Source organism: Panthera uncia, chromosome C2 (assembly GCF_023721935.1).
Source record: "Panthera uncia isolate 11264 chromosome C2, Puncia_PCG_1.0, whole genome shotgun sequence".
In the NCBI taxonomy this organism is placed as follows: domain Eukaryota; kingdom Metazoa; phylum Chordata; class Mammalia; order Carnivora; family Felidae; genus Panthera; species Panthera uncia.
The window spans coordinates 93928622-94000515 of NC_064810.1; the positions used below are offsets into that span (position 1 = coordinate 93928622).

Below are 71894 nucleotides of genomic sequence, written 5' to 3' on the forward strand. Positions count from 1 at the left end.
TTTTCTTGGGTATATACCTAGGAGTGAAACTGCTAGATCATTTGGTAATGGTGTTCAACATCTTGAGAAACTGCCAAACTGTTTTCCAAAGTGGCTGTCCCTTTTTATGATTCCACCAGCAATGTGGAGTGTTTTAATTTCTCTACATCCTCACCAGCACTTGTTACGGTCTTGATTTTAGCCATCCTGGTGGATATGAAGAGGTTTTGTGGTTTTGATTCGCATTTCCCTCATAAATAATGATGTTGAGCATCTTTGCATGTGCCATTCTTTGGAGAAACGTCTATTCGGTGCCCATTTTTAAATGGTTTGTCTTTTTAAACTGTGAGAGTTCTTTACATGTTCTGGATGTAAGTCCCTTATCAGATACATGAGTTGCAAATGTTTTCTCTCATTCTGTAGTTTAGGTTGCCTTTTCACTTCCTTAATGGTGTCTGTCCTTTGAAGCACAAAATTATTTAATTTTGATAAAGTTCGATTTATTTTTTCTTTTGTTGTTTGTGCTTTTGTTGTTATATCTAAGAAAGCTTTGCTTAACTCGAAGTCATGAAGATTTACACTTGCGTATTCTTCTAACAGTTTTGTTTTAGCTCTTTCATTTAGTTATTTGATCCATCTTGAGTCAATTTTTGTATATGATGTGAGGTGGGAGTCTAACCTCATTCTTCTGCATGTGGATATCCAGTTGTCCCAATACTATTTAAGACTGTTCTTCCCCATTAATTTTCTCGATCGATTATAAATGGCTTATTTCTTATTTCTCTATTCTTCATTCTATTAACCTGTATTTTGATCCTTATGCCAGTCCCACACTATCTTGATTACTGTAGTTTGTAGCCAGTTCTGAAGTCAAGAAGCATGGGTCCTTTCTGTTTCAAGATGTGCTGGTCCCTTGCATTTCCGTATGAAATTTAAGACCAGTTTATCAAGTTCTGCAAGAAAAACAAGGATTTTTGAGAGGAATTGCTTTCAGTCTTTAGATCAGTTTGGGGAGTATTGCCATCTTAACAGTATTAAGTCTTCTGATCCACGAACATGGGAAGGGTTTCCATTTATTTAGGTTTTTCATTTCCTTCAACAGTGCTTTGTTTTTAACGTACAAGTCTTGCTTTTGCTAAATTTATTCCTAACGTTTTATTCTTTTTGATGCTATTGTAAATGGGATAACCTTAATTTCAGTTTTGGGTTGTTCATTGCTAGTGTGTAGAAATACGATTAAAAAAAATACACACACACACACACACACACACACAATTGGTCTTTTGCCCTGCAGTCTCACTGAACTCACTAGTTCTAACAGCTTTTTTGGTGGATTCCTTTGGATTTTCCATAAATAAGATCACATTATATGCAGAGATGGTTTTACTTCTTTTCCAATCTGGATGCCTTTTTTGTTTCTTTTCCTTGCCTAATTGCTTGGTCTAGAATCTCCAGTACAATATTAAATAGAAGTGTTAACAGTAGACATCATTGCCTTCTTCCTGCTCTTAAGGGGTTTGGATTAACTTTAACTATTTGCACTTACATGTCTTCTGATATTTACTCATCAGCATATTGAAATGTCTGTAGTTTTATTTGTGAAAGAATTATCAAAAGAGTGGAATAAGAGGAGTTAAACTTTGCAAATGTTTGAGAAATTATATTCCTTTAGAAGTGATACAGGGAGAATATGGAATGAGTACTTAATGGGTATAGTGTCTCCTTTTGAGGAGGTAATAAAAATACTTTGGAACTAGCTATGTGATGGCCGTATAACACTGTGAATTTATTAAAAGCCAGTGAATTGTACACTTTAAAATGGTTAACTTTGGGTTATGTGAATTTCACCTCAAAAAAAAAAAAGTGGCATAATTCTGTTAGAAAACAAACTTATAGATTTCCCAGTGAAAGGAAAATTTATTAAAATCTGCTTCATTTACTGGGCATTTTTGGGCATCTGTTTCCTGGGCATTCTCTCCACTAAAAAATTAAGCTAGATTTTTATGAGTAGCTGAATGGTACCTTTAAGGAGTGTATCCTCTTCTGTCTTCATGAAAAACTGATGAGTCTACAAATAGTAATATAGTCTCCTAACTCATGTAATCAAACAAGAATTCTGTGGACTAAAATTTAACGAAGTTTTGGTTCTTTTCCTTTTCAGAAGAATACAACTCTGAAATACCTAAGAATGACTGGAAACAAGATTGAAAATAAAGGTGGAATGTTTTTTGCTGCAATGCTGCAAATTAATTCATCCTTAGAAAAATTAGATCTGGGTGACTGTGATCTGGTGAGTAAAATGGTTATAAGAAATATCGCCTAGGTACTGCGTCATTCTCCCTGGAAACCAGGATAGGTAATTGTTAGACCAGCTAAATGACCATCTTAGGAATGATTAAGCTTTCCCCTAATATCAGAGAAAAAGGTGGTTTTTTTTATACTATTAGGCATAATAGTGCTATTAATAAAATCAGATTGTATTTATTATAGAGGAATACTTAGAATAAAATTCTTCCTAAGCTTCCATCTATAACCCTTCTTAACCTATATGGGATCTTTTGAGAAAAAGATTGTGGTGTTTTCTGTTGTTATTGTTGTTTCTTATTTAAAAAATGCTACTTCATTAGAAAGCTTATATTCCAGTTGGGAAAACATCAATAAAGAGAAAAGTGCTACAAAGATTGCCAAGTAGGAGGTAATCTTCAGGTTAGGGTAGTTTCTAATATCTGAGGAGGTAACACTTGGTCATGAAGGATGAGGAAAAACTGCCTTGGAAAGCATCCATGGCAGAACATTCAAGGCAGGGGTCCAACACATACAGACTCTAAGATAGTGCTGCCCCAAGTGTTGTATGGGTGGCATTACTAATACAGACTGAGGCGATTTTAATACTCATGTATTTATTTTTACAGATGCTTATTTTGAGGAATTTACTTATTTTAAGGTTTTCCATTTATAGTAGTGAGTTTTAAAATAAGATGGAGAAAGTGAATTGATTCAATGGAAAACTATTAAGTAAATAATAAAACTGACACCCAAATATAGCAAAAATCATGAGAAGTACATGAGTAACGAAATACTGACTCCGCGGGTTTTAAGAACTCAAAAGCCAGAGTGGATGAGGGAGTTAAGAGTATCTCAAAATGAAGGCGGAGGTTTGCAGAGGCCAGATCCAGCAATGTTGTATGGGTTGCGGGTCATACATCAGGGGAAGAGGGGATTGTTATAAATGTGTGTCATGGAAAGGCTTTGAGAAGTGATGTTATCTGATTGGTCCTTTAAAAAGATCTCTGGTTTCTTTGTTGGGGAATTAGAGAGTGACAGAGGAAGCTCACAGACCATTTAGGAAGTTACTACAGTAGTCCAGGTGACAATAAGGACTGGGGTTGGGGTGGTGGCACCCAGATGGGCTAATTGAGACATCTTTTGGAGACAGAATCTCTTAAGACTTACTGATTAATTGGATGGGAGGGTGAGTGGAGTGGCGGAGTGCGAGGAAGCCCAGGTTTTCTGGTGTAACACCTGGGTGTGGTCGGTGGTGTCCATCACAGAAATGGGGAAGAATTAGGCCCTTCCAAAAAGGTAAAGAGGGAGGCCTGTGGAAGCTGTGAAAAATGGATTAGTAAATCTTTGCCACCACTCACACACACTGAGGGTTCAAGTATGCATAACACTTGTACCGTGTTCTACACTATGTTCTCAGTAGTGCAGAGTGCTAGCTGGGACCCACGCGTGTATCTGTGTATCTGAGGTCTGTCTGCAACACACAGTACCTTGAGGACTTAGGAGCAAACCTGGAGGTAAACATCCTAGGAAATGGACTGTGAAACTTTCAGAACTCCCCATCATGTTACAGATTTTAGGCCAGGGAGAAAAGAACACAGTGATCATTCATTTCTGAATTTGACCACACAAGGTTTACAATTCAAAATACAATTTATTTAACTGAATCCAGGTTACTGATTTTGAAATAGGGATGTTAAATATGTTGTCAGTTTCCTTAATGAATTTATTGTTTTTAGGGAATGCAAAGTGTGATAGCATTTGCTACAGTCCTAACTCAAAACCAAACAATTAAGGGAATAAACCTAAACCGACCTATACTGTATGGTGAACAGGTATGTATTCAAAGTGATGACAGCTAATATTATATGTGAATAAAACGAAGGTACTATTTATTGAAGGTTATGTCAAGGTTCATGAATGCATTATATTTTTAGAATTAACTGCATTTACAAACAAAAGCTTACTTGAAGAAAAATTGAGTCATGATTTTAGATGTTGCTTATTTAAGCAGTAAACATGTCTTTTTTTTTTTCTTGTAAACTCAGATTAACAGTGAGTAAACCTGTAGAGAGGCAAAGTAGTTTAGACAAAAACAAATGATTAAAGTTTTATTTTTTTTTTAATTTTTTTAATGTTTATTTTTGAGAGAGAGAGAACAAGTGGGGGAGGGGCAGGGAGAGAGGCAGGGAGAGAGGAAGACACACAATCCAAAGCAGGTTCCAGGCTCTGAGCTGTCAGCACAGAGCCCCATGTGTGGTCTCACCACAAACCGTGAGATCATGACCTAAGCTGAAGTCAGATGCTTAACCTACTGAGCCACCCAGGTGCCCCCAAATGATTCAAGTTTTAAAGGCTGGATTATAAAAGCTCAGTGTAAATTGTTTTGTTGTCTGTTGTATTGGTATCATTAAACCACTTTTGAAATTATGAGTAATAATGGCAGAATGTGAGTGAATAGCAGCCTGGGAAGTCTGGACTTGATCCTATAGGTAAGCTACCTACTGGAGACAAGATGAGGGAAAACATGGTACCTGCTGTCAAGGCTTCTCCTTATTCCTTTAACATTCTTTTAGAAGTGGCAGAGAAGGTTCTCAGATTGAGGATGTGACATTTGAAGGCTAAATCAAAATTTTCTGGATTAAAGCCTCTAAGAAATAAGTGTGTTAAACTATATGAAATCACATCAGAAGCACGATTCCTCTTGTGTGTTGAGTGATGTCGTCATTCCCAAATCTGAGAGTTATGAAAAGCCCAAAGGCCTTTCTCAGGTCCAAGCCCTTGCTCTCAGCCTGGTGCTGAGAGTTTAGCCAGTCAGGTAAACTCTAGCCTGCTTTCTATCCCTCTCTAAGGCAGCCACCACCTTCTCTCTCCCTGTGAGCACTAGTTTCTTCAGTGGCTGTGGAGTAGAATCCTCATGTGCTTCCTCATACTGTGCTGTTCCCAAACATAAGCCTGCAAACCTGTTCCATTTAATGAATTCCATTTATCTGAGGAGCTTGGAAAGATACTGATGCCAGGCATCATCTTAGGCAAATTGTCAAACTCAGCGAATTGACCTAAAAACTCTTTACTATTTCTGGTTCTAGTTCCGTCCCTTAATAAGGGTGGTCACTCGACCGAATTTCTTGACCTAAAAAAAAAATGCAAAGCATAAAACACAAATATGTATCATGTCCTCTGTTTCAGGCACCATGCAGAGCAGTATTTGGCCCCATAAGTGATCAGTTTGCATTTGTTAAGATCCTAAACTATAGCTTCCTTTGGGTGTATCTATTTCAGTGTCAGCAATAATTTAAATAAGATACAGGATTACAGAACACTGAATAATAATAAATGCTTTGCAGTGTTCTATAGAACACTTATTTGGGGCCACGTATTTTGTTAATTTAATTCTGTGAGGGAAGTAGAATTTTATCTGTTTTACAGGAAAGGAAACTGAGACTCAGCTAGATGAAATAATTTGCTCAAAGTCATACAGCTAGTATAATGCAAGTATCTGGACAGTTTTAAGGGTATTTTGAGAGCAAGAGAGCGCACGCAAACAGGGAAGGGGTAGAGAGAGAGGGAGAGAGAGATCCCAAGCGGGTTCTGCACTGTATGCAGAGAGCCCGTTGTGGGGCTTGAACTCATGAACCATAAGATCGTGACCTGAGCTGAAATCAAGAGTCAGACGCTTTATCGACTGAGCCACCCAGGCACCCCTGGACAGTTTTATTATAAAGCTCATATACTTTTATTATAAAACTCATGTACTATCTGCTATTGCCACGTGGTCTTGTTTAACTTTTAAACTTTTTCTCAAAGTAGGTTTTTCTCAGAGTATTATGTAGAAGTACGTAATTTGAGCATAGTTATCCATGTTTGTATTCAGCATTTCCAGTGACTGTAAAACTTCTTATAAATACAGCAATCAAGCAAGAGAACTTCTTACCATAAAATACTCTGACCCATTCATTTCAAGACTCTGACTCTTAAAAATTTAAAGTGCTTGGTATTCAAATCCTCATTGAGGCTATTTACCTTTTGCCTGGAAGCAGCTAGATTTTGGAATTAAAAATAAGTCTTCCAGTGACTAGAAGAGTAAAACGTATTTAGAAATTTGGGATGATTATAAAAGGGAAGAACTAGATATCACAGGATTAATGAGTGTTTTTAAATAGAAACAACATTGGGAAATGTGTATTTTGTCTAAAGACTATGAAGAGTAGGAATCAAGAGAAAAGTTCAGGAACATATGGAGGGTGTAAGAAAAATTTAGAGACTGAGAGGACAACAATAAGGGGGCTTAACATGCTCAATACGTCATGGGACCAATTTTTTTTTTTTTTCCACCTGGAATGATTGTTTAGGATTATGCCTTTTTAAAACCAGCCTCTTTTACTTTACATCACTTAGTCACTGTACCTTGCAAGTGCCTACTGTCTATTTTTAAAATAAGGTATCATTTGTGGCAAAAATGATTTTTCTTAAAAGCCAAGCCAAAACAAATGAAAATTACAGACTAATAGTCTTGATATTTTCTTTAAAGCTAATTTAAATAACTTAGCATATGTTTGGAATAAACAGGTACAGCTTCAAAATTGTATTTTAGAAAAAGATTTTACCTATTTTTAGGAAGAGCCCACAGTTCATCTAGGCCACATGTTGAAAGAAAATCACTGCCTTGTTGCACTACACATGTGTAAGCATAATATGAAAAACTGTGGAATAAAACAATTATGCGATGCACTGTATCTGAATAGAAGCCTACGCTATCTTGATGTGAGCTGGTAAGTGATAATACATTAATCCAGAAGTCCTGGAAATAATCTATGTAAACATTTACAGTACATAGGATACGCCATTAGATACTAATTCCAAAGATCAGAAAATGCAACCATTGTTGTCACCTTTTTATCCTAAGTCTTAGTATTTAGCTTGTACTGATATTGTATATCCTACAATGTGAATGAGCAATTTAATCATGAGTAATCCAGAATGAAAGTAAGATTTTATAGCAAATTTCATTAACTTTTTGGGAAATTGAGTGATTAAAATCTTTTAGTGAATGAGAAAGTACTGTTCTATATAACAATTCTGAGGCCTGTTAATCTCTATGAATAAAAGAAGAATACTTCATATTTTCAAATGTAACACGTATTTTTCCTTTCCCAGCAATAAAATAACTCGTGATGGAATGGTGTGTTTGGCTGACGTACTGAAAAGCAATACTACTCTGGAAGTAATAGATCTTTCTTTTAACAGAATAGAAGATGTAGGAGCAAAGTATCTCAGTGAAACTCTTGCTTCACACAACAGGAGTCTTAAAGCGTTAGTATCACTTTATTTAATCAAAATAACAAAAATTTAAACCTTTAAAACACTAACCTCAAGCCCTTTAACTCAAGATGCATGATGAAATATAAAAATAGTTTCTAAACTGACATATTAAACATTTCAATTTCTTTTTCAAAAGTAATGTCTATTTTTTTTTTTTTAATGTTTATTTTTGAGAGAGAGAGAGACACACACACAGAGTGTGAGCAGGGGAGGGGGCAGAGGGAGAGGGAGACACAAATCTGAAGCAGGCTCCAGGCTCTGAGCTGTTAGCACAGAGTCTGACGTGGGGCTCAAACTCACGAACCATGAGATCATGATCTGAGCCGAAGTCGGCCACTTAACCGACTGAGCCACCCAGGCACCTCCAAAAGTAATATTAAAAATTATATTGATTCTACTTATGATTGATTTAAGACTGAGAGAATTCTTACTGCCTATAGTATTTACCCTGACTTCTATAGAAAAATCACAATCATTCAATATGACCAAGACTTAAAAATAATCAAAGAAAATACTACTTGGATGACTTAATCCTGAAGGGCATATTTGTAATCCACCCCAAACATTTACTGAATGATATAAAACAGCCTATTGATTTCTAAAATGTAGGTAGCTCTACTAGGTACATGAAACATCCAATTAGAGAACTAAGTTTCTTGGATTTTAGGATTACATCAGACGCTGAAGAATAATGCCAAGATTTTACAGCATAAAATTCAACAAGGGTGCCTGGGTGGCTCAGTGGGTTAAGTGACCAACTTTGGCTCAGGTCATGATGTCAGGCTTTGTGAGTTCGAGCCCTGCATCGAGCTCTCTGCTGTAAGTGCAGAGCCTACTTCGGATCCTCTATCTCCCCCTCTCTTAAAATAACAAACTTAGAAAGAAATGTAATAAATGTTGTTGGCTAACTTATGCATCTTCTTTGTGAAAGTATTTACTGGTTTCCAGGGTTATTACTTCTTGTTTCTCCCTAGGTTGTCAGTAGTGAACAACAACATAAAGGGAGAAGGACTTGTTGCACTTTCACAGTCCATGAAAACAAACCCCATACTCTCTAATGTCTACATTTGGGGAAACAAATTTGATGAAGCTACATGTGTGGTATGTTTTGGTTTTTTTTCTTTCTTCTTCACTGAAGGCTTTTTCTGGGGTCTTCTCTATAACATCAGACATTTACAGGTGGCCTTAGAAATGATTATAACATATTGGGGCACCTGGGTGGCTCAGTGGGTTAAGCGTCTGACTCTTGACTTCAGCTCAGGTCATGATCTCATGTTTGTTGAGTTGGAGCCCTGTGTCAGGCTCTGCACTGCCAGAGTTGAGCCTGCTTGGGATTCTCTCTCTCCCTCTCTCCCTCTCCTTCCCCTGCTCACTTGCTTGGTCTCTCTCTCTCTCTCAAAAATAAATATTAAAAGAATGATTACAAAATATAGTAAGACACTGCAGTTCTGATACATTTAAAAATAAACCCTAAAAATGACTGGAAAGTTCTGTGGTTGAAATAGCAAAATATCTCAAATACTACATATTAATATAAAGATCAATGAATGACACAGTCCCAACTCCTCCAAAGTTAAAACATTTTAAAAATCACAATTGTTGATTTATTCTAAATTTGATGCAGCACAATCTCTAATCTGCTGCCCAATAATTAAACCAAGACATGGTTTTGGAGACCTACAGTACTTTTAACTGCTGCTTATGCAAATACAGCCCTTGATACTACTTTCAAAACAAAAAGCATAGTAACAAATAATTTTGATTTGGAAAGAAGATGCTAAAAATCTCAATTTGCAAAAAGGCTATCCAAAACTACCACCAAAACGAGTAATAAAACATACTATTTAAATCTTGATTTTAGAAAAACATATTCTACACACTAGAAACTAAGGTGAGCTTGGAATAAAGCAGAAAGCAACTGAAGTTTTCTTTTACTGTCTACATTTCTGCCTATCTCTGTACACAATCTTACTGACAAGCCAGCTTAACATGTTTGTGTGATCTTACATACATACCAATGATCCATGAGGTAAACAAAGAAAATTCTACAATGAAAAAAGAATGGGGCTACCAGCCAGGCCACCGTCTAATAATATGGAAATGGTCTCTTAGCCTCAGACTATAAATGAGCTTCAGGGAGTTTATGAACTCCAGAGAGTTGGATGCCAAAATCTGATTATTTTTCTGAGAAATGGGTCCCTGGCCATCAAATTTTCAAGGGCATATACAACTCCTTATGTCCCTCATTTAAGATCCCCTGTAGGAATTTTGACCATGGGACCTTTTGGCCCACAAAATCAGTAACACTGAGAATTGTTAACTCTGGAAGTCATAAAATGATAAATACCTTAAAGCTTAGAAATAAATTTTGCAAGATTCTAATTTCATTGTGAAATTAAGTGAACAAAAATCTGTATGTGGAAAATAATAAAATTCAGTAATTTACTCAAAATATTTTAAACTGAAAATCAGTACAGCTAACTTGAATATAGAAATTTAATTACGATAAATGAACAACCTATTTTATTAATGATAGTTTGTTCTTTTCTTAAAAATCACAGGCATATTCAGACTTAATTCAAACAGGCCGTCTAAAACCAGACAATACAGATGTGGAGCCATTTGTGGTGGATGGACATGTGTATCTTGCAGAAGTCTCCAATGGCCTTAAAAAGCATTATTACTGGAGGCCAACTTACGGAGAAGTTTGCAGTCAGTCATCTAATGCAGGTTCTATTCTTGTACCAGTAGGTCCAGATCTATGAAAAACAAGCTCTGAAATAATTTTCACATATTTGCCTTATGTTAATATTTTATGGCCTACTACAGTTTTCATTCATAAATTAGAACAAGCTACTTCTTGAAATGTGTAAAAGATATATTAAACTTTGTTTAACTGTCCATTGTGGAAAAACTGAGTAATATAATTTTTTAGAAGAAATTTTACAGGAAAGCAAAGATGGTGGAGGAGAACCCTGAATTCACCTCATCCCACGGACATATCAAGGCAACTGCTCCACTCTGCAAACAACCTGAAGCCTGGCAGAACAGATCTTCCACAGCTAAACCCCTGGAGTGACTAGCCACAAAGGGGAAGGACATCACAGGCAAGGAGAAGCGACCCCACACTGGACACCAATGGCCCTGGGGACTTGCACTGGGAAGACCAGTCTCCATACTGTCTGGTTTTGAACATCAGTGGGGCTTAACTCCAGGAGAGCTGGAGGGCTATAGGAAACCAAGGCTCCACCCTCTAAAAACCAATACACTAAATAACTAAAAAGCAGTTTGAAAAGTGCCTGGGGTATATGTGAGGGAGATTTGTTGCCGCATTTGAGGATGTATACAGGAGGGGCAGGAATCTACAGGAAATCTAGTAGCTTTCTCCAGGAAGGAAAGTGCTGGTGCCTGCCAATTTTCCTGCCCCCTCCCAGCCTAGACAGCCGAACACTTATGGAAGCCAGTTCTGACATTCTCAACCTACCTTCCTAGCATGGTGTGCCCTGCCCTCTCCAAACTGCCCATGCCAGCGGGCACCCCTCTAAAGCAACTCTTGCTCTGGAGAGGAGGGAGCTAACCCCACACACCAGTGCGCCTGCAGTTGCTGTAGCTGCACTTCTCAGCTAGCTATAGAGGTTTGAGAAAGCCCTACCCGTCGATGTGTCTGCAGCAGTCACAGAGGCTCACTATAGACAGCTGGGCTACAGGCTAGCCCTACCAGCAAACTCACAGCTGCTACAACCAGGTCTCAGAGCCAGCCACATAGGAAGCAAGCCCAACCCACCAGTAAGCCCACAGCAAGCAAAGCAGATCACTGCAGATAGGCTGTCCACACGCTGTAGAGGCTGAAGCAGGGCTTATTAGCCGTGCAGGGGATAAGCGCTGCCCACCAGTGTATCCTCAACACTAGAGGATGATCACTGTAGTCAGCTGGGTAGAGGGCTAGCATCACCAACCAGCATGCCGGCATTAGTCACATATCAACCACAACAGGTTCTGGTGACCAGGGAGGACTGTGCTACAGGGAACCATAGGACCCTTTCTACACAAGGACACTACTTTCTAGACCTAAGGAGCTGACCTAATTAATTCACAGAAACAGACAAGATGAGGAGACAGGAATAGGTCTCAAATGAAAGAAGGCAAAACCACAAAAGAGCTAATGAAACAGGTAAGCAATATGCCTGATAAGGAGTTCAAGGTAATGGCCATAAAGATACCAGACTTGAGAGAAGAATGGATGAACTCAGGGAGAACTTCAACACAGAGATATAAAATTTAAAAACTAGTCAGATAGAGAATAACTAAAATAAAAAAATGGGCTACAGGAAATCAGTGGATTAGAGGATACAGATCTGATCAGTGATCTGGAAGACAGGATAATGGAAAACACCCAAGCTGAACAGCAAAAAGAAAAAGTAATACATGAGAATAAGTTAAGGGACCTCTCTGTGATCTATCAAGTGTATGAACATTTGCATTATAGGGGGTTCCAGAAGGAGACGAGAGAAGGGGAACAGAAAACGTATTTGAAGAAATAACAACTGAAAACTACCTTAACCTGGGGAAGGAAACGGACATCCAGGTGCAAAAAGCAAAGAGAGCCTTACAGGGAAACCAAGGACATATAATTAAAATGGCAATACATATAATTATGTATAATTATATGTATATAATACACATCAAGACATATAATTAAAATGACAAAAATTAAAAAGTGAACCCTAAAAGCAATAGAAAAGCAAACTTACATACATGGGAAACCCCATAAGGTTATCAGCTCATTTTCAGCAGAAACTCTACAGGCCAAAAGGGAGTGGCATAAAGTGCTGAAAGAAAAAACAAAACAACAAAATCCCCTGCAACCAAGACTACTCTATTCAGCAAAATTATCACTCAGAATTGAAGTAGAGACAGTATCCCAGACAAAAGTTAGAGTTCATCACTACTAAACTAGCTTTACAAGAAATGTTAATGGAAATTCTGTAAACAGAAAGAGAAGGCCACAACCAGAAGAAAACTGAGAGGAGAAAATTTCACAGTACAAGCAAATATATAGTTAAGTTAGTAGATCAATCACTTATAGCTATAAAAATTAGTCAAGGGATACACAAAAAGAGGCAGAATATGATATATACATAAAACATGGAAGTGGTAATAAAAATTGCATCAGAAGAATAAAATACCAGGGTGGCTGGCTCAGTTGGAAGAGCATATGACTCTTGATCTCAGGGTTGTGAATTTAAGCCCCACATTCAGTGTAAATACTTAAGAAAAAAAGAAAAAACTTACGGGGCACCTGGGTGGCTCAGTTAAGTGTCCAACTCTTGATTTCGGCTCAGGTCATGATTTCTTGGTTTGTGAATTTGAACCCTCCATCAGGCTCTATGATGTGTCTCCCTCTCCCTCTCTGCCCTTCCCTGATTGCTATCTTTCTCTCACAATAAATAAAAATAAACTTCAAAGAAAGAAAAGAATAAAATACTTACGAATAAATTTAACCAAGAAGGTGAAGAGCTTGTACTCTGAAAACTGTAAGCTATTGATGAGGGACACCTGGCTGGCTCAAGATCAAGAGCATGTGACTCTTGATCTTAGGGTCATGATTTCAAGTCCCACATTGGGTATAGAGCTTATTTTTAAAAAATAATAAAGGTGGAGTGCCTAGGTGGCTCAGTCAGGTAAGTGTCTGACTCTTGATTTTGGCTCAGGTCATGATCTCACAGTTCAAGAGTTTGAGCCCCATGTCAGGCTCTGCACTGACAGAGTGGAACCTGCTTGGGATCCTCTCCTTCCCTCTGTCTCTGCCCTTCCCCTGCTCACTTGCTCGCTCTCTCTCAAAATAAATATTTTTTTTTTTAAAAAGGTTAAAAAAAAGACATTGATGAAAGAAACTGAGGATGATATAAACAAATGGAAAGATATTCCATGCTCATGGATTGGAAGACTTGATATTGTTAAAATGTCCATACAATGCAATCCCTAAAATAATACCAATAACATGTTTCACAGAACTAGAACAAAAAATCTTAAAATTTGTATGGAACCTCATAAGACCCTGAATAGCCAAAGCAATCTTGAGAAAGAACAAAGCTGGAGATATCACAATCTAAGATTTCAAACTATACTACAAAGCTGTAATAACCAAACAGTACGGTACAGGCACAAAAACTGATACATAGATCAACAGAACAGAATTGAGAGCTCAGAAAAAGACCCATGCTTATATGGTTAATTATTCCATGACAAAAGAGACCAGAGTACATAATGGAGAAAAGACAGTCTCTTCAATAAATGGTGCTGGGAGAACAGGACCACTTCCTTATCATAGACAAAATTAAACTCAAAATGGATTAAAAACCTAAACATAAGAGACCTGAAACCACAAAACTCCTAAAAGAAAACATAGGCTGGAATCTCTTGGACATGAACCTTAGCGTTTTCCTGGATATATCTCCCAGGCAAGGGAAACAAAAGCAAAAATAAACAGCTAGGACTACATCAAACTTAAAAAGCTTATGCACAGTGAGGGAAAGCATCAACAAAACAAAAAAGCAACCTACCAAATGGGAGAAGATACTTGCTAGTTGCATATATGATAAAAAGTTAATATCCAAAATACATGAAGAACTACAATTCAACACCAAAACCCCCAAATAATCCAATTATTATTCAGGTGCAGAGGACCTGAATGGACATTTTTTTCAAAGAAGACATAAAGATGGCCAAAAGACACATAAGATGGCCAACAGACACATGAAAAAATGCTCAACATCATTAGTTATCAGGGAAATGAAAATCAAAACCACAATTATATCACCTCACATATGTCAGAATGGCTAGTACCAAAAAAAAGCCGAGATAAGTGTTGGAGAAAAGGGAACCTTTATGAACTGGTGGGAATGTAAACTGGTACTACCACTATGAAAAAGAGTATGGAGATTCCTCAAAAAAAACTAAAAATACAACTACCATATGATCTAGTATTTCCATTTCTAGGTATTTACCAAAAAAACCCCAAAACCATGAATTTGAAAAGATATGCACCCCTATGTTTATAGCAGCTTTATTTACAGTACCCAAGATATGGAAGCAACTTAGGTGTCCACTGATCGGCGAATGGATAAGGATGCAGTGTACATATATACAATGGAATATTACTCAACCAAAAGAATGAAATCTTGCCACTGGCAACATCAGTGGACCTAAAGGTTATGTATGCTAAGTGAGGTAAGTCAGACAGAGAAAGACAAATAACCTATGCTTTCACTTATATGTGGAGTCAAAAACAAATGAACAAAGAAACAAGAACAAAAACAGACTCACAGACAACAAACCAGTGGTTGTTGGAGGGGAGGGAGATGAAAGGACAGACAAAATAAAGGGATTAACGAGGTACAAACTTCCAAACTTATTAAATAAGTCAGGGGAACCTGAGTGGCTCCGACTGACTCTTGGTTTCAGACTGACTCTTGGTTTCAGCTCAGGTCAAAATCTCACATTTTGTGGGTTCGAACCCCGCACTGGGCTCTGTGCTGACAGCGTGGAGCCTACTTGGGATTCTCTCTCTCCCTCTGCCCTTCCCCTGCTCATGATCTCTCTCAAAATAAATATTCAAGTCATTAGAATGAAAAGTACAGCATAGAGAACATAGTAATATAATAACACTGTATAGTAACAGATGGTAACTAAGCTTACCATAGTGAACATTTTGTATATAATTGTTGAATCACTATGTTGTACCCCTGAAACTAATGTCACCTATACATCAAAAAAAAAAAAAAAAAAAAAAGGACTGGGGGAAAAAAGGAATAGAGACTAAAATTTTAACCATGTGGAAAAAAAAAATTAAGGAATTAAATTTGTTTTTAAAAAGAAAATATCATTAAGTAGTAAAAATAGCATAAAAAAGAAGACGTCATTATTAGGTATCCTAACTGAAAGTTGTCATGAGGTTGTAAAACGGGTTCAGGTGGCAGGCTGTCAGGGAATTTCAGGAGGTTCAGAAGTTGAAAAAGTATTTTATGTATCTTATTTAGGTATTATGGGTATTGACAGAATCTCACAAATATAAGCAAATATATTATAAACATACACGTTACAAATACATATAAGTGGATGCTTTCCAAACAAGTCAGTGATGCCAGTGAAATTTTTAAGATCGTTCTTTTTTAGAAGATGCCAGTAACATTTTTTAAAGAGCTGTTATTTTTATTTTAAAAAAATGTTTATGTATTTGATGGGGCGCCTGGGTGGCTCAGTCGGTTAAGCGTCCAACTTTGGCTCAGGTCATGATCTCGCAGTTTGTGAGTTCAAGCCCCGCACTGGGGTCTGTGCTAACAGCTCAGAGCCTGCAGTCTGCTTCAGAATCTGTATCTCCCCCTCTATCTACCCTTCCCATGCTCATGCTCTCTCAATAATAAATAAATGTTAAAAAAAATTAAAAATGTTTATGTATTGGAGAGAGGGAAAGAGAGAGCACAAGCGGGGGAGAGGCAGAGAGAGAGAGAGAGAGAGAGCGAGCGCAAGAGACAGAAAGAGACAGAGAGAGAGAAAGACAGAGAGAGAATCCCAGACTCCACACTCAGTGCATGTCTGACATGGGGCTTGATCTCACGACTGGGAGATCATGACCTGAGCTGAAATCAAGAGTAGGATGCTTAACGGAGCTACCCAGGTGCTCCAACATTTTTTTTATTTAAGAATTTTTTAAGTATTTTTTGAGAGACAGAACATGCACGAGTTGGGAAGGGTAGAGGGAGAGAGAGAATCTTAAGCAGGCTCCATGCCCAGCTCAGAGGCCCACTGGGGCTCAATCTCAGGACCATGAGATCATGACAGGAGCTGAAATCAAGAGTCAGATGCTTAACCTACTGAGCCACCCAGGCGCCAGAAGATGCCAGTAACATTTTAATGATTTGATTGCAAATAATTACTGTTGTCTATGGCCAATCTTGTTTTCAAATTAAGATTCCTATAAGGATGGGGTGCCTGAATGGCTCAGGTGCGGAGACTGCTTAGGATTCTTCCTCTCTCCCTGATGAACATGGATGCAAAAATCCTCAGCAAGATAGTGGCCAACCGGATCCAACAATAATTAAAAGAATTATTCACCACGACCAAGTGGGATTTATACTTGGGATGCAGGGTGGTTCAATATCAGCAAAACAATCTATGTGATTCATCACATCAATGAAACAAAGGACAAGAACCACATGATCCTCTCAATAGATGCAGAGAAAGCATCTGACAAAATACAGCATCCTTTTTGATAAAAACCCTCAAGAAAGTAGGGGTAGAAGGATCACACCTGAAGATCATAAAAGCCATATATGAAAGACCCACTGCTAATATCATCGTCAATGGGGAAATACTGAGCACCTTCCCCCTAAGGTCAGGAAGAAGACAGGGATGTCCACACTCGCCACTGCTATTCAACATAGTATTGGAAGTCTTAGCCTCAGCAATCAGACAACACAAAGGAATAAAAGAGATCCAAATCAGCCAGGAGAAAGTCAAACTTTCACTCTTCACAGATGACATGATATTCTATATGGGGAACCCAAAAGATTTCAAAAAACTGCTAGAACTGATACATGAATTCAGCAAAGTCGCGGGATATAAAATCAATACATAGAAATCGGTTGCATTTCTATACACCAATAAAAAAGAACAGAAAGAAATCAAGGAATCAATCCCTTTACAACTGCACCAAAAACCATAAAATACCTAGGAATAAACCTAACCAAAGAGGTAAAAAATCTATACACTGAAAACTGTAGAAAGCTTATGTATGAAATTAAAGAAGACACAAAATGGAAAAATATTCCATGCTCCTGGATAGGAAGAACACTGTTAAAATGTCAATACTACCCGATCTACATATCCAATACAATCCCTATCAAAATAACACCAGCATTCTTCACAGAGCCAGAACAAACAATCCTAAAATTTTTATGGAACCAGAAAAGACCCCAAATAGCCAAACCAATCTTGAAAAAGAAAACCAAAGCTGGAGGCATCATGTTCCCGGACTTCAAGACGTATTACAAAGCTGTAATCATCAAGACAATATGGTACTGGCACAAAAACAGACACTCAGGTCAATGAAACAGAATAAAGAACCCAGAAATGGACCCACAAATGGATGGCCAAATAATCTTTGACAAAGCAGGAAAGAATATCCAATGAAATAAAGGAAGTCTCTTCAGAAAATGGTGCTGGGAAAACTTGACAGCGACGTGCAGAAAAATGAACCTGGATCACCTTCTTACACCATACACAAAAATAAACTCAAAATGGACGAAAGGCCATGTAAGACAGGAAGCCATCAAAATCTTAGAGGGGAAAGCGGGCAAAAACCTCTTTGACCTCAGCCGCAGCAACTTCTGGAGACCTGACATGTCTCCAGAGGCAAGAGAAACAAAAGCAAAAATGAACTATTGGGACCTCATTAAAATAAAAAGCTGTGCACAGCAAAGGAAACAATCAGCAAAACTAAAAGGCAACCAACGGAATGGGAGAAGATATTTGCAAATGACACATCAGATAAAGGGTTAGTATCCAAAATCTATAAAGAACTTATCAAACTTAACACCCAAAAAACAAAGAATCCAGTGAAGAAATGGGCAAAATACATGAATAGACACTCCAAAGAAGAAAACCAGATGGCCGACACATGAAAGAATGCTCAACATCACTCATCATCAGGGAAATATCAAAACCACAATGAGATATCACCTCACACCTGTCAGAATGGCTAACATTAAGAACTTAAGCAACAACAGATGTTGGTGAGGATGCGGAGAAAGAGGATCTCTTTTGCATTGTTGGTGGCAATGCAAGCTGGTTGCAGCCACTCTGGAAAACAGTATGGAGGTTCCTCAAAAAACTAAAGATAGAACTACCCTATGACCTAGCAATTGCACTACTAGGCATTTATCCAAGGGATATAGGTGTGCTGTTTCAAAGGGACACATGTGCCCCCATGTTTATAGCAGCTCTATCAACAATAGTCAAAGTATGGAAAGAGCCCAAATGTCTGTCACCGGATGACTGGATAAAGAAGATGTGGTGTATATATGTATATGTATGTATGTATATGTATGTGTATACACACACACACACACACACACACACACACACACACACACGGAGTATTACTAGGCAATCAAAAAGAATGAAATCTTGCCATTTGCAACTACGTGGATGGAGCTGGTGAGCTAAGTGAAATTAGAGAAAGACAAATATCATATGACTTCACTCATATGAGGAATTTTAGATACTAAACAGATGAACATAAGGGAAGGGAAGCAAAAAGAATATAAAAACAGGTGCTGTTTTATAGAAAAACATAAGAGGCTCTTAAATATAAAGAGAGGATTACTGGAGGGGTTGTGGGAGGTGGGATGGGCTAAATGGGCAAGGGGCATTAAGGAATCTACTCCTGAAATCATTGTTGTACTATATGCTAACTTGGATGTAAATTAAACAATAAATAAATAAAGAAAGAAAGAAAGAAAGAAAGAAAAAGGGATTCTCCCTCTCTCTGCCCCTCCCTGGGTCATGCACACTTGTACACACTCTCTCTCAAAATAAATAAACGTTAAAAAAAAAGATTCCTATGATGAGGCAACTGACGCTATGATGCTTTGACCTACATACACAAATTTATTCACACATACCAAGAAGAGGCTGCTTCATCTGAATGATTTACTTGTCAAGCAAAGTGTGAAAAGACATGGACAGTTTTAAAAGGTTACTTTAAATTGAGCTGAGGTTCTGCAGTCTAAAAATACCACCTATCTCTAAATGTTGACAGCAAGGATGTGAAATCAAGGTGGTGGTCAGCTTTACAGATGTCAGAGTATTGGCCTTCACTTAAAGTATTGTTAATTCCTCAAATCGTAGCTGTATTTATTTTTAAAAATTAGCAATAAAAAACTCCCACCGATGTCCATTCCTTTAAACAAATAAGATGAATACCCCCTACTCAGTATTTAATGATTTTTGAAGTTTTATAGGTCTTTCCTTCTATTTAACACCTAATACCGCGTTCCTATACTCCCTGGGTGGGGGCAGGAGGGTGCGTACAGAGGATGATGGTGGTTATGTAAAGGGAAGAACATCTGAATAAACTGTATGAGGCATTATTTTCACTTAATGTTACGGAGTCATTGAGCCAGAAAAGACCTAAATGCCTTACCAAATCCATTCTCATGCTTTCAGAGATGAATTTGAATCATCCAGGACAGGACAGATGGTTGCTATCAGGCTGAGTCTGCGCTGAAAAATAAAATCTTAAAACATCTGGAATTGGTTGAAAAATACATAACAGTTCATGTTAATAACAATGTGTGAAATGGATTTCAAGGTTTTTTTTTTTTTTTAGATAAATATTATTTATATGTTGTATCATAGAAAACTACCACAATCTGGTAATGGAATTTTAGAAATAACATGACCTTCCATTGATGCAAAAATCACTTAAAGATCTGCAAATGTTTACAACGGAACAAAATTATACTGTATAGATTATAGAATTCTATAAATGACATTATGTATCCTGACGCTTAAACTGATTTTACTAGTTATTGACTTTACTTAATAGGTTTTATCAAACCTTACTTGGCAACATTCTCTTCTCTTCGTGTTCCAATCTTAGTTTATTTCCATTTTAAGATCTCTGCTATGCGGATATAAAGACTGGTTGTTTTTTTATAGAGTTAACATTATTACATGCTGAATAATCTAGAACTAAATATCTGTATCTAAAAGGCTATATATCTCGGGGCGCCTGGGTGGCTCAGTTGGTTAGGCCACTGACTTCAGCTCAGGTCATGATCTCACAGTTAGTGAGTTTGAGACCCAAGTTGGGCTATGTGCTGACAGCTCAGAGCCTGGAGCCTACTTCGGATTCTGTGTCTCCCCTCTCTCTACCCCTCCCCTGTTCATGCTCTATCTCTCAATAATAAATAAATGTTAAAAAAAATTAAAAATAAATAAAAATAAAAATAAAAAGCTGTATATCTCAGAAAAATCAAATGTTTTTGTATTGTTAAAAATGCAATAGAAAGTGAATAAAATTTTTTGTTTTTTAATCAAATTTGAAAAACTGCAGAATTCAGTGGATGCAATAAAACTAAGCTATGGGAAAACTTAGGAACATTTTAAACAACTGTCATTACATCTGTAAAACATTAAGCTAGTGAGGAAATTGCTCCCAGCAATTAGAGATCCAATAAATTCAGACTTGAGCAACAATTAATATGACAAACCTCATATACCTGAATGTCTGTCCAGAGAGTTACGTTCATTAAACTAGAGATGCTAAATCAGCATTTTTAAAATGTGGAGCATCAGAACACACTGGGGCAAATGTTAAAACTACAGATTCTTAGAGTGAGACCTACTGAATCAAATTTTCTGAGGACAGTCTGGGGAATCTGCATTTTTACAATCCAGGTCATCTTTAATCTATTAAAGTTTAAGAACCAATGCTCTGGTTTTCTCATTCTTCAGTTTTTTTAAATATGTACTTTTTTAAATGCAAAAGTACACAAATCTTAAGTGAAGAGATAAAGGAGTTACCACAATGCTAACCCACCTGTGTCAGCCACAACTTACATAAAGATAGTAAATACCACACGCTTCCCAGAAGTGCCTCCAACCTTCTTCCAACAGGCAACCACTTTCCTGATTTCTAACACCACAGTAACAGTTTTGCCTATTTCTGAATTTTATAGAAACGGAATCGTATACCCTTTGTGTCTGTGTGATTTACTTATGTTTAATGTAGCAATAGTCTCTTATTGCTTTGAAGTATTCTGTAATATGCTGGGTAGCAGAGGAGTCTACCAGATTCTGGAACGAGGTGGCCTCTCGTCAGTCTAGGAAATAGTCACAAAAAAATAAACCTTGGTAACGAGATCTGCCTGTCCAGGCTAATCTCTGTTCCTGTGTGGAATAGAAGGGACCCCCACCCCGCCGCAAGTTTCTACATTCTCCCAAGGGAAGGTAGCTAGCTGAGTGGGAAGCAAGTTCATGAATGGCAGGCAAACAGGCTTACTTCAAGCCTGTGGTGGGGTGGCACAGGTTAAACCTGCAACCTGATCTACAATGGCCTGCTTGAGACAGAGCAGCAGAAGTCTGAGTTCTCCACGTTTGTTAAATCTAAGGCGAGGCCAATTCAGTCAACAACCACCAGGCTCTGACCAAGCTAGGAAAAATCTGATCACCTATTTTACAAGCTGTTGCCTACTGCATCAGAGGCCAGCAGGATGCCCAGAGAATGAAGACCTGAACACATGGTCTTCCCTGATGCCATTATGTCATGTAAGCACCCTCCGTATAGCTGGACACCAGTTTAAAGAGAAGACAAAGGGCAGAAATAAGACAGCATTTTTCCAAAAGTTTAAGCATTACTTTAAAATATTATAAATTGTATCTCCTTTATATTAGACTAAGTTTTAAATTGGCTGGGACTAAAGGTTAATTTTTTCCAGACTTCCCACTGGGTGGGAGCTCAAGAGTAAATACATGCACATTCTGTCAGAATACTCTATTTCCTCTGCACATTTGAACCATGAATAAATCTGTGACCATGTGTATGTTTCCATTTTTCTCTTATCATCCTTTAATTTCAGGCTCAAATACAGCCTCTTGATTATGGTGTTACAAATATTATGCTCTTCATTTTGCGATGTTTCAGGTTTGAAAACAAAAAAGTGCTTGATATTTTTTACATGTTTGACAAAAACTGATCTTGATCTACACTCTGCTTTTCAAGCTAAACAGTAGTATTCAATGTCTTAACTACCACTCAAACCATATCCACCTAAGCTTACTATAACTGCCTTCTCAAAGGATCATCATGCTTCAATTACCCAACCTAAAGTTGTCTTTGATTTGCACCTATTTAATTTCTCTGTGCCATATGACTGGTGTAAAGCCACTTTTGTCCTTGTGAAACTTGCCGCACCCCGATTTTCTTCCTGTTATCACTTTGTATCTCCTTTCCTTCCTTCCTTCCACCCTCCCTGCCTCCCTCTCTCCCTCACTTTCTCTCTTTGAGAGAGAATCCCAAGCAGGCTCTCAATCGACTGGGCTCAAACTCTCAAGCTGTGAGATCATGACCTGAGCCGAAACTGGACACTTAACCAACTGAGCCATCCAGGCACCCCATCTTTGGCTCATTCTTTAAATGTATTTCCCTGAAGATTGTTTCCTCATCTTTTGTTCTGTACCATCTCCTAGGGCTGCCTGAATCATTTCTATCACAATAATTATCAGTCTTATGCTACAAGATCTGTATCTTTAGCTCTAACCTCTCCTGGGCTTAAGGCTCCATTTCCAACTACAGCTAGACATTGTCACATGGCTGTTTTATCACCAAACTCAATGCATCTAAAATAAAGTCTTCTTTTTTTAACTTTTTTTCAGTATTTATTTATTTTTGAGACAAAGAAAGACAGAGCATAAACGGGGGAGGGTCAGAGAGAGGGAGACACAGAATCTGAAGCAGGCTCCAGGCTCCAAGCAGTCAGCACAGAGCCCGACACAGGGATTGAACTCACGGACTGTGAAATCATGACCTGAGCCGAAGTCAGATGCTTAACCGACTGAGCCACCCAGGCGCCACTAAAGTCTTCTCTTTTGTAAGCCTCTTCCTTATCTTCCCTATCACAGTTAATGGGATCACCATCTTCTCAATTATTAAGGATCAAAACTTAGGTGTCTAAGTCGGAGCTATCTAACTGCAAGGAAAAGACACTGATTCATTCATGCCTGTTTAAGAAAAGGATTTACCTTAAGGATCTAACAGGGGAAAAAAAAAATCACTGGCACCCAGGGACAAGGAAATGAAGCACAGCACTTGTGCCACTTAAAGAATGGGACTGCAAAGCCAGAAACCAAGGCCACACCTCTCTCACAGGGAATCAGTGGCTGGTTCTGTGAACTGATTTCACTCCCTTGCTTCACTCTATAGATCAGCTTTCTCTGCTTATTCATAATTTCCTGTAGACTCCGGCTTGCTTCACTGACTCTGGGCCAGTTCTAAACGATCTTTCCACTCACATGTATACCAAAACCTAACAGTCTCTGAATTTCAAAACTCAAATTCTTGAGAATCTAACCGCTCAGTCGGGCCTAAGAATTGTTTCTCCCTGGTAAAGTGTTCAGTTAGCTGTGGACATAGTATGGAATCATGTGTTATAAATGTGGCTATCTAACCCCTGCCCTTCAGCAGTCAACTGTGCTTGGGTGTGTGAGATCATGGGTTATAAACCTGGCTATCCAATCCTACTCCTCAGCACAGGCAGAGGACTGAGGACTATTTCATGTAAGATGATTGTAGGCACAGCACTGGACATGTCTTTCACTCCTCCCTGTTTCATACTTTTTTCATTCTGCCTATTTCAGTTAGCTGTGTGCACATTCCTTCCTATCATCCATTTCTTCTTGTTTGCCTATCCATGGGAGTAATGGCCCTTTTTCTGCCCATTCAACTCTGGCTGACTGCTCAATATTTTCTTTCTTGCCTTCCCCTGTAACACTTGACATTGTCTTGTTTACTGCCAGTTATATTCAGGCTTTTCCTTCCCATTTGACTTAGGGTGGTATTTAGTTTATTTATCTTTGTAGGTTTATGTATTGATTTCAATAATTTTCTAGCATTTGAAATACTGGCCAGACATTTTAATCCAGGTATCTATTCACACCTATGGTATTTATTTTAGTGCATTCTTCTCGATATTAAATACCCTACTTCTGGGTGGTTATTATGTTTACATGATAATGATCTAATTCCTTAAACAAATAAACCAAATCTCTCTTTTTTGAGAAAGTGCACGCATGGGAGCATGCGCACATGCAGTGAAGGGGCAGAGGAAGAGGGAGAGGGAGAATATTAAGCAGGCTCCATGCCCAGCGCGGAGCCCTACACAGTGCTCAATCTCATCACCATGAGTTCATGATTTGAGCCAAAATCAAGAGTCCAGACACCTAACCGCCTGAGCCACCCATATGCCCCCCAAATTTCTCTTGAATGAATGGGGGGCAGGGGTTGCAGAGGACAAAAGAGTAACCATATCATTGTCAAGAAATTAATGCTCCACCAAAAAAAAAAAAAAAAAAAAAATTAATGCTCCAATAACTAAATCTCCAAGTTGTTTATAAATAAAGAGTAAAAATGTAGAATATACAGAAATTGCATTAAAATACAATTTCTTTTTACTTGGTGGTATTTCTAGTAAAGTTCTAAAGACTCAAAATCTAAGTACAAGATGGAAAATTATATCAAGAGCTTCATTTTTAAATGCTTTCCAAAAGAACACCAAGAAACATTTAGGATATTGGTTCTCAATGTCTGGTTACATTAAAATCTGCTATGGGGCTTTTCCATCATATATATCCCACAGATTGTATGATTTAGTAAGACTAAGGTGGGGTGGGACTGGGATAGTGTTATTTTAAAATGTTTCTGATATGCATTAAATGTTAGAACTATTATTCTAGGATATTTTTAAAAACAAGTATATGTACATTGTTTTTATACATGTACATTTCAACTACTCTCACTCGTACAATTTCTGTAGAACTGAAACATACAGAAGTGCTAAACTACTTTTGCAACAGAACATCAGAACCATTAAAAAATTTTTTTTTCTAAAATTTGTCTATCAAAATTATCCTATGAAATTAAACATAAAACAAGTACCATTTAAAAACAGCAAAAAATCATTTATATATAATCTATGGTTTCTTTTTAAAAAGTCTAAAATCTAACAATACAGTAGGAATAATCTAATACATACAAAATTATTTTAGAAAATAATTTCTCAGTGAGAGCTTCAACATCCTAAACACTTTCAAAAACGTAATAATATTAAGAATAGACCTTTCCCAAAACTGCATTGTAACAAATATATTTAAAACCAGACTTATTTAAACGGTAATTGAGTGTTAAAATGACACCAGATACAACTAAATATAAGCATATTATCATAAAAAATTGTATAGCATTATGAGAAGAATGACAAGACAGGGACCTCAGCCTTCAAGATTTCTCACATGTCACTCTGGAAGAGCATCGAGACATGTCAATTTTAAAAGAAAGTATTTTAGTTATGAAGCAGATAATGTGATGGAGAAAAAACACAGTAAATCAACCTTACCCATTCTAATCCAATAATATTAAAAATAATAAATCTGAGGACTAATCTATAAAAAATGCTAATTACCATTATTAGAAGAAATTTGGTAACTACAGCTCTCATAAAATTTTGACATCACTGTAGCCATTTTGAAATTTTATTCTTTAGATGCTTGGATTAATGAAGATGTGAATTAAATATAACCTCTCCATTTCAGCAGACTTCTTAAAGAGGCTGTCTTTTAATTTTCTTTAATTTCTTCACATTCCAATAAATTCCTATTGAATTTAAGCCAGAATAGATTAGTTGAACATTTTATAACTTTATAAATTATATTTAAACCCAGCATATTAATACACAAGCATAATTAGATTTCTTAGATAAATAATTAAATCCTAAGTTTGATGTATATTACACAAAGGGAATATTTCAAACTGTGAAGTCAGTCCCACTGGTGGCAAACTACTGCAAAAATGGTGAGTGTGCTGCGAAACGGTGGCCTCTCTACAGTGTACAAGAATTAAGTAGTCTCATTACATCCTCTTCTAGTTGGTTCTTCTGACTAGGATGCCAGAGAAAATTCAATTAAGGAAATCAATATCAAAAAACCCCCAAACCCCACGTTAACTTTATTACAGAAAACAAATAAGCCACAACCAATGCATGGCAGAAATAAGAAATAATGTCACCATGGTGTTTGATCAGCAGCATAGGAACTGACTCTGTGGAACTGGTAATCTAATGTCCAAAGATCAGGCAGTAATATAAATGAATTATGCGGGAAAAGTGGGATGGGGAAGTAAATATCAGAATGATACTGAATTTTTTACATTCAGTAAGAAGAAGACAGACTACTGTAGGCAGTCTGACAACAACCAAATGTTGTGGTTTGATTCATAAAATTTTAAACTCAAAACTTACAGAAAAATGTAAAATATTTAGCAAACTGGCTTTCTGGTAAGTCAAATGTTCACTGATAAATGAAGCTAATTTCTTAGTTCTTTATGTAATTACAATGTGTCAATTCAGAAGCCAAGTGATTTAGCGTACGCATTAGGTTTACGTTTAAAAAATTCTTTTTGGAACTTAGTATTTTAAAAAGTGCGTAACAGGTGTAGCAAGGCTTATCAAAAATCTTCAAAATTCATATTTTCCTCATCTCCAGTAATCTAGAAACCTATTAAAACATAACCTGAATCAAATTTTGAAGCTGTCTTTATTACGATAAAGATACCAAATGATCTATTTAAAACTCATTTTGCAGATAAATGTAGTCTTGGATAACTCAAAAGTACTGATCACTGCTTTTCTCCAGAATTCTGAGGCCTAAATGAACAAAAATGTATATACAGTTTTCTAGCTTTTAAGAAAAACACTTCTTTTTGTGTCATTAGAAAAGTTACCTCCAAGGGAATATATTAATAGAGAAACAGCACAATTCTTATTCAGTACCTAAATTCTCTTAAGTAGAAGAATGAAAATTCACTTTCCCCCCATAGTTTATGTACTGGTCTATGGGGCTTGGTAACAGCAACACTATTGGCCTGATACTACCATAGATTTTGCTTAAATTTTGAGGGGAAAAAACTAAAAAATCCCGCAGGTCAAAACTGACTCATATAAATGGAAAGATTCCACTTAAATAAATGAAAAGCAATTTAAAATGCAAAATAAAAATGAATTAAGGCAGCTCTAAGAGAAAAAAACTCATCCATTCAAAATAGTGCTACTACAGTATAATTCACTCCTTAACATGTCATGTTTATAATCTAGGCATAGAAGCCAAAAATCAAAACAAGCATTGCAGTTATGATGCAGCATCAGGTGTTTACTTCAGCTGAATGGAAAATAATGGTCACAACTCAAATGAATGCTAATTTAATATGAATATATGCACCTTACCAGAGATGTTTATGTTTACTACCAAAGACGTCTTAGTAATTCCATATTCCTCACAAAGTCAGTATAATTGCTGTAAAAAAATCAACTGTGGTTCTGAATACCCATTCACAGTTGATCTCAACAACGTATCTGATGTAGGAGACTGGTTATCTGTGACAGGCAGAAGGATGTGGTGGTCCTCAGTTCCAAGCGGAAGAGATAGTGGTAAAGTCATATCAGAAGGCTTCACATCCAGTGTTTCTGATAAAGGACTTTTTTGTATAGAATCTTGTTCATTCAACGGATGATCCTCTATACTAGAATCTAGAAGTTTATCTGCACCTGAAATAGAAGAGAAAGAAATTTATGCTATCTTTGGAAACAAAACAAAAACTCTAGATAGACTAAATCTGCTTACCATTCCCAGAACTTACATTCCAACCTCCACAGCTTTACTCATGCTGTTTCTCTTATACTGATTTACCCTCATTATTTACACAAGTCCAATATGGGCCTCAAGCTTAGGTTTAAGCACCAAGTTGAACTTAAAAGGGATTTAACTGTTCTAGACAAGGGTGAGCTGTTACCTATTTTATCACTCACTTGTCAATTTTTTGTATACTACCTTGTGACATCTGTCTCTTATTGCTACTGAACATTCTGCTTCATACTGGTATGGCCTCTCAGACTGTAAACTCCTCAAGGGTAAATGTCAAATTATACTTCTCTGATTCCTTTAAAGTACTTAATAATAGTGCTATACACATAACAGATTTGTTCCCTGAACGTATTAATGAGTAGTTCATACTATTCTCTGAGTTCAAGTTCAGAGATACAGCACTTTTGTGTATTTTTCAGAAGTGAGAAATTCTGCTCAAGGGCATAAATTATCACACTGATTATGATACACTTTTGCCTTCAAATTTTCCATGAGCTTTACCATGCTTCTGCCACCCCAAAGTTTTTACATGATTTCAATCTGTTTCATTAGATAAAACTGCATATTTGCTTTCATAAAACTAGAATTCTGTTCTTGCCTAACTACTCTTCAGTTCAACCAGCCAATACAACCTGAACTTCCTTATCCCGGTGACTCCCTTTACAATATTCTCTCTGCCTGGGAGGAACCCTCCTTTTCCCATCTCCATTCTCTGAACCCCTCTCTCTCCTTTAAGTTTTTCCAATACTCACCTCAGAAGGACTTAATCTCTTCTTTAGCACTTCTGTCTCTACTATACCCTACATTTTGTCTTGTAATCACAGTTAATATTTAGATTTCTGGTCTCCTACACCAGATTGTAAACTCTTTGAGGACTAAGACTGTGCATTTTTCAACTTCGTATTATTCTGCAGTTATGTGTACTTTGGAGGCAGAGGCATTTAACGTTTGTTGAATTACTCACATTGCAGTTTTCATATGTTACTTCTTAATCCTTATGATGTCGCTGTTTACTATCAAAGACTTGTTAACATCTCTATACACTGAAGAAGCCTAGTATTTTGTTTTTAATTATGACAAACATAGTGAAACGTTTTCAAGGATTCATTTTAAGCAACAGACTTAAATTTTATAGTCTGGCTTTTCATTTTTATGTAACAGTTTGGAGCTACCCATTTCCCTACTTCCTCTTACATGTTTCTGGATTCATGTGTTCATGATGCCCTTTTTGTCGCGTAACTAATCCCCAGGTAACCCAGACTCTAGTCTGGAGAATAGTGATACACGTTTTGTTTATATATTCTTTCTTTCTTGTAACTTCATAAATCAGGTTTTTAAAAGAGGAAATATTTCAAGTACTGTTTATTAGACGGTCAATATGGAAAGAAATTTCTAGTGAACTTATCTACAAATTACAAAGCTACCTTCCTAATACGTATTTATCTAGTTTTTAAAAATATGTATCTAATTTAAATTGTTATAATGTGCATCTCAACATTTTAGGAGTAGCACCATTATGAGAGCCCTAAATTTTTAAAAAAACACAAACATTTACCGGAATGGACTTTTGTTTTGTGCTTCTTTAAATTTTTAATATCTGTGTAAGAATTTCCACATAATTCGCAGATAAATGGCCTTTCTCCTGAAAAGCAAGTTAAAAAGTTTAAACTCAGTATTTTTGAAGCTAAGACAAAAATATCAATGTTTTCGAATGCAGTGTAAACATTACTGTACTGTTTAAGTTTAGTTTCAAATTACCATTTAGTCACGTGGTTATAATATAGTCAAACAAAAACTTCCATACACATTAGGCGTTCTGTTATACTAAGCATCCCCATTTCAGGAAAAATTGAGCCCTTTTGTTAAGAGAAATTTAACTTACTCTTATTACTATTAGACATTTAGTGAGTGCCAGTTATATGCCAGATACTAAGAGGAACAGCTGGGGGAAAATGTTAAGTATTTCTGCTTTCTCGCAGCCTACAAATTAGAAAATCCTGTACAAACAGTGACAGAATAAAATGCTACAAAATTATAATTCCTTTGAATAAGAAGTGTTCAATGCTTTACAAACTATGAAGCCTAAGAGTAAAGAAGCCGCCAATAAATTTATTAAATGTCTACTAGGGGCTCATAGTATTCTAGATAGGAATAGCGAGAAATAATTTTTAAAATGACAAAGAAAATGAAAAGAGTCCATCTTCAAAGTGGCATTTTCCCTTGTTTTAATTTTTTTTTGTTCCCTATTTTCTTCATATTATACAATACTCTTACAAGAAACATGTCAATTCTAACATTCATTCTAAAAACTTGCTTACTGAACACTACTTGATAAGAAAATCTAGTATTATCTTGGTATTATATATTCCTTTTCATTTCTTGGTACATCTTTGCAATTTAATCTAAGTCATCTAAAAACTATTATTATCTGGCATATTTTTTAGAAAATCTATACAATTCTAGACCCAACTTAATTAACACTACTCCAAATAACTAAAGAAACAAAGCAAATAGAAAGTTGATAGTTATACATTAAAATATTGCTATAGGTAGAGTACGACTAGAAACCATATAGTCCATAATGGTTTAAAAGTCAAGGTTTACATAAAAAGAAATTAGAGAGAACAAAAAATAATACGTTCTCCCTAAACACAGACCTGTATGGGATCGAAAGTGTTTGTTGAGCTCTCCTGAGGAAATAAAACTTTTCCCACAAATACCACATATGTATGGTTTTTCACCTAGATGGAAAATAAAAGATAGCGAAGTGGTGTACTATACCAATATAATATTTTATCAATTACAATAATCTAAAGTAACCTGTTCTAAAATACTGAATTAAAACCTCTTTATATTGTATTTTAGAGGTATCTTCAGTGTGATCCAACTTAGAAGATTAGTAATTACACTGCTCATGTAACCTGATGCTTTTCATATAATAAAACTTTCTGCAAACATCCTTCTAGTAGACTAGAGTTGGGCAAGAAGTTCAATTTTTATGATTACAAACGTGATTAAAAATTCATCAATCCAGGACTTTAGTTCTTGCTATCTACTATATTATTAAGAGGAATGAAATTATTTAGGAAAGATCTATTTTAAGAGGTACTCTATCAAAACTGAAAATCTTTGAGTACAACGTGCTTCAAAACTGGTATTTTGCACTTGAAGTAGCTGTTTAATTTGTGAATCTCAGAATGTCTGCATAGGAAAAGTCCTAAAAAGTCATAAAAATCAATGTTCTACCTAAACCCACCTTCACCCCTTAATTTCACTCTACTGTTTTATCCAAGGGAAATGAAACAAGAGGCTAAGGGGGTTTTTCTAAGGTCATAAAATACATTTCAACTCAAGTTTATATACCATCAAAATTACCTGATTTTTAATGTATATAGTTACATAATTAAAAAATTCCATCCACTGTGTACTATCTTAGAAAATAAGTCTGCTTTTATAGCTAATATTTATGTGAAAACCACAAACACAAAAGGCTTCAAGAAGCACACACACAACAAATATACAACAAAATCTAAAATCTACTTTCTGTAAGGGCTCAATTTCCCTTTCTTTTTACAACTTTCCTTATTTTAAACATCTCTGTCAAATTCTTACCTGTATGTTTTCGAGAATGAGTGATAAGAGAACTAGAGACAGCAAATGCCTTCCCACAAGTATCACACACATACGGCTTTTCTCCAGTATGCCTACGAACATGATAGGTCAATGTGCTGGCTTGAGCAAATCTCTGTCCACACCTATCACAGACATATGGCTTCTCTCCACTATGCTTCCTATTAGTAAATAAATAAAGTTATATAGTGGTAAGTAAAACAATTTGGATCCAATCTATATAATAAGCATTTTTTATACAATTTTTCATGTAGTATTTCATATTAACAGACAAAGAATATATATTTAAAATCAACAGTTTCAATGTATACAAATCAAAAATAAATGTTTTGGCATAATGTTATCAAAACATTAGTTCTAAGGTAAGTTAAAAAAATTTTGCCGTCATCTTTATATGGTTGTCAAGTGTGTTCCTAATACCGCAGGCAATTATTTTCACTTGTCCATTCACTCACTCTTTAAAACTCTTTCCTTAAACCTCCAGCAACTCCTCATCCATCCTTATCTTTAGCTGATGTCCTTGCTTCCTGTTTTACTGAGAAAAATTTAAGCAATCAGAAGAAAATTTCTACCATCCCAACCTTCCACCTATAGGCATCTGTACCTATGTATCTGTTATTCTTCTCATTAACTCTAACATGAGGGTGACAATTCATCTGAATCCAAACACTCCCATTTGCATACTTAAGATATTATCTCTTTCCTACTCATTGGTAACACTCCTATAATTTCCTCCACAGTTCCTTTTTCCCATACAAATATACTGCTGTCTCTGATCTTTAAAAAAAGACCCTTTGGGGCACCTAAGTGGCTCAGTCAGTCAAGCATCGGACTTTGGCTCAGGTCATGATCTAGTGGTTAGCGGGTTCAAGCCCTGTGTCGGGCTCTGTGCTGACAGCTCAGAGCCTGGAGCCAGCTTTCGATTCTGTGTCTCCCTCTCTCCCTGCCCCTCCCCTGCTCACACTCTGGCTCTCTCTTTGGCACTCTCTCTCTCTCTCTCTCTCTCTCAAAAATAAACATAAAAACAAAACAAAACAAAAAAACCTTGACCTCTCTTGCTCCTCCATTTCTTGGCTCCTCTTTATCAAAAATTTGAGTCTCCAATTGTTCTACTTTAATTTTTCTCTACTAGTCACAACTAACATTGCTTTTGTTGAGAGCACTGCTGACCTCTCACTTTGGTAAATCCAACAGTTAAGTCTCAATCTTCACCTCTCTATCACCAAATTTGACAAAACTGATTGTTCTCTTCTGGAATAATTTCCTTTACTTGGATTCCAGGGCAGTCTATTGTTGGTTTTCCTCCTATATATTGGCTAGTCACCTCTGCTGGTTCTTGACTATCTCCCAGAATTTTTTAAGATTAGAGTGCCTCATGATTCAGTCCTTTTGATTGCTTCTCTATCCACATTCATTTTCTTGGTGACCTCATTCAGTATTATAGCTTTAAATATTATCTATATGCTGAAGACTCCCAAATTTGTATCTTCAGCTCAAACCAGCCCCCTGAATTACAGACTTACATAACCAACTGTCTATTGGTACATCTCCATTCAGATGACTAATAGCTCAAATTTAACATATTCAGATCTCTGCTCAAAATGCCTACACGCCCTCTTAAACTGCTCTATCCACAACTCTCTTCCATTTCAGTTCATGGTAATTCCATCTTTTCATGTGCTCAGGCTATAAATCTCAGAATCTTTGATTCTACCCTCTTTTCTATCATACCCCACATCCAATCTGCGGCAAATTCTTTAAAAATATGTCCAGAATCTGACCACTACTTATCTCTTCCATTGCCATCACTGTGGCCTAAATCATCATCACTCTCACTTGGATTTTATCTATAGCTTCCTGTTAATTTTGCTTCCATTCTTGCAATGTTACAATTGTTTTCCAATATAGCAGCCAGAGCCACCCCTTAAAATGTAAGCAAGATAAAAAAAAAAAAATGCAAGCAAGATCATATCACCTATTTCTCATTCTGATCTTATTTCTCTCCTTCACTTACTCCCCTTCAGCCACCATGGCTTCCTCTAGTTCCTTCACTATGCTAAGAAAATTTAATGGTAGAACCACAATTAGAACTCTACTGTCTTGAATACTAACACAGTAGTCTATTCATAAGACTAAGGTGAATGCCAGACTCAAAGATCAAACAACTTTTTTTTTTTTTTTTTTTACCTTGCATGAATCTTGAGATTGCTAGAAGTTGCAAATTGTAAATTGCATACATCACATTTATAGGGTTTTTCCTCACCATGATGCATACGACTATGGAAGACTAGCTGGCATTTCTGAGCAAATCCTTTATCACACAATTCACATTTGTATGGCTTCTCACCTAAAAGAACAAGCAAATAAAATTTATATTTAAAAGGAGATATTGTTTTAGTTGCTTAAGCCACATAGGCTTTCAAAAGAGTTCATCAACAGTACTATTTTCAGTATTCGGAAACTGTTAACTGCTAGAAGTAATAAAGCAAACAGAACCTTTCTTCCAGATCAACTATGAAAACCTTGATAGAATTAAAAGAAATCAGTGTTTCTCAATTCATAATAGTGAAAAGGTGGTCAATGAAAGAAATACATACTGCATCTTAAAAGGTACATATCTAAGTGTACCAAACAAAAGTAAATGCAGAGGCTGAAGAATGAAATGTGTATGTAATGCTAAGAAATGTGTTCAGAAGTTGACAAAGATTAGGAAGCAGGAGGTGAGATGTATTGGCAAAATCTGAGAACTGTACTGAGTTGTAATTACTTTTCCCCTTTATCAGTTCTCTTAATCTCTGTCTCTGCTAAATACTTAGCAAGCTAGAATCAAGTATATGTTCATTTTAACTATGACGGAAAATGGTATACACAGGTCATACATTAGGACTTCAGAGTATCAGCTGCAATAAAACAAAATAGCCATTAAATACTTGGTCACAATTACAAAGAAATTTTCAACAGTCTTAACATGCTAAACAAATATTTTTGTGAATACAAGTATATACCAAATGTTGGTCACAGTCAACACTGTATATTAATATGTACTGTACAAAAATATTATTTCAGTCACAGTATAAAAGCAATTATATCTCCCACAAACCAGTCTTACCTGTATGAGTTCTTACATGCGTTTTCAGCTGGTTACATTGCGTAAATGCCTTTCCACACAAGTGGCAGACATAAGGTTTAACTCCTTTATGTATTCTCATGTGCCTTCTCAAGCTGCTGGCTTCTGAAAACACTTTCCCACATGTGTTACACATTGGCTTGGCCTTGGAATACCTCTGATCCAGCTCTTCCCCAGAGCTCTCCAGCTCATAAGAATTCTTGACACTGGCTATATTAGACATAGAATGTTCTTTCAGAGCACAGTTTGGCTGTGATTTTCCACGTTTCCGTTTCACTGTAACAGTTTGCACAATATCTTGTGCTGGAAAAGTATTTTCCACAACTGATGTCAACTCGAGTTCTGAATTATCATTTCTTTGTGCAACTTGTTCTATTACAGGACTGGACAATTTATTTGCATCTAAGAATAATTCAACAGATGCATTCTCTAAAATGTCACTGGGATATTGCACTGTTTTATTCTGTCCTGTTTTCTGGGAGTTGAAGGCCTTCTTCTTCTTTTTCGTTTGAGATGACTTCTTTGCTAAAGCCCCTTGTTTAGGATTTGCCTGAACTAAATCTGTAGACACTTCTGATTTTTCCCGACTGTTATAATCCCGTAGAGTAAGGAGACAAGTCTGTTGATTCAATTCAATGTTTCCAGTAATACTAGATATCTCTGTAGAAGAGGGATTAGCAATAAAAGCAAAATCTTCCATCTTTATTTTACATTTAGTGACCACCTCTTCCACTTTGAGATAGTCAGCAGCCTGATGAATTTCTTTAACATTCCAACTGTAAGGAAACAAGGCTAAATGACAATATTCTGAACAAATAAAAACTATTTGTGAAACAGAGCTGCACATATATTTCAATGTCTTTTAAAGACCTAACGAAGCAGAATGATGAAAAAGGCATAACTAAAAGAGTAAATTTACAAAAATTCATTCACTCATTCAGAATAATCTTTAGGCAAAAATCTCCAGTTTTAAAGAACTTCAAAAGATGAAAAATAATGGTTACTCATAACTACAAATGTACCACTATAAGAAAATGTTAAAATTTCTGTGTGTTTTAAAAAACACTTGGAACACAAAAGTAGCTGTTGGCAACTTATTGCCTCCTCCCATTCATTCTGAGGCCTATTCAGATAGCAACTACCTTTTCTGGGATTGGCAACAGCAAGAGTCTAAAAAATTGTTTCCTACCTTCCTCTGCTCCCCTGTGAGGGACTTTAACGGTGCTTCTCAAACTTTCCCGTGCATGTGAGTCACCCAGGTATCTTGTTAAATGAGGATTCAGGTTCAGTAGATCTGTGACGGGACCCAAGTGTCTGCATTTCTAACACAGTTGCTGGTGATGCCAGTGCTGCTGGTTTACTGATTACACTTCAATGGAACAAGGTTTCAGAAAGCTCTAACAACCCTCCCACCTGTGTGTGATACTCAACCCATGTTAGTTGGAGAGTCTGTCATTATTAGAACTATATAGAAAGACTTAAGTTCACCCTGTTCAACATTCTAGTCAGTATTTACTGAGCATATACCATGTGTGGTACACTAAGAGGGGTATTAAGAAATAAGAAATAGTCCCTGCACTCCAAAAGTTTACAATGTGGTGAAAAATTGTTTGATTACTCTAGCACTGGCTCTGGCATTACTAGGTGAGCTAATTAGGGTAAGTCAGCACCTGTTGGCACTCTGCTTTTCTTAGCTATAAAATCTGAGAGTTGAGTTGGTATTAACATGAAAATAGGACCCTTTTATAATTATCTGAGGATGGATGGATGGATACACACACACACACACACACACACACACACACACACACACCCTTCAAGTAATCTTCCTGCTCTTTTCCCCAAATATTATTTAACTCTTCAGAAAAAATTTTAAAAAATCTTTTCCTTTTTCCCACATGATTATATGTATGAGCCAGAAAAAAGTTTTAGTCATAGCCGATAATACAATTATAGTGCTATTAATATATCTTTATTTTTTTTAAGAAGAGTAAAATTTGAAATGAAATTAAACATTAACTAGCTCATGAACCACTCAGGTCTTTGAAGGTATACTACAGTATTTACAGATCTCTATCCATTTTCTCATCGACTGATGAAAACTTCTTTACCTCAAGTGGCACCTGTATGTTTCCTCTTTTTAAATTTAGTTTTCCATTGGCTTTTAAAAAATTGCCTTTTATTATACACAAAGTTATTTTCTCAGCTCATTATAGATTAAATAGATTTATAGGCCGGTTTGGAAACCTAATCACAAGTTTAGGGAACATTTTATTCTCTAGGAAAATATACCTAAAGTTCCTAAATATAGTATAAATAAACTTTAAGAATATAATCTATTTGCAAATGGAGTCTTTCCCCTAGATAAGAAAATATTAAAGATTTCTTATGTCCCTTAGCTATAATTTTGGAATACATAACGGATGATCTTTGTAATGAAGTTAATTCTATATTTGCAAAGATATAACACAAATAGCCCAAATATAAACACAATCTTGTTCATCTTCTATACAAAATATTTTTAGCATGCATACGGTAACACTGTCACTTTCTAAAAACGTTACCTTTGTCCTTAAGCATTTTTATTAATTTTGTTACATAGTCTATTATTATTACAATAAATGAGAGACAGCACTAGAATGAAACCAAATTTATCACTCATTATACTTAGGTCTCAAATTATAATTGTGCTTAGTGATCCATACAGTGAACTACCAAACATATAACAAGGTTTGGTAGCCTTTAAGACCAATATAAACTAGCACTGAGATGCACACTAATTGTTCGGCACTGACACAGTATTTCATACCAATTATCCATCTATTTCATAAACAAACTATAACCTCAGTTACAGTTAAGAGAACCAATCAGCAGTTGCTTACACCAATGACTAATCTGCTTTTGTTTGCAAGCATGAAGTTACAGTGCTTGCAAACCTGCTTTCATCTTTTGAACAGTTACTGAAAGTCATTTAATTACATGCTACAAGGTATGTGGCTAAATGCTTTACATGAATAGTCTATTTAATCCTCAAGACATGTCTCTGCAATCTGTAATAATCCCATTTTACGTACAAATGAAGGCTCAGATGTACAAAGACATTAAGTAATTCATCCAAGATCACAGAGGTTAGAATAAGATTTGACCAAGGTAATCTGGCTCCTGAGTCCACTTAATTCTCTATTATTTTGCTTTCTTCACTAAGTGTAATCACTAAATTATACACTTTCTACTTTTGATGTAAGTCTTCTCACATTTGTGGTGGGGCTCAAACAACTAGTTCCCAGGAAAGGTATGTATCAAAAAAGACTGAACAAAAATCTGGCTCTTTTTCACACTGGTGCTTTGCAGGAAGGCTCAAAGTAAGCTGCTCTTCAGTGTGTTCAAATCAATTCAAGATTATTTGGAAAAGTTAATTGAGAAAGGGAAACTATTAAATTGAAGATCAAGCAAAATTCACTGGTTTTGTGGTTATTTTACATAATGTGCTCTAAATATTTAGATGAGGCACCTGTAGAGTCAACTATTCAGTAAATTTAAATAATTTGTCATGTAGATTAATCTGACACTCGTGTGTTCCTTTAATCAACCCACAGAGAACTGACTTGAAGATCTCATTAGGTTAAAATTTAAAAATAATTCAAAAATAGTGTGTCTCCTTTTCAAAAGAATTAAGGAACATTTTGATTCTAGCTTTTTAAAGAAGTATATTTCCACAATAAGTTGCAATGTAAAACAGAGAGAAGGATTCTGCTTAATATCTATGTGTATATATAGAGATCATCTGGAAAATCAAAGATTTTTATCAAAGTGTTAATAGTGATTATCAGTGGACGGCAAAATTTCAGGTGTTTCCTTTTTGTTTCTTTCCTATTTTTCTCCAAAAATTGTGGAGTTAAAGGGAGAGAGGAGAGTAGAAGAGAGAAAATAAATGAAACTAATGTTCAATGGGAAGCGGGCCTTCAAGTAAATCCTTGATCTTCACACTAATACCAAGGGAGTTACTACAATCTCATTTTTACAGATGGGGAAACTGAGGCCCTCAGAGGTTGCATGTTGCTCAAAGACATACAGTGACTGACCGGCTAGATCTAATTCTAAAGAGCATACCTGTTTATGTCAGATTATGACTTCCATAAGAGATGGAGGAAAGAAGAGTAATTTGATTGGTTTCTCTTTCCTTTTTTCCTCTCTACGTTTCCCTCCACAACTAGTAAATTCATCAGGATTAAATTAATTATACAGTCCACTATGCATGGGAGACACAAGTGACTGCATTATTAAATTCCTCAGAACCTACTTCCCGTTAGTGGAGTGACAGCATTAAGCATTTCAGAGAAGCATTCTAGCACCTTGGATCTGGTGTAAGCATTAGTACTAATAGCTTTACAGAGGTAACAGGAGTCACTGCCATTTACACTCCAAGGAAATTATTTTCTTGAATCAAGATCAGGAAGAGGTCCTGCACATTGCTATCTATGGTTAGAAATGGGAATACATGAAATGAACACAGAGGATCATCCTTCTTCATCCACACCCCGCTACTACCTCAAGCACGTTAAGAGGTAGGGGACAGAGTGAGGAAGAGAGAAGATCAGGGGAATATAAAGACCAAGGAAACTGGAATTCACTTAGAATTCATTATGTATGATCTTCAAGTTTCCATAACTGAAATTGCAGGTTTTGCTTCAGCACGTAAATCAAATGTGTCAGAAAAAAAGGCTTTAATCTAATTAGCATCTGTGCTTTTTGCGCTTAAGAAATGTAGTCTGTTCATCCCAAATCAGTAATACTGACATCTTTATCAAAAACAACAATAGCATTGTGCACAGCAATATATGAAGTTAAGGGACTGAATGGAAAAGCTACAAATATACTTTAGCTCTAAAGACCGTTGACTAGCTTTTAGAAATGAAAACAAAATGTGTACTTTACCTGTCAAGATTTAAAGTTCCTGTGTATATAAACTCCAACAGTTTCTGAAATCCATCAGCCTTCACTTGACTCTGATCAAGGAAGACATTGTTCTCAGAAGTGCTTCTGTAGATCGCACCAAAATACTCACTAAATGAGGCAAGGACATTTCTATGAGCTTTAAACTGGAATTCCCCAATCACTACGGTGCAGTCACAAAGAAAACCTGCTTCCCGCTGTTTGTTCAGTCTCTCTAAAAGGTGCTCACAGTGGTGCGAATACTGCATTTTGAGATCAGAATGGAATTTTACCCTTGTTCTAAAAGACAAAAAGAGACAGTAAGTCAGTAACCCTAAGTTTTCATCAAACGTTTCACCCAAGCAACTGGTAAGGGGAGAAGGGACATAGAACATGAACAAGAATAAAGTCAGTCCTCATTTGCCCCCACAGAAAATTCTTATCAAACAGATTAGTTAAAAATGCTGAAGGTTAAGTGCCTATCTTTGGCCAACTAACACAATCGTTTGGACACATCAATATACGGCGATGCGTGAAAACACTTCCACGAGCTGAAAAAAAAGCAGCGCAAGATTTCACGCTTTGCAGCAGTTGAACCTCCAGACTTCCAAGCTCAGTACGCATGCATGTGTTGGGGAAAAAATTAACAAACCACTAAGAAATGACTCCTTTGGACAGATGAGGGAAAAAACACAGTATGAGTTCTTTAAAACCGCTCTCAAATCCCCACAACCTGTTAGTTTTCCGTGGTGCACACAGTTGCTTCAAAACGCGGGGCGGGTGCCCAGGAGGCGGAGAAGGAGCAGAGAGCCAGAGTTGTCAAGGTTCCGTCACTCGCCCGGAGGAGGCCACACCCCCTCTCATCCCCCTCCCGACGGCAACGGAGAGTGACAACCAAAGCCAGTCTCTCCCGGCTTCTGCCGCACTGCCCTTCGGCCAGCTCCCACGACTACCTCGGGTTCCCACAGCAGAGGTTGTGGCCAAAGCCAACACCGGGGCTGCCTCGCCCAAGCTTTCCATGTTAATATCTTCGCCTCGACCTGAATTCAAACTCCATGAAGCCTGCTCACTCCTGACGCCGCGTCCGGAGAAAGCAGGATTGACAAGCTGGGGCGTGAAGAAAGACTCACCTAGAGCAAATCAAGGGGCAACAGTTTCTTCACGCTCTCTCCGCCATCTTGGAAGGACGTCACCGCTCCCCGCTCCGCCTCTTCCTTCTTCCTCTACGGAGACATCATATCCGGCCCGGGCGTCCAGAGGAAACGCTGGAGGCTCTGGGACCGTGGAGGTCTGGTACCAGCGAGGACGGACCGGGCTAGCCCGCAGAGATTTCGCTCTCCTGCATACCAGGGTCTCCAGCGAGACTGCGAACGTCATGGATACGGGACTTAAGGGTTCATTCGCAGCGACCCGCTTGTCTTCCTCATTCTAAACATTCTGGTCTGCCGATAGTCAGCATCTCGCGTTCAGGGCCGAGGTCGGGCAGCACCGCCTGAAAGTCCTCTTTCCGGGAGCCAGATTGCACACTGCATGCTGGGGCTTGTAGTTTCTTGGTTTCTCCCATCATCCTCTCCTTCCTCGGGACCCCCGAGAGTGGGAACAGCTGCTTTGTGTACTTAGGCTCCTGGCCATAGAGGATTTTTGAACTGAGACTGGTCGCTCCTTTTCAGTTTATGTACCCGAAAGCTCTTGAGAACGCTGAATTGTGTTTACATCAGCCAACTGTAGCTTAGGCTTCAGGATATCCTTACCTGGTGTTAAAAGTCTGAGATGCAAGAAAGCGGGGCAAACCAGTAGGGCACCTGGGCACACGCAACATTGCAGGAAGGTGGGCTTTATACCGCAAAAGGTTCTGCGTCTGGGCCAGGAATATTTTAACGTAATAATTTACATCGAATTCAGATTTTGTACAGTGAAGGAAAAGGATGCCAGTTATCTGTGTAACATACAAGAGGCATATAAACAGTAGGATAAGTCGTGTTGATATTTTAGGGTGAATTTTCCCCTAGTACTTACGGATATCATAGTTCTAAGAAAACCAGAACATTTATTCTTGTTAAAGATGTGTCAGGACCATAGACTATTTACTCATGACTTCATTTTAAAAGACAGTCTCAACTGGAATTTACCCAGTTCTTCTGAGATTTTTTTCAAGGACACTGTTTGCTCTTTAACTTCTTTTCTCTAGGCGGTAAGAAACATATTTGTGAATAAAGCCACTACCATAAAGTTTATAAGGGGAAAAGTTGAGGCTGGCTCTAGATTACACCTTTCTGATTCCACTTTTATATTTTGTTGAAACCCTTTTCGGTAGTTCATTCAGAAATGAGTCTCTACCAGGTGTTAAGCACGACACTAAGTATGTATAAAATAAGACTAAAACATGGTCTCCCGGCAATGAGGAATTTGCAGTCTGAAAGGGAAAACTAATGGAAAACCACATGACTTGTAACACAAAAGGTGCTTAGGAAGCAACAAGGCTAACAGTTTTACCGCTGTGTTTGAGCTCCTCTCTAGGCTGTATGTTACATTATTTTTAAGTAGTAGGTTGTGATTTGAATTTTTTTTTTTTTGAAGCACTTCCACATGGCAAGCTGTCAATAAAAACATTTGCTGAATAACATAACCAGGGTGAAAGTTTAAATTCTCACTGTTCAGTAAGTTGCTATTAAGAATGCGTTTTAAAAGTCTGGAATAATTGGTGAGAACCACATGGCTCCGTTTCGGGGGAACCCTGTAGAGAAAGAAAAAAGAAAAAAGAAAAAAGAAAAAAAAAAAAAAAAAGCTGTTTCCGCCCGGTTTCGAACCGGGGACCTTTCGCGTGTTAGGCGAACGTGATAACCACTACACTACGGAAACTCAGCTAGGTGTTGGGGTTCAGAAAGTCCTTCATATGGAAGTAGTAATTTGGCGTTCACAGGCACGTAATATTGAGATAGCTTTTAACAGGAAAAATAAAACAATCAGAAAAGGAAAATAACAAAATGTTTAATTGTATAGTGCTGAAACTATTCTGAAAGTTGGAATTTGCATGCACTTTTTTTCAGACTCTTAGGTACCGCTGCAGAAACCAGGCACTCACTCCTTGCCCTTCCTTTGGGTAACACTTCTGTGGGAAAGAAAAGTTTTATTTCGTATCCTTTCCTGGAGAGACGTTGCTCAGAAGGCAGGGTGTAGTGCGGGGCTTCAGTGGCCTCCCTCCTCTTGCAGAGGCTTGCAGCACCAAGTGCCACCGCTGTTACTTAGGTGACCCTTTCAACCTCTGGTGGAGAGACAAGTAAATAGCTTTTGAATTTCCTCCCCTGCTTTCAGAGACCAGAGGTTCGAACTTGCTGAGGTGTTTTTAAATCCTCTACATAGTGTGTAAAATTGAGGGGGTAAAAAATCAGACACCAAAGATGCACTTTTTGGCACACAATGTACTTAAATTTTTCTAAACCTAAACTTCATAGGACCTAAGGAATATCACTTTTCTTGCAAAGAGGCAGACACGTCCTTATGCCTAAAAATCAAGTCTTTTTTTTTTTTTTTAAGTTTTTATGTATTTTGAGAGAGAGACAGCAGAGTGGCGGAGAGGCAAGAGGCAGAGAGAGAAAGAGAGAGAGAGAGAATCCCAAGTAGACTGCACAGTCAGTGCAGAGCCGGATGCGGGGCTCCAACTCAGGAAACTGTGAGACCATTACCTGTATTTTTTAGGAAATAGGAATGACCTTCATATTACATGGGGGATAACCAGATGAGATTGCTAAAAATCAATCAATCCAAAAAAGTGAGCTTCTACCATTTTGGTTTTGACTACATTTTGCTTAGAAACTGCAGGAAAGAAGCTCAACAAAGTATTTGCCTGGTGTATAGAAACAATAATAAAAGTATATAAAGCCAACTTTAAATCCTAGCATTGTTTCCTTTGTGTTTTCAAAAGTTGACAAGGGTTTCCAGAAGCACAAACCAGGCGTCTTCTGTGGCAACTTTCTCTAGTCAAATCTCCCCACCTTTTCCTAGGTTCAAGGCCACATTCTAGAACTTTCAACATGCCCATGGACAGACACTTATTAACCAGAATTCAAAGGCTTTGGAAAAGAAAACTTTTTATGACTCATCGAGGTATTGGGGAAGGCCCCTTGTGAAGGGTTAGATTTATATCATTGGGGAAGAAAGTTGGGTTTTCCTGATATTGGTATCCCGGGATTCCAAGGGGTGGCAAGTGACCCAGTCCCTGTGAGATGCAGTGTGTGTGTGTGGGGGGGGCAGTACTTTGGAGGGTCAATGGGCCTGGGCTCTCCAGGGCACGCTTGCCAGGCCCAGGCCCCGTGGTCAGGCCAGCGCTTCTGTGACGCGAGGTTCCAGGCCGTAGGCCTTCTGGTGCTGCCCAAGGGCCCGCGCTACGCACTTTCGCTCCCTAGCGCAGCCCGCAGTCAGGGCAGCCGGAGCAGCCAGGCGATAGGAGGCTAGGAGGCGGAGGCGGCATGAGCTACTACTACCAGCTACCAGTGGTGATCGACAACGGCTCAGGAGTGATTAAGGCGGGCCTGGCTGGGTCACGGGAGCCCCAGTTCGTCTACCCCAACATTATCGGCCGGGCCAAAGGACAGGGCTGGGTAGCGGAGGGCGCGCTGGAAACGTGTGTAGGTGACCAAGCGCAGGAGCGGAGAAACTCGTTGTCCATCAGGTACCGTCTTCTCACAGCGGGCAGGACCCTAGTGGAGGGGAAAGAGGGAGGGTCTAGATGAGGGGCATAAGGGTGAGAGGACAAGGAAGACAGGAACAGGAAGTTTCAACCCGCTGGTGCAGGCCACAAATCTCTGAGGGTACCAGACATCTAAAGGGTTAGCATTACTTGCTCTTTGTATGTAAACAGATCTGTTCAAATGTATAAATGAAGTCACCGTTCATAATGTACAAGTTTATTTAAGGATGTCACTTTCTCCCTGTGGGTTATTTTCTTCAATTAATTGATATTAAAACTGTACTATTATGTAAAGATTTCCCAATTTTTAAACTTCGTTTAAAGTTTATTTATTTTGAGAGAGAGGGAGCAGGGGAGGGGCAGAAAGAGAGAGGGAGAAAGGGAATCCCAAGCAGGCTCTGCCTAGAGCTTGGGACTTGATCCCACCGACTGGGAATTCCTGACCTGAGCAAAGATCAAGAGTCAGATGCTTAACTGACTTAAGCCAGCCAGGTGCTCCAAAGGCTTCCCAATTTTTTTTTTTTTTTTTTTTTTAAAGATTCTTTGTCTTCCAACGCGGGGACAAATGGAAAGCAACAAAAATTGCAGAGGAAGTCAGCTATGCAGACTTTTGCTGGCAGTTACCTTCTCTAACTGGCTGTGACAGTCACTGCCAACAAAGGGTACTGGTAATAAGTATAGGGATTAACCCAGGTTTGAAGAGAGTAGATGCTGAAAAAATTAAACGCTGCCACTAAAAAAAAAAAAAAAAGCTGTCACTTATCTTACTGCTTTTCCTACAGCTACCCAGTGGAACGTGGTCTCATTACTTCCTGGGGGGACATGGAGGTCATGTGGAAGCATATCTATGATCATAACCTGAAACTAAAGGCCTGTGATGGCCCAGTCTTGATTACGGAGCCAGCACTGAACCCACTGGCCAAACGGCAACAAATCACTGAAGTGTTTTTTGAGCATCTGGAGGTGCCTGCCTTTTATATGTCCATTCAGGGGGTGCTGGCTCTCTTTGCTGCTGGCTTCACAACTGGTTTTGTGCTGAACTCAGGTGCTGGGGTTACCCAGTGTGTGCCCATCTTTGAGGGTTACTGTCTGCCTCATGGTGTCCAGCAGCTAAATCTGGGAGGCCTTGACCTCACCAACTACCTCATGACACTGTTGAAGGAGCAGGGCATCATGCTGCTTAGTGCTGCAGACAGAAAGATTGTCGCAGACATTAAGGAAACTTCTTGTTATGTGGTAATGAACTACGAAGAGGAAATGGCCAAGAAACGTGATTCTATAGAGAAAGTTTACCAGCTACCTGATGGGACGATGATCAAGCTCTATGACCAACTCTTTCATTGTCCAGAGGCCCTCTTCTCTCCACGTCTTAGGAACCTTCAGACCCCTGGCATCGATAAGTTGTGTTTCAACAGCATAATGAAATGTGATACAGATCTGAGGAATTCGTTTTTCTCCAATATTATCCTTGCTGGGGGATCAACCTCTTTCCCCGGTTTAGACAAGCGGCTAGTTAAAGGTGTAGCAAATATGGTACCTGCCAATACACCTGTGCAAGTTACAGTTCCCCCAGAAAGGAAACTATCAGTGTGGATGGGAGGCTCTATTCTTGCATCCCTGTCTGCTTTCCAGGACATGTGGATCACTAAGGCAGAATTTAAAGAAGTTGGACCCAACATAGTACATCAAAGATGCTTCTGAATACAGATAAAATGGTTAGAAAAAAATGCTTTGAGTATATGTGACAGAAAACTTTGGATATTATATATGTCTGAGAGAACAGAAAGTATTTCAGTTGTTGGAATGTCCATGTCTCTTCCATTTCTGTGATGGGTGAAGCAAACAACCTGTTTCTGGAGTAGAACCAAATTAAATGCTAGAGGAAACATTATTCTTGACCTTGAAGTTCTCATCTTTCCCTTGGAAAAATTTGTAGTGCAACATGTGTGCCAACTGGGTGATACAGATTTAAGTTTGTTGAGGTTTACATAATGAACAAAGCATATTCAAGGCATGCTTAATAGACTGGTTTTATTGAAATAAAGAGCTCACATTGAGCAGACTAAGAGCAATGACTAGGAAAGTTAATGAAGGCCAAGGACTGGAAAGGGAGGCTTTGTGTTACACGTCCTATAGGCAAAGGAGAACAATTAAAGAATGAAAAGCAGGAAACCTAGGAAATTAAGATGAATGTGGCAGTGGTTTGGAGAATAAATTGGGCTGGGAAGGCCCTGGAGAGTTGGTGATCAGTTAACCAGTTATTATTCTAGATATAAAGTAGTCAAGTCATAAGACTCAAGATTATAGACAATAGGAATTCAGAAGAAGTAATTACAAAAAAACCTGACAAGTCTTGGTATCTAGTTAGATATGATGCGGGAAGAGTCTGAAATGACCTGGGTTCTTGATAATGATGGCAGTATTCATGTAACTCAAAGTATTTCATATCTGCTCTGTGCAAAGCACTATGTTAAGCACAATGACTGCTAAAGCAGGAGTGAGATCCTGTCCTTAAGAAGCCAGCAGTCTAGTATAAGAGGTGAGATTTATGCCTTAATTATAATAATACTAGGTAGAAAGTGATTTGGTGTCCTAAGAGAAGCATAAAATGGTCTGGGGGTTCATAAGGAGGAAAATACCTTGAGGTCTCGTGGAAGACTTTCTGGTAGATTTGGCTCTGGGGCTAGATTTGAAAGACAGCTGAAATTTAAACCTAATGTAATGCCCTTTCCTCAGAATTCAGGGGCAGCACATGTGGATTTAGGTCTAGGCTCTACCACCTACCAGCTGCACAAACATTTTGAAGATAAATTTTTCTTATCCATAAAGTGGGGCTGCTAATCCCTGTCTGTCTCACAGGGTCATTGTAAATTTCAAATAGGATAAACTCTGTAAAGGTACCTTTTAATTTTATTCTTTTTTGTTTAGTACATAAAACTATGTACTAAAATATAAAGAAAAGAGAGAGAGACAGAGTGCGAGTGGGAGAGGGGCAGAGGGAGAGAGGGAGACACAGAATTAGAATCAGGCTCCAAGCTGTCAGCACAGAGACTGATGCAGCTCGAACACACGAACTGGGAGATCATGACCTGAGCCAAAGTCAGACGCCCAACCCAACTGACTGAGCCATCCAGGCGCCCCTAGATACTTTTAGAATACAATGAAATCTGTTATCTTCTGTTGTAGAATTAGATGCTACTTCCTCCATGCAGTCAAAATTCATTGTGTGCTCCAACGCATTATTTGTTCTCCTATTGACCACTTAATTTATGCAGCCTTATCTTTTAGTTTGCTTGTCTTTCTCCCGCAATAGATATATTCTTAGAAGAAAGGGATTGTGGGATTTCCCTTTTCATCTCTATCCCCTTCCCTGATGCTCTCTATGGTGCACTCCCAGTAGGTATGTAGATATGGAGAATTGACCAAAAGAAAATTCTGGCCAGAGGTAACATTAGGGCAAAGATTCCAAGGTGTAATAATGATGGGCACATTGTACAAGGAGAAGTGGGCCTGAGTCAAGCATTTGTGAAGAGGTGCATTTCATTCCTAGGTACTTCTCTCCCACGTCAGTGATTATAAGGAAAACTAGATTGGATACCGTGTAAAAAATGATTATCTGAGAGCACTGTGAACAGTTGATGCTGCACTCACCAGATTCACAAGCACTGTAGAGAGCATGAACTTATTCTTCAGAATTCTGAAACGGTTTTCTAAAAGAAAATAGGGCTATCTACACATTTATCTAATTTAAACTTCAACATCTCAGGGGGGCCTGGGTGGCTCAGTGGGTTAAGCATCAGATTCTTGCCTTCAGCTCAGGTCATCAGCTCGTGGTTGATAGGTTCAAGCCCAGGATTGGGCTCCATGCTGACAGTGTAGAGTCTGCTTCGGATTCTGTCTCTCCCTCTCTGCCCCTCTCTCAGAAATAAACTTAAAACACAAAGCAAAACTTCAACATCCCAGAGAGATGAGCAAGACAAGCATTACTCCCATTTTACAAATTAAAAAAATTGATATTTAAACAGGTTAAGAGATTTAAGTTTAAAGCGATCCCAAAGTAAATTGCTTGCTACATTAGTCAGGCAAACAATTCTGAACCATGGTCTCAGGTAGTTAACTCAACAACCTACCTGGAATATTCTGTACTGACTCCAGCCTCTAACATGGGCTCATAGATGATCCTTTTCAAGTAATCTAGGGATAGGGAATAAAATGGAATCACGTTTATATTTTCCCTGCCCTTAAAATCATTGGAAACCAACCCCTCTAATATTTTATCTTTCTTTCAGACCGAGGTGTCAATAGCGACAACTCCACAGAATTCACCCAACTGAACATGAATTCTACAATTAGGATCAGCCAGTTATATGTAAAACAATATTATTGTTATGCCCAGAATTCGTGATCCCCAAATACCGCCAGGGAGCCGAGTCCGATGTAAAAGCAAAAGAGCCTTTATTCCAGCTAGCTCGAGCTCAATCCCCTACCTGCACCGGTGCAGCGGTGAGATACCAGGGAGAGAGAGCGAGTTTCAAAAGGACATAGGTTTTATTGGGGCCTAGGGGCAGTTGGTGAGGTAATGGCTATGGCCTCAGCCGATTGGCTGGGGAAGGGTCCTGGGGAAGGGTCCGAGTCCTGTTAGGCAGGTGAGGGGGGGGGGTTACTCAAGGGGAGGAGGTGTGGTCAAGGTGAAGGACACAGAACAAGATGGAGTCGGAGGGAGTAGGCCCGCCCTTTCAATTATACCATTACAGAAACTTGGTACAATTTACGGTGGATTTTTAACCTAATCATGACACAACATTAAAGCAAAGTTAATGACTGAAAAGCTTTCATTTCCTAATAAAAGGTAAATTCAAATCTTGAATGTTAAGATTAAGAATGAAGTAGTTATACTTAATAAAACCCATCCTATGTTCAAGAAGACGTTGCAAAGAGGCCTTCTAAGGAGAAGGGAGCAGGGCAGGAACTCCAAGGCAATCCAACGAGTCCAGCCAACCTTCTGGTTTAGCCAAGGCTATCCGGGAATCTATTTTCTTAAAGATCTCTAACAAATGTGACTAGAGTTGAGAATCACTGTCATATTTCCCAGGCCCTAAAATTTTTCTGTGAACTTCATTTTCTTAAGGTGGTCAAGCGCCCCGAGGCCGGTCCTTAAGGCAGGTGCACCCGGTCCTTAAGGCATGGAAAACGGAGCCGTGCAGTAGGACAAGCTCGTTTTCACTTTCCAAGTACGTCGGAAAATACCTAACGCTTTTCCCAGGAAATGTGGGGGGAGGGGCGCAACTGTCCTCACGGCCGGAAATAGAGCATTCCAAAAAAAAAAAAGGGTGGGTGGGGACGGATCTCGCGAGAACCGCGATGGGAGGGCTTTAGCCAATCGGCGCGTACGGCGGCCGCTGTCTTTATAGGGAGCCGCGGCGTTGTGCACCTCGGGTTGTGGAGGGTGGGCCTGGGAGGGGAAGCGGTCAGTTTTTGTCTAACCCTAACTGAGAAGGGCGTAGGCGCCGCGCTTTTGTTTCCCGCACGCTGTTTTTTTCGCTGACTTTCAGCGGGCGGAAAAGCCTCGGCCTACCGCCGTCCACCGTACAGTTTGGAGCAAACAAAAAATGTCAGCTGCTGACTTGCTCGCCCCTCCCAGGACCCTGCGGTGGCTCGCCTCCTTAGCCCCCGCGTCCCGCCTAGAGGCCGCGGTCGGCCCGGGGCTTCTCCGGAGGCACCCATTGCCGTCGCGAAGAGTTGGGCTCTGTCAGCCGCGGGTCCCTTGGGGGGCCAAGGGCGAGGCTCTGACCGCAGGGAGAGAAACGGGAGCAGGTCCCCGCGCGCGGTGCGCTTCCCTGAGCTGTGGGACTTGCACCCGGGACTGGGCTCAGACACATGCCGCCTGCTGAGGTGCTGTTGGAGGCGCGCAGTCGGCTTTCCCAAGGGAAGGGGTGGGGGCGGGGGGGGAACTCCTTTTGTGAGCGTCGGTCTCCCTTCGCCATCAGTGGTGGGCCTGTGGGGTCGCGATACCCGCGGATTGGACTAGGGTGCGTGCAGATTGGCAGAAGGATGCGTGGAGAGCATTTATGAAATTGGCCCAGATGAGTGGGCAGTGAGCCAAGCAGTCAGCGAGCCATTCTTTTGTAGGGTTTTTGTCCTAATCCCCTGCCTCTGGTTTTGTTGCCCATTCGTACCTCATGTATTAGCTGATCTGGGGGTTTTGTTGAGGTTTTGCCTTTACGAAAGTAGATCTGGAAAGTAGATCACGCAGCCAGTCCCCTCGATGGGATGGTTAAACATTTCGTAAGTATTTGTTAACCAGAACTAGTGTGTTCTCAAAACAGTCAATATTGTTCCTTTAATGGTGCCAGCTTGTTAATTTTCTTTGCCTCTGCCGGTGGTTGCAAAGCATTAAGTGGCGACAAACGGAAAAGAAGGAAATATGTTACCACCCCCGCCCCCCATTTGGATCTGGTGGTCTTTCAGGAAAGAAAATAAACTGATGGCCTACTAGGTTAAAGGAAACAACCTACAGGCCCTTCTGCCCAGTTATCTCCAAAGACTAAATCCAAATTTACGTATGGATTCATCCCAAACGAGTGCCTTCACTTCCTTAAGACAGCTATTCAGGGAGTTGTTGCTGGGAGAGATGGTAGCCCGCGACCTGCATTTTAACATTTATTTTTTATTAAAAAAAAAATTAACATTTATTTTTGAGAGACTGGCAGAGCATGAGCAGGGGAGGGGGAGGGAGAGAGAGATACAGAATCTGAAGCAGGCTCCAGGCTCTGAGCTATCAGCACAGAGCCTGACCCGGGGCTGGAACTCACAAACGTAAGATCATGACCTGAGCCGAAGTGAGACGCCCCACCGACTGAGCCACCCAGGTGCCCCTGGGGCCTGCGTTATGGAGACAAATGACCAGGGTGATATTCTGCTCACGTCCCGACCTGACAACGGAAAGAACCAATCTGGAGGACCATGTCAGCAAATTTGTAAATGTGTAGGTCTGCAGTACCTCAGCCCATTACCTAAAATAGGTCCTTCAGTGTTGTCCAACACAATTCTTAGCCCAATTATAGACGTGTGAAAAAGCTGGAATTCGCTGTTGCTGGTAATGCTCTCTAAGAAGAAAAATAATTTTCCTCAGTCAGCATGGTTTTCTGGAAAGCACACAGGGTGAGTAGGTTGAGATAACTCCGCTTCACCAAGCTTCCATGTACTCAGAAGGTGACCTTTTAAGACCTCTTGAAGACTGCCCGGGTTCCTTGAACTATAAATAAATGTCTTTTGTTCCTGCTCCACCTAGTGGTACTTTAGTTTCTCCGCATTTACAAGATTTGTGGTGGTATGGGGCCTGCGGCAAGGATGGCCATCTCCTGGGAATGTTTTTCTCTCATTTTTAAAAAGAAAATATTAATTGAATAAATACAATTTAAAAATAAGTCCACAGCTGTTTTTTAGTTCTTGTATTTGAAGTCCTCCCTCTGACTAATGTCTTATAAACATTCCAAAGGAAAGCTCTTCTTAGTATTATAAACATTTGATATATTTATTCTAGTTTGGCAAAGTAATTCTCTTAAGTGATACGGTTTTGGAGTAAAAAGGGACCATCAGGGTCATCCAGTGATATAATTTACATGGAAAGCTTTTGTGGATAATAATTATGGCAAATGTGAGTTATTGCTACAAGACTTAAATCCCTCTAGCAGATAAAGAAACATGCTTAAATGGGGTTAGATGACTTACCTAAGTTAATTACTTGCAGAGTTGGGACCAGCAACAAGGCCTCCCAACTTTAAGTTCAGTGCTCTGTTTACTATGTGGCATCTTAATGCTGCATTGGTTTATCTGGGAAGAATGACTAGCATTAATTGCACCATCATTTTCTGGTTTAAAACGAAATCGCATCCTTAATGGTTACTTGCCTGTGAGCTTAGGTTCCACCCCCAACCCCCACTCCCTCCACAGCCACCTTTGATGTGATTTTGTGCTGGAAAGTCCCATGTGTGCTTCACTATTTTACACGTACAGCTGATCCTTGTCATTTGTGGTAGTTCTATAAAGTTATAAACATTGAACTAGTGAATACTGAACCATTTCTCTCGGGGGAAATATGGAATTAGGTTTCTGTGAGCCTCTGGTCACAACATCTGCACCAACTGATTAAGGCATAATCTTGTTTTATGTGTGTTTCTGTTTAAAGAAATATATTAATATCTTAATATATGTTCAATATATGATTGACTTACTATTTTTAATACTATATTATTTAACATATAACATTGACATTTACATATATATTTAATATGCATATATCAATGTACTCAAGTTCATATAGCTCATGCCTGTACGAAGCATATCTAGCACGTGCATTTCCTATATGGGTCATATCGCAGCCTTCCTTTTTTTTTTTTTCTTTTTTTAAAAGTATTTATTTATTTATTTTGAGAGAGAGAGCGAGCAGGGGAGGGGCAGAGAGAAGGAGAGAGAGAATCCGAAGCAGGCTCTGCACTGTCAGCGTGAAGCCTGACGCGGGGCTCAAATTCACAAACCATGAGATCGTGAACTGAGCGGAAACCAAGAGTCGGACTGAGCCACCAAGATGCCCCCGTATCACAGCCTTCTTGCACTTAGGAACACCAGATAGCACTTCAACACTATGCTTGGGGGTCGTTTTAAATAACAAAATCAATAACAAAAAAGCACAAAAGTGCCAAAAAAGTGCCCCTAAATAGAACACAAAAAGGGCAGTTATTTACAGTGTTATTTTTGGAACGAGAATGTAAAGTGTCCCCTTGTTTGGCCTCTGGTGGGAACCTTCAAAATCAGTTGACTGAAATTTTTTACTGCTCTGCATGTGTTTGTGAATGACTGTAAAAACATTGCAGGTATTGATTTTGGGTTTACAAATTTTAGTAGATAAATTCAAAATATGAAACCCACGAATACTGAAGATAAAACTCAAGGTCTCTGTGACACTTGTACCTAAGAGAGACTATAGGTATCCATCCACGTGGCCACTGATGTACTTGGGGCTTGTTTCATGCCTCTTATATTCTTTAAACAAGTGATTTACAGAGTGGTATAGTGGGAGAAAGGGGTATGTGAATTTTGAAAATAATAGTATCTGCCCCACTTATTTTTTTCAGTTAATTATGCCGAATATCAAATAATAAAGGAGGATGTGAGAATTTTACGCTTATGAAGGAAGCTATAGCTTTAAAGATATTGAGAAACATAGGTTTTGCTTTGTCTTTAGAATGAGAGGCTTCTTTTCTAAGGTCCTCCATTGGCTCTAGTTTTTGACTCTGAAGATGACATGAATTTTATTTCAGCTTGTCCTGGTTCTGCAGTCAAACCTTTCATATTAGCCTGGCTCAAGACCTTCTAAGAGACACCTGTACGGCACAGGCATGCGTATATGCACACATGCACCCAGACTCACATGAAGTGTAGAGGAAAAGTAGCTTGAAAGTAAGATAATGAAAGGGCAAAAGGTAATTGCCCTTCCTTCCCCACGTATTCCTTGAAGTTAATAATGTGAGATGGAGTAAAAACAGCCAAAACACCCAAGGCCTAGGCCAGGGTTTGTAAATTTAAATGTTTGCCATGGATGTGAAGGAAACAAAGGAGTGAATCACTCCAAGAGTAAGAAAGTAGAGACCAGGGAGATGGTGGGGAGACACGAGTGTCCCTTAGAAAGCAGGCAGCAGCTTTGTGGGAATGGAAGGCTAAGATTGCCAATACTTCAGGGGAGTACAAAACATTTAGATTTTTATGTGAACACAGTTTTAAATGTTGGTAGCTAATCTGAAATAACATTTAAATATCATGTGGGTGTATAAAGAATTTGGGCTGGTCTTTGTTTCTGAGTTTGGGGAAGTAGCTTCTATACCTTTGGAATTTCCCAGGTGGTAGGAGTGCCTTTCTTATTCATGGTGGGTCTCTCATACTTTGTGAGATGACTAATAGTTGATGAGATGACTCAGTATGGGGCTGGTCGTGCCAGAAAGAGCAAATGGGGGATTATCAACCCAACCTTCTGGGAAGGGGTTTGGGGGGGGGGGGGCAGAGACTGACACATGATTTACCAATCATACTGATATAATGAAGCCCTAGTAAGAACTCTGGACACACGGAAGCTTGGATGAACTTTCCTGGTTGGTAGTAATCCACCTTGTCGCATATCAGTGTATTGGGAAGATGATACATCCTTGAGGACGCAGGAGAGAACAGTGGAAGCTTCACATTTGAGACTTTCCCAGACCTTGCTCTCTGCATCTCTCCTTCCTGTCCTTTTGCTATAATAAAACTGTAATTATAAGTATTGCATTTTCCTGACTTCTGTGAGTCATTCTAGCAAATTACCAAACTTGAGGAAGCAGCAGAAACCCCTAAATTTGTAGCCAGCAGCTTAGAAGGGAGGGTGGCCTGGGACCCTTGAACCTGTGACTGGTATCTGGAGTAAGGGCAGTCTTGTGGAGGACTGTGCCGTTAGCCTGTGCAGTTTGGCCTGACTTAGGTGGTTGGTGGCAGAAGTCATTGCAGTGGGCCAACTGAAGAGCCTTTTGAGGTAAAATCTGGCTCATTATAGGCCACTAATTTATGACCTTTGGCCTAGGTAAATTCAATGATACCAGATGCCAGGAGGGCTTTCCCTAGAGATGTGGGAGTTTGGGCCATCCCACCAGTTCAAGGCCCACCCAGGATAATCATATTTGAGAAGACGCTATGCTGTTGGCATCTTTTACCGGCCCCTGGGTATATCATTGGAGGCAGGACTTTGAAAATTAAACTTTAATAATATTCTGAAATAGTAATGCCACTCCTTCTTCATAATATTTAGGGCCTAGGACATTTGTTCCTGGGGTTCTGCCTGAGGGAGGCCTATCGTTCATCAGTGTCCGTTCTGTCAGATCCTGGTGGAGCTGTGAGGAGGCTTCTACCATCACTTGGTAGAATTGAGGCCATTTTACCCCTACCTTTCCTTTGTCCTGGTTCAGATCTCCCCTCCTAGAGAGTTATCAAAGTGTACAGTGTCTTCCTTTGTGTTGCTTCAATTCTTCCTGGAGAGAAAAAGGAAAGAGGAAGGAATGGGAATGATGTTATCCTTGTGGTCAAGCATATTTAGCCTGTGTTCTGACCTAGCTGGGGGATCTAGTGTAAAGCACCCAGCTTCAAATTCCACATCTGTCGAGTGGATATAGTGAGACTTACCTGGAGAGGGGGTTCTTTAAGAGAGGAGAAGTAGGTGTTATTCTCTTACTTTGCAAAGAATGATTTTGCAGCACTCTACTGGGAGTGTTTTGGCTACTCCAGCAGGAAGAGTTTTGATTTGTGTTAGGCATATAGGTAAGAGAAGTGCGGATAAGAATGGTAGTGCTAATGGTCTGTTAGTTTTTCTAATATCATACTAATTATGAACGTGATGCACATCTGTAATAAGAAATGTCCTAGATGATGTTTCCTATCCTGTATTTTGTCTTGGGGTCTGTAGGTTTTTACTTTGGTGATATTTATGTGTGTACCATGGCTGTCTATGTAGGTCTTTCTTGACTCTCGATGAGGTTATGTCCTGATAAACCCGTTGTAAGTTGAAGATCTCATAAGTCAAAAGTACACCTGGTGTACCGAACATGATAGGTTTGCCTAGCCTACCACTGACATTAGCTTACCCTTGGGCAAAATCTCTAACACAAAGCCTACGTTACAATAAAGTGTTGAATATCTTATGTAATTTGCTGGATATTCTTTTTTTTTTTAATTTTTTTTTAACGTTTATTTATTTTTGAGACAGAGAGAGACAAAGCATGAACGGGGGAGGGTCAGAGAGAGGGAGACACAGAATCTGAAACAGGCTCCAGGCTCTGAGCTGTCAGCACAGAGCCCGACGCGGGGCTTGAACTCACGGACTGTGAGATCATGACCTGAGCCGAAGTCGGACGCTTAACCGACCAAGCCACCCAGGCGCCCCAATTTGCTGGATATTCTACCGAAAGTGAAAAACGGAATGGCTGGTCCGGGTACAGAAGGTTGTAAGTGTATTGGTTCACCCTCATGATGGCGTGGCTGACTGGGACCTGAGGCTCCCTGTTGTTGCCCAGCATCTCGAGAGAGCATCCCACCACATATTGCTAGCCTGGGAAAAAGTCAACATTCAACATTTCAAGTATGGCTCCTACTGAAAGCATACTTACCGCGTTTGTACTTTCCTAAAGTAAAGAAATTGTAAGTCAAACCGCTGTAAGTCAGGGACTGTCTGTGTTAGAAATGTTAAAATGTATAATTATAGCTATTAAAAGCAATTTTAGGGAAACCCATCAGAAAAAAAAAAAAACAACAGTGAAGAAATAAAAATACTGGATTTTTCATATCAATTTTCGAATGAGGATATTGTAGCTAAAATGAAAAACATTATTTATATCATTTGCAGAAAATAGTTGTATTCACCTCACAATCACTTTTTAGAGTGCAAGGAGCTTACTAAAGTGAACCAAATGACTTATTTTCAACCTTGGAAGAAAAACTCAATTAAAGCTGCAATTGAACTGTAATGGCACCAAGGAGCTGGACTTGACCTCACATGCCAGATGATAATCATCTTTCAAGTGTACAAACAAGGAAGCATAGTTATCAAAGAATGAGAAATACATTTGTTCAAAGACCATTTACTGCTTTAACAAGAGGTGAAAGCTTGCCAGAAATGTATAAACACCTAACACTGTGCTATTCATAGGCTTAACATGTTCAAAGACTTGGGGGGCAATTTAAAAATATCTTTGAAGTTGTGAGTATTCATCATCATATCTAATAATGCTTACTTTCTGGAGCCCCTTTCCAAGGAGGGCAAAGCAATTTATCTGACTTATTTTCATGACATCCTTGTGAGATAAAGCAACTACCATTATCTCCCTTTTGCAAATGGAGAAACTGAAACACTGGGAGGTAAAATCACTTCAAGTAGGTCAGTGGCTGGCCCAAGAATTTAAGCACACACATTAAAGCTTTTAATTCCCATTTTAGTTTAACTACAGAAAACTAAATAAATAAGAATTAAAAAAAAAATAAGAATCTCATAGTTTTTCTTTCTCCCTTTTTTTTTAAATGTTTATTTACTTTCGAGAGACAGAGTGTGAGTGGGGGAGGGGCAGAGAGAGAGGGAGGCACAGAATCTGAAGCAGGCTCCAGGCTGTCAGCACAGAGCCTGATGCGGGGCTCGAACTCAGGAACCATGAGATCGTAACCTGAGCTGACGCTCAACCAACTGAGCCACCCAGGTGCCCCTTTCTCTTTTTTAGTTACCGGCCAATCAATGTTTTTCCTTGTCAGTCTTGGTAAGGGAAACTGTCTAAAATCGGGCTTTCCACAGCAACTAGAATCTTCTTACATTGGAATGAATGAAATATTTTCAAAGCTGTGAAGTTCGTTTAACAATTGCTCACTAAATGCCTACTCTGTCACATGTTGCACTGTTCAAGATGTTAAGATTTCAAAGGTGAGGGGCGCCTGGGTGGCGCAGTCGGTTAAGCCTCCGACTTCAGCCAGGTCACGATCTCGCGGTCCGTGAGTTCGAGCCCCGCGTCAGGCTCTGGGCTGATGGCTCGGAGCCTGGAGCCTGTTTCCGATTCTGTGTCTCCCTCTCTCTCTGACCCTCCCCCGTTCATGCTCTGTCTCTCTCTGTCCCAAAATTAAAAAAAAAAAAAAAAAAAAAAGTTGAAAAAAAAAGATTTCAAAGGTGAAAAACGTGCTTTCCATGTTTAAAGGTCTTCCTGAAGAGAAAGATTATATACACACTCTATATGGCAGTTCGGTCTTATTTAAATTTAAAGTCTTCATCTTGTCCCCCAAATCTATTTCTTCCTGTTTTCCCCTCTCTCTCAGTGCCACTGCCACACACTCAGTTGCTCAAAGTATTAATCTGGACACCATCCTTGACTCACTTTTCCCTCACCCCACCGCATCCTCTGGTCCATATTGAAAACATACCCTGAAGTCTTCGAGTCTAATTCATTTCCATTGCTACTGCTCTAAGAAATACAATTGGCTGCAAAGATCTTCCAACTATCCTCTCTGCATCTTGTCCCCTACGCACCATCAAGTCATTTCCCACAATGCCATGAGTGATCTTATGAAGGTACAGACGGAACCGTGTTTCTTCTCTGTACAACCCTTCAATGGCTCACATTGCATGCAGAGTAAAATCCAAAGTTCTTATCAAGGTTTTGCAAGATCTGGTCCCTGCTTACCCCTCTAACCTCATTTTAACCCCTTTTCTCCTCTTGCACTGTGCTGTAGCCATGCGGGTCTCCTGATTTCAGTCCCCCGGACTTGCCGAGCTCTTTTTCACCTTAGGCCCTCTGCTTCAATTGCCCTGCCCTGCACTTGGGGTTCTCAGCCACCTCCTCTTTCTCATTTCAACTAAGATACTACTTCCTTGGAAGCCTCTCTGACCTTTTAAAGCAGGTTCTCTCTCCTTTTATGACATTATTTGGTTACCTTCATCCCATGTTTTCCTCATTTGTAACAAATTGTTTGCTTATAGTCTGTCTTCTTCGCTAGGCTGTAAAGATAGGTACAGGGACCACGTCATTTACTCATTGATACATCCCTGGTGCATATGTAATAGTTGCTTAATAATTAGCTGTTGAATAAGTGAATGAGTGCTGTTGGGACAGAGACAGGCCACTTAAATGTGACTTCTGGGTTTTTTTTGCTATTTGTTTTTATGTTTTATTTATTCTTGAGAGAGAGAGAGAGCACGAGCAGGGGAGGGGCAGAGCAAGAGAGGGACACAGAACCTGAAGCAGGCTCTAGACTCTGAGGTGTCAGCATAGAGCCGGATGCGGGGCTGGAATCACAAGCTGTGAGATCATGACCTGAGCCGAAGCCGGATGCTTAACCGACTGAGCCACCCGGGTGCCCCTGTTTTTTGTTTTTGTTTTTTTAAGTTATCTCTACACCCAGTGTGAGACTTGAACTCACAACGCTGAGATTAAGAGTCACACACTCCGGCCACTGAACCAGCTAGGTGCCCCTGTAATTGCTGTTTTACCAGCACAGACAGATGCAAGCTGCTAAGTAGATTATCTGCCAAGTATATTTTCTTTTTTCCAGTTACAAAATTAGTGTAACAGTGTTACAAAAAAAGCTGAGAAGTAGAAAACAATCACGTTTCAGTAAAACTCTAGTATTATTTGGTATATTTCTTTCCAGTCTCTTTCTTTAAAAAAATTTTTTTTAATGTTTATTTATTTTTGAGAGAGAGAGAAGGAGAGAGAGACAGTGTGAACGGGGGTGGGGCAGAGAGAGAGGGAGACACAGAATCCAAAGCAGGCTCCAGGCTCTCAGCTGCCAGCGCAGAGCCCAATGTGGTTAGAATTCGTGAACCTCGAAATCATGACTTGAGATCGTATGTTTAACCGACTGAGCCACCCAGGTACCTTTCCCGTGACTTTCTACGTGTATATTTTACATGATTATATCTGATAAGTACATTTTACCTAATTATTTTCCAAGTTCTGCTTTTGTCAATACAGTAGTAAATCATAGGCTTTTTTTTGTGATACTACAAAAGACTTCAGATCCATTAGCTAATACTGTTGCCTAATGTTCCATTCAATGGATACACCAGTTCTACATAACACTTTGCCTATTGATGGATATTTAAGTTGTGTTCAATTTTTTTCTTGCTATTGTGAATAATTATTATGTACAACATTTGCCATGTTTTTAGATTATTCTTTTACTTAGTTACTAAGCGTGCATGACTGGGGCGCCTGGATGGCTCAGTTGGTTAAGCAGTCCACTCTTGATCTCAGTCCAGGTGGTTTGTGAGATCAAGCCCTGCGTTGGGCTCTGTGTCTGCTTGGGATTCTCTCTCTCCCTCTCTCACTGTCCTTCCCCCGTGGCCCCCCCCCCCACCCCCGCCCACACATGCACTCACTCTCTCTCTCAAAATAAATAAATAAACTTAAAAAAAATAAAAGAATGCATGATTAACACAAAGGTATTTGGTTTGAAGGAGAATTACTCAGACTTGTAGAGTGACTTTGGGTAATCTACCTATTTTGCTTTGTCTTCTAAAATTTTCAAAAAAAGAATTTTCCTTGATTACCATATATATCTACTTATATAGAGCATTAGATCTGGCCATAGCTGCAGGTAACTTGGGTAACTGAATATTGAATCATTGAATCTCTCCCAGAGTCTTTCTACTAAAATGGAGGATACGTTATATATTCCCTGTCTTATCTTTCCTCATTTTCTTCCTTCCTTACTTTCACTGCCAATCAATTTTAACAAAGCAGGAGTTAGAGATGACAGGGAGAACAAGAGGGGGTGGGGTAGGGGAAGGGAGTGGGAGGGCAGAGAGGGGGAAGAGACAGAGCATGGTTAAAAACTCTGAGTCTATTTCTCAGCTTCATTTGTGCTTCTGTTACAGGGACGAAGGAAATCAATACGTAGTCTGGATATGGACATGGTGGTGCCTCTTCTGCATTATACTTTTCCTCCTGCATTCAGTTGTAGTCATGCATTGTAGGTGGAATGGATTGACCCTTGCCTATATACAGATGGTTCTAATCCCATCTTCTTTGCCATTGTGAGCAGCTCTGGGATGGTCCAGTTGGAACAAGTTTAATGGTTGGAACAGTTTAATGGTTGAGTGAAATTAGAGTCTCTCTCCTTGAATGGCAAAGAAGGAGCAAGAAATCAATGTTCTGCTATTAGAATTAGAAGGGAAGCCAGTCTGAGGACAGAGTCAACACATAAAGACAGGCAGAATCCAGAGACACACAGAGCAAGAGGGGGTGGGGCCCTTGATGCACTCTACTTAAAAGCTTGCTTTACTTCTGGACTTTCTAAATACATGCACTGATAAATTGCCTTGATTGTTTAAGCCATTTGGGAGTTGAGGTTTTTGTTGCTTTCACTCAAAAGAACCTTAACTAATGCAGAAGGACTGGCATGAAGGACTGCAATATGATTGCTGTCTTGCCAAGTAACCTTATTGTGGTCCAGTCCCAGAAGAGGGGTGACAGTGGCTTCTGTCCTAGAATGAAATGTTCTTTCCACCACAGGAGGCGTGCCTCAGGGACTTCTGGACCCCCTCTTCTCCCACTTCGTACTCCCAGGCCCTGGACACAATGATACGTATCATTACCATTTCTAAAGACAGGACGTGAGACTTTCAGATACTGTATTTGCAAGTAAATGTTTTCCTATTAGAAATGTTTTGTAATTACCAAGTGCCATGGATGTGGTTTGTGACTATTTATGACACATGATATTTATTTAATTTAATTTATATATATTTTATTTTATTTTTTTAATGTTTATTTTTGAGAGATAGAGACAGAGCATGACCAGAGGCAGGGGACAGAGAGAGAGGGAGACACAGAATCCAAAGCAGGCTCCAGGCTCCGAGCTGTCAGCACAGAATCTGACGTGGGGCTTGAACTCACAGACTGTGAGATCATGACCTGAGCTAAAGTCGGACGCTTAACCGACTGAGCCACCCAGGTGCCCTGTTATATATATTTTATTTTAAAATTGTGTAATATGATTTATAAATATAAAAGTAATATAATATAATATAATATAATATAATATAATATAATATCAAATAGCAGAAGCACAAGGGCTGTAATTCTGAGGCAGAAGCAATCTGGACAACAGCCCTAGGCTAATCAGAGATAGAGGTCCAAAAGCTAGGAACTTGGAACCACAGAGTGTGCTTGAAATGTTTATTCATAGTGGTGAAAAAAAATTGTGTTTGTGTGTGTGGCACACAGCAGTGAAAATTCGCACTTCTCTTGCTCTTCTCCATCTTCCACTCCCATTCTGTCCTTTCCCCCCACGCTAGCTCTCACCTTATTCAGTGGCTTGTTTATGACAGAGGGATTCACATGAATGATGGTGTAACTGAAGTGAGAATATCTATCTAGTTTATTTTGGTCTTAAAGTTAATGTTTTAAAAGAATTAACGCATGGAATTAGATGACTGTCCAAGATGTTATTCCTGGTATGGAGTAAGTCTTCCTTTGGTATTTACTGCAAGAAGCTGACTCTAGCAAAAAGTAACACTGCTGATGATGATACTTCTGAGTGGTTGACTTCCATATTTATAGACTTCTCCTTTGCTCTCAGACAGAGTGGTGTTCCTCTGTTTTGACCTGCTCATTAATGTAATTTTCTCTGCTAGTGCAAGATACGGAATTAAAACAGAGTTATAGGGGCGCCTGGGTGGCTCAGTTGGTTAAGTGGCAGACTTCAGCTCAGGTCATGATCTCACGGTTTGTGAGGTCAAGCCCCGCATGGAGCCCCACGTGCAGAGCTGGCCTCAGATCCTCTGTCTCCCTCTTTCTCTGCCTCTCCCCAACTTGTTCTCTCTTCCTCTCTCTCTCAAAAATAAATTAAAAAAAAACATTAAAAATATGAAACAGTTATATTGAGAGCAGAGAGGAACAGAGGGGATGATTTGAATTCACCAGGTCTCTCTACTTTTCTCCACTCCTGTCTTCATTTTGCCTTTTTCCAGCATTAACTCTGACCTTGGTTGTTTGGTCTTTGTCTCAGAGATTCAGATGCTCATTTTTTAATAGAGCACAAAGAGTCAGCTGTATTATTCTCAATTTCACACTACTTATACCAGTATTTCCCAGAGGTGTTCTGCACAATGTTTATTTTTTCTATTTGTTTATTCATGTATTCATTCATCCAGTAAACATTTACTGAGCACCTGCTATGTTTCAGCGTTATGTTAGGTGCTAGGAATGCCAGGCACTGGGTGATCAAACTGGGGTCCTGGCAGTAAACTAGAGAAGACATACAGTGACAAGTAAATTAACAAATATGTAATTTCAGAGTGTGAAGGAAATGAACAGGGTGATGGGCTAAGGTACAATGGGTGAAAGAGGAGGGTTTACAGAGTGGATAGAGGAGAGAAGTGTATGTATTTGGATTATACTTTGTAGGTAGATCTATGATAGACATTTTATGAAATGGCCATAAGAGAATGGAAGAGGGAATTGGGCATGATTCCCAGGTTTCTGGCTTGAGAAAATGGGATAAGTATAGATGGGATTTAATAATATGAGGGAAACAAGTTTTTTAGAAAAAGCAATGATTCACTGTTTTCATGTTGAGGTGAGATGTGAAAGTCTAAGTTTGTATATAGGACAGGGCCCGTTTGTGTGTACATCCCAATGTAATTATTAGTAATGTTCCTTTTTAGTCTCAAAAATCCTGGATTGTGGGGGCGCCTGGGTGGCTCAGTCGGTTACGCATCTGACTTTGGCTCAGGTCGTGATCTCATGGTCTGTGAGTTCGAGCCCCGCGTCGGACTCTGTGCTGACAGCTCAGAGCCTGGAGCCTGCTTTGGATTGTGTCTCCCTCTCTCTCTGACCCTCCCCCGTTCATGCTCTGTCTCTCTCTCTCTCTCAAAAATAAATAATAAAACATTAAAAAAAAAATCCTGGATTGTGCAATACATTACAGGGTCATCCTGTGTGTTGGCGAGAGTAGTTTTGGTAAATTGGAGAGGTGTGATATTGTTATTTAGAATAAGAAATACATATTGGTCTTGTACTGCATTTCTGGCACAGAGCTCCTAAAACTTTTGGAATTTCCTAAGTGACAAGAGTGATAATGATGTCTTGATATTCATGACAAACCCCTTTTAGGCATACCCGAGTTTATGCTCATAAGGTAACTTTTGGAAAGCACCTGAGGTTGAATCTGGTTGCTAGAGGAATCAACCACATGGTTAGGAGGCTGGAACTTTTCAGTCCCCTTTCCCCCCCACCATGTGAAGTTAAAGCCTACGTCACATGCAAGGATTCCTTCATTCTTCTAATCCTCAAACAACTCTTTGTAGAATATGTGAAAATAATTACCTTATTTTAGTAGTACAAAAACATTGTACTATAGCTACTATTATCTGAATTTTATATAGGATTAAATCGAGGGTGAGCAAGGTCTGTGATACTCTCTCTTGAGTAGTGCTGTTTTTGTACTTCCAATTTCGCTATGCCCCATGTTACTTATTCAACCTTTCTTCTTTCTGCTCTTTCGTGGGGTGGGGGGTGGTGGAAGGAGATGAGAGATAGCCATCCTTTAATTGCACTGAAATTTACAGTATTAGCTTGAGTGTCTGACCTGGGAGTCCTCCCACAATTTGATCTTAGTGCTTACGTATTCTCTATTTTTTAGTGTTTAAGTCATCTCTGTACCCAGCATGGGGCTCGAACTCACATCCCCGAGATCAAGAGTTGTATGCTCTACCAACTGAGCCAGCCAGGAAGTCCCAGTGCTTGTGTCTTCTTAACTTGAAAACCAACTCTTATATTCCAACAATTATGAGTGTAGTAATGGGGAGACTATGGCTTCACATGTGAAATCTGACTAGCCAGAGAAATCAGACTTATTGTCCCTGAAAGTAGAAAGAACACTAAAATATGATATCTGGGCTTAAATCTCAATTTTGCCATGTAGTTTCTCACTGACGTTGGGCATTTCACTTAAACTGTTTCCTCCTCTCTAAAAGGAGCTTATTAATATCTGTTCTTTCTAACTCACAAAGATTTTTAAAGATTAGACAAGTCATGTGGAAGTACACTGCTGTGCAAGTTTAAGTTATACAACTTCTTTCCTTAAAAGAAATATTTTGAGTCATCATTTCATGTCCTGAAAATGAGAATAAAGAAAATTCATCTACACCCATGAAAGTGGCCTGATTCTCATGTTAGAGAGGAATCTTAGGAAAAGTATAAAATACGAAGAATGATGTAAGGAAGAATTTCAATTAGTTAGAATTCAACTAACTAAAACCTTTAATTAATCAGGATTAGTTTTTAAATTTTCTGATTCTAGGGGCACCTGGCTGGCTCAGTCAGTTGAGCATCTGACTCTTGATTTCTGTTCAAGTCATAGTCTCATGGTCTATGGGATCAAACCTTGCATTGGGCTCTGCACGGACAGCAAGGAGCCTGCTTGGGATTCCCTCCCCTGGCCTCTCCCCGACTTGTGTGCATGTGCACGTTCTCTCTCAAAATAAATAAACTTTAAAATTTTTTGATTCTAAACCCCCAAAAACATTTCTTGAATTTATCCTGTGATTTACCCCATTGTCCATCTATGTACATTACCCTGCACTGGGAAAGTGTGAGGCAGATGGCAGAGGGAAGTGTGGGATAGACAGGGTTCTTGATGACACCGCTGCGTTGCTATTTTGACTGGCTCTGGAATCCCCTGCCCCTGGACTTTGTTCATGAGATCATAAGTTTCTTTATTATTTGAGGCTCCTTCAGTTGGGCTTACCTGTTATTTGCATCCAAAAGCATCTTAATACATTTGCCTCTACTAATTTTACATGAGGTAACCTAATCCTTTATTCTCCTCAAAGATAGGCTTTTATGATCTCTTTTTTGATCTCTTCCTGGCTCGAACTATCACCCAAAGGCGCAGGGCTTCACAGAAGCAGCACATAGCAGAAAATAGAAAAAAAGCAAAAGTTTGTTCTAGAATCAGAAATTCCACTCTTTCCCCCCTACTCCACCACTTGCCTCATCTAGTCTGTGGAACTCCTGATAATTGACTCTGGTTGCCTGGACTTGGGTATATCTCTGCCTTTTGGTGTCTTTGCCGGTGACTTGAACTTGGCCATATATTGTCTAAACCAGGATAGTCGCTGCCGATTTTAACCTCATCTTCTCCTACATTCTCAGTTCTAGTCAGCCTAGCTCCTCTTTTCCTTACTTGATGACTGCATAATTATACATTTCATCCTAGGAATCCTACCTATCCTTATTCATTCAAGCAAAGCAAGAAATTATCATTCTGGGGCTTTTCTGAAGCCACTAAAAGATTACAGAAATTTACACACGAAAGAAAATGGCGTATAAATATAGCAGGGTTGCGTAGTTTACCAAGTCTCACGGTGGATGGTGGCAGCGCCGGATTCAAGCCCAAGTCTATTTGTCTCGAAGTCTGTTTGGTTGCTATTCATCATGCTTTTCATTTCTTTCAAAACAGGAACAAAATCATACTTAATGTGCAAGGTAAGCCTTATTTAATTTCTTAAAACAAACAAACAAACAAACAAACAAACAAACAACTAAACATATACTTACCATATGGCCCAGAAATTATACTCCCGGACATTTATCCCAGAGAAATGACACTTACGTTTTTACAAAAACCTGCACACTAGTGTGCATAGCAGCTTTATTTTCGACAGCCCTAAAGTGGAAATAACCAATATGTCCTTTAGTGGGTGATGGCTAACCAAGCTGGGACCTCTGTACTATGGGATGTTACTTAGCAATAAAAAGGAACAGACTAATGATACATACAACAACTTGGATAAATGTCAGGCATTATGCTGAGTGGAACAAGCCAGTCACCCAAGGTCATATACTGTATGATTCTGTTCACATGACATTCTCTAAGTGATAGAATTATAGAGGTGGAGAACAGATTAGTGGTTGCTGGGAATAGGAATGGTGGAGAAAGGGGAGGGTAGCTGTATCTATAAAGGGGTAGTAGCATGGAGGGGATCTTTGTGAAATAGTTTTATGTCTTGATTGTATTGTGGGCTACATGAGTCACATTTGATAAAATGACAAAGAATTGTACACATACATTGTACTAATGTCATTTTCCTAGTTTTGATAGTGTGCTATAGCTATGTAATTAGGGGAAAGTGGGTGAGAGGTATATGGGACTTCTCTGTTCTATATTTGCAACTTCTTGGGAATCAATAATTATTTCAAAATAGAAAGCTAAAAAAATAGACTCATTGTCTCTCACTTCCCTCTCTACATCCTCTTCCTCAATCCAGCTTGTCACTCAGCCAGAGACCTAGCAATATTAGTGTAGGGTCCCAGGGCTAGCCACCTCAAAATGTATCCCAATGGCATATTGATTATCTTGAATTGTAGCTACTTGGGGAAGGTCTGATGCAGGCACACTCAGATCTCTTCTGTCCCCCTGAAATCAGGAAATAAAACTCCCATATGAAAGATACCCTCCCTGTACTAAGAAGTAAAACGATATCCTTATCATCAGTTAGGAACTTTAAAGCTGAGAAAGCTGTAGAAATAAATCTTATTATTTTTAAAAAACCTATTACCTCAGCCTAAATTCTGCTTAGAATTTCTTACTACTTAAAGCTCCCAAACATCTGTTTTCTTTATCCTGTTAACTCCTCACAAACTTATTGTCTCTTTGTCTACAGTGTATAAAAACTGCTTGCCCTGGTCATTTCTTTGGGTCTCAATTTCACTATTGGACCTCCATGCAGTATGTAATAAAACTTTGTTTCTTTTTCCTCCTGTTCATCTGTCTCATGTCAATTCCTAAACTAGTTAGAAGAACCTGGGAAGAAGAAAGGAAATATCTCCTTCTTCGGCATTAGACTCTGTTCTTTCCCTTCCCCCTAAATCTAACCAGTCTTAAAGCCCTATCTGTCCATTCTGTCGTTCATGTCCTGACATTCATGTCACTCCTGAGCATGCAGCTCTCTGTCTCTGCCCCGAGTCACACCCTCCAGCCTGCCCTTCTACAGTATCTCCCTGGCTGGCTTCCTATCCGCCACCTATCTTTTCTAATGTCGGTGACTTCTTTAAAATGTGAATCAGATCCTTTTACTTCCCTGCCCAAGAACAGTTGGTGGCTCCCTGATGCCCATTGTTTCAAATCAACTTAGCTTGGTAAACAGGAGCCTTCAGTTCCTGTTCTCTCCTCCTCGTAGGAGGAATAAATCTGCATGTCCTGGAGTCGTGTCTCCTCTGCAGTTTTGGTAGGTTAGACAGCTGGGTTAGCAAGTCAGAGTAGACCAGAAAGACAAGCTGATACCAGTGCATGGGCTTCAAAGTTTCTCTCATTCTATCAAGGCTACAACTCTGACCAGGGGCCTCTGTGGTGCACTGATGTTTCCTATTCCCTAGAGTATTATGGAGCAGGACCTCTTTCTATTGGGATGTTAGCCCTGGGGCATGTGGACCATCTATGCAGGGCCTGAGCTGTGGGATAATGAGAGTTCAGGGGACTATGAACACTTCACTACTTCTCTGCTGGTAAGCTGTTCTCCTATAACCTCTATTTTATATCTTGCTGCATATATGACACTTAGGTGTATATGCCTGGAAGTACTCTGCGTGATGCTGTCTCACCAGACTCACCGGCTGATGCCCGCTGTGCATGTGGCATCCAACAATGACCCATAATTCTCAGGAAGTGTACCCCTCTGCTGGCTCATGTGCTGTTTGGCTTTCTATCACTTTCCTGATTCCTGCCATGTCCCCCAAACAGAAACAGGCCTACTAGCTTTCATTTTTACATAGGGCCCCTTCATTCTTCCGTCAGGGAACTGCTAACATTGTTTTATAAGCCCAGTGGTGAGGTTGCTTCCTTCTCGTCTCACCTAGACTATCAAACTCTTTGAAGGATGAGACGGTTTCATTTTTAGCTTTGTATTTCTGATGCTTGTGAGAGCCTTGCACATGGCTGGTGTTCGGTACACATTTGTTAAATGAGCAAATGACTTGTGACATGTGCAAGGGCCCTTTAAATAGTAAACACTATACCGATATTAGTTATGATGAAAACACCTTAATGAAGACAGCGAGATAAGCCATATGAACCAGAATTGCTGATATAGCCAAATCAGTTACCAGTACATTAATCCCTCCACAGACACATGTATACATACATGTCTGTAACATACATGGCGCATAGCATGCAATCAGTTTTCATACTGGGACTAACACGCTGCAAGACTGGGGTCTCTCTCCTTTCTCTTCGTAGAAGGGGCTTACTCCACACCATCCACACATCACGCTTCACATCCGCTTCTCTAGACTGTGAGATAGGGGGCATAGGATGTGGTGTGGTGCTCGGCTGCTGACGGAGTTAAATAAATACTCTTTAAAGGGGAAAATACTTTTTTATGTGCAAACCCAACTGAATTTCGGCCACCACATCATGTCCTCTGGCTCAACACCAGCCATCAGAATAAGGACAGGTCATTCTTCACATTGATAGATCTGGAGTCACAGAACTCTGTCTCCCCTTACTAGTAGGTGAGTTTTAATGTGCTAGATTGTCTGACTCAGATACATTGCTTTTGTAGTACCTTTTTGCCCTACAGGGGCTTTCTCTAAATTTGAACTTAAGTATGTACCGTTAGAAGCCTAAAGGAGGCTAAGTGTTAACTACCCTATTTTTCTAGAGAACATTTATTTATAGCTAAATCTAAAGTCGAAAACTGACTTTGTCTTATGCATTTCTAGTGGCTTTATGAAAAAACAAAGAAAATAAATTTTATCTTAAATTTTGAAATGATGTTAAGATAATTAAAAAGGGATAACTTACTTATATTTCATTTTTAGTGTAGTATCTAAAATTGTGTACCACACGGAGACTGAAAAACCGATGATTCACTTTCAATTTGTAATCCAAGGTGAGAATAATCACACAGAGCAATTTTTCTGATGTTAGGGTTGAAATTTTTCTGGTTTGCTATATTTTCTATTCTCTTTAGTTTTCAAACTACTTTATGAATACTAAATAGTTGTACAAGTGAGGAGAAACTATTTTCATAAAGCCATTTTTTTTTCCATTTTAAATTTATGATCTGTCAAAACCTTAGTAAGGTTGAAAAGTTTTGGCTTAGCCATTTTATTTTTTCTCAACAGTAGATGGCAATATCTGTTCACCTGTAGCAAAAGCCTCAATCACAGTAATGACCAAAGACTTAACAGATTTTTATTCCCTCCACCCTGTAAAGTGGAATCAGTCTATTTAAAATTGCAAAATTGAAGACAGAAGCAGTTTGCATGTCAGTACAGTCTTTTAAAATTTTGGTTGAAGGGGTGCAAAAGTATATGAGTAGATGAAAACTATGCCTTCTTTCACTCCAGGATAGAGAGGCTGGCGGGTCTAGGAAAGGCTGCTGGATCTGGTGAACAAAGACAGCCTAGCAGTAGACAGTCTGAGGCAAGAACAAGAGGTTAAGCTAACAATTTTTAGCTAGTTCTGTTAAAATTTATGCTCAGATCTTGTTACATACCCATAGAGATTGTTTGCTTATTTTTTTAAGTTCCAACGTGTGGTTTTTTTGCCGAGAAAATTTTAAGCTTCACACGTTTTTATTTTTGAGAAATAAAATAAGAAATAAAGAAATAAAACAATGCCAGTTTTATACCCAATGCCTATGTTTATGCTTTGCTTCTCAAGGAGTAAGCGGTGGGGGGGCGGGTAAGACTAGGATTTGGGAGAGGTTTCCTTCATGTGACCCTCCTTCTGATCGCATCAACAGGGGCAGTTGCACATCTTTATAAAGTGGATTTCTAACACGTGTTTGAAGAAATGGCTCCCCAGTTTCAAAAATTTCAAAAATTAGTTAATGGCCTAAAAAACTAGCTGTGCTACAGGTTATACAGCTTTACTTCTGTGAAAGAACAGTAAACAAATCTTAACATCTAACATCATCTATGCCTTTGAAAACTCTAAGTGTGGTATTGTGTACCATGATGAGAGAAATATATTGACATACTACAACTCCCTAGCTTTTACTTTAGGAATTTCCATAATGAATGCTATCTTCATTAAAATATATCTTTAATATGGAACATATAGTACTCATTGGATTGCTTATTGGCTATAATTTTCTATAACTATAACTTTTCTAGAACTTTCTGTTCTATATTTTATTTTTTAAAGTTTATTTATGTATTTTGAGCGAGAGAGAGCGCGAATGCAGAAGTGGCAGAAAGAGAGGAGGAGAGAGAGAAAATCCCAAGTAGGCTCTGCACTGTCAGCAGGGAGACTGATGTGGGCCTGGAATCCACAAACCGTGAGATCATGGCCTCAGCTGAAGTTGGACGCTTAACCCGATGGAGCCGCCCAGGCCCCTCTCTGTTCTGTGTCTTAAAATAAGTCATCCTTTTGCCAAAAGAGTTTCATTGATTGTACACCTGAAACTAACATAACACTGTATGTTGATTATCCTGGAATTAAAAAAAAAAAACAAAAAAAAAAACAACAGTCTCATTGATAGTTTGTTCTTTGGAGGACTGTGGATAGGAAAACAACTATTTTGAAGAGAACAGCTGGGAAGCGTGGCAAGAGACTGCTACTGCATCCCCAAGCGACAACCCCTATACAAAGTACAAAGAAAAAGAAAAAGTGGGGCATAGCTGATAGTATCAAATAGGTCTAGCTTCCTTGACATCATACTGGTCAAGACTTCACATGTTTTTATGGACCGCATTAACACTGGGCCAATTTTCATTGAAAAATGACTCTTCCCTTGTTTTTATAGTGATGATCATCCTCCTGGAATAAAAATATCCAATTGTAGTATATAAAAGGGTAATAGTCCTTTTGGGTTCTTTTTAAAAAGTGGTTCACTTTAAGTAGTCAGATTTTAAAAATAAATGTTTTGAGGATCCAAGGAGGAATGAGATATAA

The 71894-nt window shown here is 39.0% G+C and overlaps 3 protein-coding genes, 1 long non-coding RNA gene and 1 other non-coding gene across 8 annotated transcripts in view; 2 read left to right on the forward strand and 3 right to left on the reverse strand.

The window, feature by feature from the left end:
- Window positions 1-10485, forward strand: part of LRRC34 (leucine rich repeat containing 34) — an 18031-nt gene extending 7546 nt beyond the window's left edge. The window contains exons 6-11 of one of the 2 annotated variants that reach the window (XM_049629623.1): window positions 2141-2269; window positions 4002-4097; window positions 6880-7034; window positions 7420-7575; window positions 8559-8685; window positions 10146-10485. In XM_049629623.1, coding sequence (XP_049485580.1) covers window positions 2141-2269; window positions 4002-4097; window positions 6880-7034; window positions 7420-7575; window positions 8559-8685; window positions 10146-10349 — 867 coding nt within the window. In that variant the 3' untranslated portion in view covers window positions 10350-10485. The remainder of the gene's footprint in view (window positions 1-2140; window positions 2270-4001; window positions 4098-6879; window positions 7035-7419; window positions 7576-8558; window positions 8686-10145) is intronic. The other variant, XM_049629624.1, reaches the window with a different exon arrangement.
- Window positions 10486-13483: 2998 nt separating this feature from the next.
- MYNN (myoneurin) lies at window positions 13484-40966 on the reverse strand. Of its 3 annotated transcripts, XR_007457525.1 has the most exons (9): window positions 40879-40966; window positions 39752-40048; window positions 34799-35592; window positions 33877-34036; window positions 31672-31850; window positions 30717-30800; window positions 29615-29701; window positions 27642-27962; window positions 13484-26017 (listed from the first exon to the last, which is right to left on the reverse strand). XR_007457525.1 is itself a non-coding variant. In XM_049629615.1 (8 exons), exons 2-8 carry the CDS (start codon window positions 40015-40017, stop codon window positions 27700-27702), a joined length of 1833 nt encoding a protein of 610 aa, XP_049485572.1. In that variant the 5' UTR covers window positions 40018-40048; window positions 40879-40966; the 3' UTR covers window positions 13484-27699. The 3 variants fall into 3 exon arrangements, 2 of the variants coding, with proteins under 2 accessions (XP_049485572.1, XP_049485574.1); XM_049629615.1 differs by having other exon boundaries at window positions 13484-27962; XM_049629617.1 differs by lacking the exon at window positions 30717-30800 and having other exon boundaries at window positions 13484-27962.
- Window positions 40967-42534: 1568 nt separating this feature from the next.
- Window positions 42535-42607, reverse strand: TRNAV-AAC (transfer RNA valine (anticodon AAC)). Its single transcript has one exon. It is a non-coding gene; the product is annotated as a tRNA-Val (tRNA).
- A 1212-nt stretch (window positions 42608-43819) lies between these two features.
- Window positions 43820-49718, reverse strand: LOC125921901 (uncharacterized). Its single transcript, XR_007457528.1, has 3 exons — window positions 49332-49718; window positions 48566-48629; window positions 43820-44445 (listed from the first exon to the last, which is right to left on the reverse strand). It is a non-coding gene; the product is annotated as an uncharacterized LOC125921901 (long non-coding RNA).
- Window positions 44215-46326, forward strand: ACTRT3 (actin related protein T3). The gene is made up of 2 exons (XM_049629627.1): window positions 44215-44417; window positions 45218-46326. The coding sequence occupies exons 1-2, from the start codon at window positions 44215-44217 to the stop codon at window positions 46134-46136; spliced, it is 1122 nt and encodes a 373-aa protein (XP_049485584.1). The 3' UTR covers window positions 46137-46326.
- Window positions 49719-71894: the final 22176 nt, after the last annotated feature.

What these genes read in the sequence shown, in the direction of transcription:
- ACTRT3 (XM_049629627.1), top strand. Translation starts at nt 44,215, where the DNA reads ATGAGCTACTACTACCAGCTACCAGTGGTGATCGACAACGGCTCAGGA. An exon ending in AGAAACTCGTTGTCCATCAG is followed by an intron (nt 44,418 to 45,217) that starts GTACCGTCTTCT and finishes CTTTTCCTACAG; the next exon opens with CTACCCAGTGGAACGTGGTC.
- MYNN (XM_049629615.1), bottom strand. Translation starts at nt 40,017, where the DNA reads ATGCAGTATTCGCACCACTGTGAGCACCTTTTAGAGAGACTGAACAAA. An exon ending in ACACTTTCGATCCCATACAG is followed by an intron (nt 29,702 to 30,716) that starts GTCTGTGTTTAG and finishes CTTGCTTTTCAG; the next exon opens with GAGAAAGGCCATTTATCTGC. An exon ending in CAAAACAAAAGTCCATTCCG is followed by an intron (nt 27,963 to 29,614) that starts GTAAATGTTTGT and finishes CTTCTATTTCAG; the next exon opens with GTGCAGATAAACTTCTAGAT.